Below are 72,089 nucleotides of genomic sequence, written 5' to 3' on the forward strand. Positions count from 1 at the left end.
GAAATTTAAATGGATATCTCTTGACCACAAGTTAGACCTAAATAAACACTTTATCTAGTAGTGCCTTTACCCTAGTACTGCTTCAGTCATTTTGACTGTCAAAGCTCATGCCAGATATTCCCAAGGAGGGTTCATTTCATGGTAAAAGTTAATTTCTCCGCTAGAGATGACGGGCGTCCTGAGTCCTGACCTTTCTCATATGACCAGTAATGACTAGATGGCAGCCACCTCCCTGGTACTACCCAGATCACTATCCAGATCACTGTTAGCATTTATAAGGCCATGCCCTCTTATAAAAGTGTATTAATACACCAGAACCAGAACATTCAGTGACATTTTACACACAGAAAAATCTGTAAAACTCACATTGCAACGCACCACAATTGAATCAGGTATAAATCAAGGATACTTACATTTACTCTTAATTCAGAATGAGCTGATTGGTTATTATTCTTTCTACTGTCATGCATAGGTGGTCACAGAGAGACAGTTACACTTGTAGGCCTAAATTCCAGTGGCAGCAAAATACATTTAGATAGGATGCGAAAAAAATACAGCACATTTCTTAAAAACATCAACACAGTGGTCAAGTTAGACCGACATAAGTGATTGGGGACACATGCATCATGGTGTCTATGTGGGCCAATGACAGCCATTTTTGGATGCTTTGCCCCTTGTGATGTCATTCTCTTTGGATTTGATTGGTCAGCAAAGTTTCCACAGGAACTCATGGAATGTCCTGGCCACTGTGGTAGACCTATGTTCTGGGCAAGTACCTAGTACCAGCTAAGGTTTGGCAAATGGAGCTCAGATTTTACAGCCATTTCATTTAAGAAGATAATTCAAAAGCAGGCATAAATGTATCATATGGAAAATTGTTTAAATATAATGAATACTGGCAGAATAATACTCTGAATCTGAACGTTTTGTAATGTCAACTCAAAATCCTATTCAGCTTCTTTATAATGCATTATTAAGAGACATATGCTGTATGTTTTGTAAATTGTATCTTGACTGACTGACCTTAGAAATTCAAACCCAGGACAGCAAACTGATACTGAATTACCAATCTGCGAGAATATCATCCACCGCTCACTTATTTTCATGTTCTGCAGGACATTCTGAGGTGAAAAAAAAAAGATGTGAACGAATTTAGCCATTTTCTTCAAATTAGCATTCAGGAACGTCTGTTTACATTAAATGTCAGGCTAACATGACTAAATATTACCCTCTCTCACCAACCCCTATTGCACGTTCCTCCTTATTATTACTACAATGGTGGTTTCACCTTTTCATTTGAATCATTCCCGTAGATATTAAACTGCACATGCAGCTGGGGGCTATATAGCATAGGACTTACTGAGGGATTTGCATCTTCCTGTCAGCAGTTCAAATCTCTGTCTTCACAGATTAAATTATCATAACCACCATCGGGCAGAACTGCACTATGAAAATACGGCACAGAGAAATAAAAGGCTGTCAGCGATTCCCATCGTGTGGAAATATGGTCGTTTTACTCGATGGTAAAGCCTGGGATGTTGTTCTGGTTCTCACGCCAGTGTAAGGCTGTGTCCTAGCAAGATACAGTTATTGTGGATAAGGTTGCAAGACAACTCAGTGTATTTAATTGAAGTCACGCCTGACGTATGACATTTCACATGAGGTAGAAAAATGATAAGGGTTTCAGATGGTACTGGGTTGAAAATGACTGGTGTTCATGTTGACGCTTCACTGCAAATGTAAACAGAACATCTTGTTTAAGACATAAAAACAGAAACATGCTATGTTTGCATATACATTTTTATTTTCGTTTATATAGAGTACTTTGTTTAATAAAACAATTGTAAAAGATAATCTACACTAGCAGATGTAAGGCCTGTATGGAGGCTTCCATGCAAAAGTTGAGGGGCCATTGAATTTTTCATACTCGTGAACTTTCACCTATTACCTAAGCATTATTTACCAAACTTAATATATCATCAAGGAGTCTACATACCATCGTGTGACTGGCTATGATGCCATAACGCTGAAAGTAGATGAAGATTACGCGGAGGAACCCGAGAAAGTCTATAAAAGATGAAATTGTATTATTATTTATTTTATTTTGGATAAGCTGAGAGCGGCTGAGGCAGGTCAGCACAATCTTCAAATAGTTCGGCACCTCAGGCACCTATATACCATCCAGGGGAGGGCAAACACACACACACCTACAGGGGTACCGATATATTTCCTGACCTTAAACCAGGGCCAGGCTAGTGTGGGAAAAAAACACTTTCTTTCCTTTCTCTCCGGAACAGGTCAAATCCTCTGCTAGGCGCCTCAGGCTATTTTTCCACTCCTCTTTTTCAGAACACCTCCATACCAATTGAGCAAAATCCTAGTCAGTAGAAAAAAAAAATAGAACTACTCTTCTGTTTCCACTTCAGAGTTTGTTCTCCAGGGCTGAAATAATTAAGATCAATATATATGAAAGTTCAAGATGTTTTTTTGAAGTTGGTTCATTGCGAGGTAATTAAAGTGTGGAGCAGATTGTGTGTGAGCCTCTTCAGATTGGGCTCTCTGCGTTGACATAGCATTCGCTCCGTAATGGCCAGCTCACTAGCCCCACATTTCAGACATGCTAATTGTTCTTCCCTCCATTTTTTATATGCCCCCCCCCCCCTACACTGTAATGAGAGACATTCAGAGCCTGGCACGAAGGTTTGATGTTTGTGCGCCAATTATTGGAAAATTAGACACACATACACGTGAACACACACACACACACACACACACACACACACACACACACACACACACACACCGTTAAGACAAATTTTATTTCTGAAAAATATTTACTTTGCACAGAAATGCATCTTTCAATTATTTTAGCTTTTATATTGAAAATGATTTAACAATATTTTCTACACAGACATTAAAAGTATATTAAAAAAAACATTTAATTTCCCCGCACTTTTCTTTCCTCAATATAATTTTTTGCATCACAGCATTTATTAACAAATATTAAAACAATCATTTCCTTTCCATTTTCCCAAATAAAAGTTTGACATGAGGTTACAGAACACACTAAATTGTTCCAGTAAATATCAACGTTTTCTGACTCTGATCCCATACTTAGATATACAGTGCTTTCAGAAAGTATTCACACCCCTTTACTTTTTCCACATTTTGTTGTCTTACAGATAGATTCAAATGATTAAATTGATCTACACAAAATACCCCATAATGTCAAAGTGGAATTTTGTTTGTAGAACATTTTAGAAATTAATAAATACAATTAAGCTGAAAATGTATTGAGTCAATAAGTATTCAGCCCCTTTACTATGGCAAGCATAAATAAGTTCAGGAGTAAAAATGTGCTTAACAAGTCATAGTATAAGTTGCGTGGACTCTGTGTGCAGTAATCGTGGTTAACATGATTTTTGAATGACTACCCTACCTCTGTATCCCACACATACAATTATCTGTAACGTCCCTCAAAGCATATCCCTTTGAGCATCATAAAGTTATGAATTAGGCTGTGGATGGTGTATAAATACACCTAGTCACTACAAAGATACAAATGTCCAACTCCTTCCTAACTCAGTGGCCAGATAGGAAGGAAACTGCTCAGGGATTTCACTATGAGGTCAATGGTGATTTTAAACAGTTACAGAGATGAATGGTTGTGATAAGAGAAAACTGAGAATGGATCAACACCATTGTAGTTACTCCACAATACTAACCTAAATGATAGCGTGAAAAGAAGGAAGCCTGGACAGAATAAAAATATTCTAAAGCATGCATCTTGTTTGCAACAAGGCACTTGCAAAATATGTGGCAAAGAAAGGAACTTTTTGTCCTCAATACAAAGTGTTATGTTTGGAGCAAATCCAATGCATCACATTACTGAGTACCTATTTTCAAGCATGGTGGTAGCTGATTCATGTTATCGACTAGCACTAGGGAGTTTTTTAGGATAAAAAGAAAAGGAATACAGCTAGCTACAGTATGAGCACAGGCAAAATCCTAGAGGAAAATCTGGTTCAGTCTGCTTTCCAATAGAAGATTGGGAGATGAATTCACCTTTCAGCAGGATCATAACTTAAAACACAAGGCCAAATCTACACTGAAGTTGCTTACCAAGATGACAGTGAAACGTTCCTGAGTGATCTAGTTACAATTTTGACTTAAATTGGCATGAAACACTATGGCAAGACTTGAAAATGGCTGACTAGCAACGATCAACAATCAACTTGACAGAGCTTGAAGATTTTTGTTATGAATAATCGTCAAATACTGTACAATCCAGATGTGTAAAGCTCTTAGAGACTTTACCCAGAAAGACTCACAGCTGTAATCGCCGCCAAAGGTGATTCTAACTTATATTGACTCAGGGGTGTGATCACGTAAATGAGATATTTATGTATTTAATTTCCCCAAAATATGCAAACGTTTCTAAAAACATGTTTTCACTTTGTCATTATGGGGTATTATGTGCAGATGGGTGAATGTTTTTTTTTTTTAAATCAATTTCGCATTCAGTCTGTAAAACAACTAAATGTGAGGGGGTATGAATACTTTCTGTGAGACACACAACGTATGGAGCAAAACAACCGGTGAATTACCCTGATACAAAAAATATGAAAAGGATTGTGGGGTCAATAGTAAGGGAATATGAAATATCTGGCTACATCTCTTTCAGACTCAGTCAAGAGGTTTTTATATAAAAATTGCAAAGTATTTTAAGGGAATTCTAAAATAATTGGGAAAGATTGTGTTTTCCATTTCTCCCTAACACATTTCTCTTACACACAATCTCATATAGCTAGGATGGACTATGTTGTATTTCCATGAATTTAAATTCCTCCTGAAATGTGTTGTCTCAAGTAGCACTGGGTGCCATGCATCTCCCCATTACTTGTACCATTATAGTACTAGTAAACCTGTTCTCTGAACCATGGTATGTGAGAAAACATTCTCTCTGCAATACACAGTTTAGAATGGTATAAGTCCATTACACTGGAGAAGATCCCCCCCTCCCTATAGCGGTCACCTTGGCGTCTATATCACTCCCTGGTCCGCCCCAGCCCACCCTTCCCCATCTATACCCACTTACTGTAGTATACAGACGCACAGGGAACCCCCCAGGGGCCATCAGGAGACAAACAGAGGATGGTTGAAAAGATGTGTGAGAGAATCGGAGAGATGGAGAGAGGGAGGAGAGAAAACGTACATCTTACTGATGCGATGGAGGATTTATGGAGGAGCTCTATCCCATGGGTTCTGGTGGAGGGCTGCACTGGAGTGAAGTTATAAGAGAGTTAAGGGTGAACTCACGTAGGCATCATAGGGCCAGATTTATGAGGAAGAGACACACACATGAATGCACGTACGCACACACACACTCATTCAGTGAAAGGATGTGAGGAAATTGACAAATGTTACAGGAATTGACCAGTACTTTTAATATGGGCCATTTCATAGGGTCAATATCAGTGTACTGTAGATAGCATGGTGTGTGGCCATCTAATCCAGTTGGATCATCGTGCTCGTTGAGTTGCCCAGCGGTGCTCGGTGCCCTCCCAATTTGGATTTAATATTGTGGGCAATGTGTGCCCCTCCCTCCCCCCAAAATACAGATGGGATTCCTCTTGTGCCCTGGGCGAACTAGAAATGTGATTGGCATCATTCCAGGCAGGTGCTGCCAATGTACAGGGTATGGATGTCATTCTGGCTTGGTGAATGGTATCATAGTATCATATATTCAATAATATCATCATATGGTTGACCTGAGATGGCAAGCTAGTTTACATTAAAGATCTGGAATTTCACTGAGTAGACATGTTGACAATGCTAATTTGATGTCCATATGACACATCAGTGTCAAAATGCTCACCTTTCGTGGTACCATGATTGACAACCGTACATGTTTGATTGGTTTGTGAAACTTGAAACTGAGGTCCACCTAATCCATATGACTTTATGCCTACCGTGGTCTAAATAATTCTCTTTTATATTTGATAACACCATAATGTGTAATAAATATTTTATATTTAGGAAAACTGTGTTCTAATGCAGGCTTAGGGTACGCTGCTATATTGGTGGCATATCATACCTCCAAGAGACAACCAAGGCAGTGCGAAATATAGAGAAAAAGTAAACTAATTCCACTGAAGTGCAAAGGACCACTGTTATAAATTAAAGGTTTAGAAGGTAAGTCAATGGTGCGCTGAGGTAGGATTTACAGTATAATAAGTTGGGGCGTAAATTTGAATGTTACTTTTACGACCTGTCACCTACATTTTGCAACAAAACAATGGTGTCTGTACATGTGTGTTTGTGCCTGCGTACGTGCTTACATGTCTTTTTAGTAGTTGCTGGGATTTTTTGGATATTAGCATCAAAAGAGAAAATCGTGGCAAAAAAATACAGTTCGCAGATCATGATACAGTGAGGTAAGTCTCAAAAACGAAACGAAAATGTTTGAGACTGTTGTACTCAATTTAATGTCTGAAATGTATAATACAAAGCATCTCTCTGACAGTGAATGCTCTTTGTCAGGGATATTACAGTACGTAATAACATCATCTGAAAAGGAAAACAATATAGGAGCCAAAATAGAAATATTATTCCCAGGAGCTTTGCCACGGATTCAGTGGAGTTAGTAGCAGGGTTATCCAGAGGGCAGCCAGAAGCAGTGCTTCATTTGGTAGACACTGAATAGGCACTAGCATGGACAGCAACAGGCCAATATACTGCTTCTTTACATCAGGAAACAACAGTGAAAACGGTGAGCTAAAGAGAGACAGGGATGAAAGACAATTCTGAGACAGAATAAAAAAAAAGGGAGATGTGAAGAATTGAAGCAAGATTCGTAATTTAAGTGAGTAAAACAGCAAAATGTTCCGTAAGTGCAGTTCACAACTGCAAAATAAACCGTACTGAGAGAAAATGAAGACATTTCATGGTACCAGAGTGGTCCACCTGGGATACTGAGCAAGAGGATTTTTGAACTGAGTCCAAAGGCAAGTTCAGCCAAACACACAAACTGTTATTAAACTTCCTGTTTTCAACCACCGGGAACAGACACACACACACACACACAAAACAAGAACCAAAAGAGCTGTGGTGATATCAACGACCAACCTTCAAGGTCAATTTGAAACGGTGAGGTTGAAATACTAGGCAGCAGAGGGATAGACCCAGCAACTTGAAAACAATTCCAATATACAACTGTACACAAACACCCCACTCTCCTCAACACCATTTCTTACCCCTTCCACCTATTTGCTCCGAACACCTCCAATTTTCCCAGCATTAACAAGCAGGCTTAAGGCCAATGGTAACACAGTAACTATTGGTCTTCAACCATAACTGTCCACATAGTCTAACCGCTACTAGCTGGGATGGGCCGCCTATATGATCAAATGAAATAAAGTCACGATAAGTAAAAGTAAATGGATTTTCCTATTGAATGTTATTACTTGAGAAATTGGTGCAGATGGCTATTGATCTGCCTCATCCTTGGCCATTACCGTTGGGATGGCAATCAGGGCCCCAGTCTGTTTGCCGGGTAAACAAGCATTTTCTCCTCCTGCTCACTGGAGCCTCGTGGAGATTGAGAGCAGTAAGAGGTTTTGGAAAACATTTCTATCAGACCTCTTCTTCTACCAACAATTCTGCTAGGACGATTGAAATGTGTCTGTCATTCCTGGGTGGCCCCAAAACACACTATTGATTCTTCTCCCACTGTGGTGTGTAGCGTTTATAGCGATGTGTATCGGCCTTGGGATGGAAGGTGTTGGTTAGAACCCAAACACACACCCAGGAAGGAGAAAATGTTTACAGATACACAAGGCTAGGCTTGAAATGTGCTATATCGTATGATTACATATCATTTTTTAACAGCATATACTGCAGTGGAGGCTCCTCAGAGGAGGAAGGGGAGGACCATCCTCCTCAGTAAATTTCATAAAAATAAAAATTGTAAAACATTGAAAAGGTTAAGATTTTTAGATGAAACTACACTAAATATATTCACATCACCAAATAATTTACTAAAACACATTGTTTTGCAATGAAGGTCTACAGTAGCCTCAACAGCACTCTATAGGGTAGTACCATGGTGTAGTCGGAGGACAGCTGGCTTCCGTCCTCTTCATGGTACATTGACTTCAATACAAAACCTAGGAGGCTCTTGTTTCTCACCCCTTCCATAGACTTACACAGTAATTATGACAACGTCTGGAGGACGTCCTCCAACCTATCAGAGCTCTTGCAGCATGAACTGACATGTTGTTCACCCAATCAAATGATCAGAGAATGAATCTAGTACTGAAAGCATAAGCTACAGCTAGCTAGCACTGCAGTGCATAAAATGTAGTAGTTGATTCAACAGATTTCAACAAATACATTTCTTAAAAAATGAAAGAGAAGCAAGAAAGAGAGAGAGAGAGAGAGAGAGATTGTCATTTTCTTTCACTTTCAGTTTCACTTACTTAGGTGGCAAATGCAGCTGGCTAGTTTAGTTACTCAAACACCCGGCTCAAACAGAGGGTTGCTACGTTAGCTAGCTGGCTATGACTATCCAACACAACACTGGAACTCTTCCAAGTAAAGGTAAGCTTTTGGTTTTATTAATTTATTTCCACTGGTCCCGCCAGTGTAACTGCTTACTGACTATATCCTGTAACATTACTGCATGATTGTAGCGGGTTTACTAACGCATTAGTTCTATTCACTATGTTGACTAGGACGTTACTTTAGCTAATATGGCTACAACAATGTAGGCTGTGTGTAGCGGTTATGACATGGTTTGGCTTGGAAAGGTTTTTCGCCTGGTCACATACAGCTGATGTGTTGTTCATTGAAGTTCACAAACGAAGGGAAAAGGTGAGAGGCGGAGAGTACATAGAGGTAAGAAGGAATACAACATGGCTGCTATGAAAGTAAACTGTGTTTATGTGTGATCAGGGGTGTATTCTTTCCATCGATTCTGTTGAAAAACGTTTCTTAAACGGAAGCAAACGAAACAGGGATAAAAAATACCTGATTTTGTCCAATAGAAACTCTCGTTTGCAACTGTTGGACTAATGATTACACCTTAGATAAGCTAGATGCAGGCAAGAGTGTGCAAGGTGTTATTGAATGTGTTGCTGTCTGTCCATATGTCACTGTCAGTCATCTGACATTTTCCTCTCGGCCTGTATGCTCCTACGTTGTAAACTTTCATTCATAGGCTACGTTGTAGCAAACTCAGGATGGGCTTTGGGAAAATATGAATATCATGTAGTAGCCTAAACCTATCGATGTTACATTGAATTGGGTGAATGGAATATGAATGACAGTCATCCAACATGCTGTAATAGAAATAAGGCTACTACATGATACTCCTAAGTGGGAAGTGCATGTATTTTCTCTTTCATTAACAGTTGTACCCTGCAATTCATTCTGCAGCAATTCTGAGTGACTATGGTGGTTCTCTTTGGACCAAGTCAGATCAGATGCAGCTAAATACAGCCTCTCCGTGGCTAAATGTCATTCCAACATCATTAAGTTACTCTCATGTCTGGCCAATGACCCATCACGCTTCTGACCTTGAGAAAATGAAGAGAAAGGTAAGAAGAGAAAGAGCATAAAAACCTGCAGTGGAGGTGGCTGTCTGGGGACGGGAGGAGCGGTGCAGCATCGTGAGAAACATTGAATTGGTTAACATCAATCAGTCCATTTTGATTATGTGTTATGGAGAGACTAACTGTGAATGAATAGCAGCGCTGGTGTTGACTGAATACTAACACCTTGTGTAGTAATAGAGCTTGACCTTACAATCCCTATGCCATCGTTAAGATGATTTTAAGATGACAGGGGCTCACTACGATAGCTTTCCACAGGTGAGAATCGGACTTCTCACCAACAGACCAGACATAGATGGTCTGGATCCTCTTGATTTGAGTGGTGTATGGCCAACAAGAACGCCATCTTTGTTCTCCCGAAGTCATGCAGTCACCTTGGAAAGGTTTATTGTTTTTTTTCCATCTAGTCCATCTATCTCTGTCCTTCACTCCAAACTTCATCCCAACTCTATTCTTGACTGAGGTAGAATCACACAACAATATACGTTCGGAAGACCCTATTCAAACATCTTCCAGTAGCTTCCTCAATTAAACCATGAGCTTGTTGAGTTTTCACACTAGTCAAGAGAAATAAGATTGAACCCATGTACTTTCCTCAAATTACCTCATTTAATGAGGAAGATAGTCCTCACTGAATAAGTGTCATCTGAGTGAGAAGTTCAAATGGCACTTGGCAATATTGATGCCTGTCAGTGTAAGGTTATTACTACATTCAAATGCTAATTTATGACTCAGGTGTAGTTATATTTAGGAGCACATGGCAGCGTTGATTTAGTCAACAAAAATAGTGACAAAAATATTAGTTAAATACATATTTTTATGTAAAAACTTACGAGACTATTACTGACTAAGTATACCCCGACAAAACTATAACAAAGCGAAAATGTTTTTTTTTCATTTCAGTTGACTAAAACTAGACATGACGAAATTGTCACTGTGACTAAAATCAGACTACTAAGTGGACTGGAAAACAGTTTTTTGAGAGATTGAGAGGTTTTCAATGAATAATATTGGCTGTACAGATGAGCAGCGCAGTTCTGTTCAGCAGTGGGAAGGACACGTCCCACCCGGCACACACAGCCTACATCAGCTGGTGAGCTGTGGGGGAGCAAGCGATGAGTGTGGGCAGGCAGGCTCCAATCCGGCTCCGCCTCCGATTATACACATTGTGCAGGTGACTCTCTTGCTTCCCCATAGCTAACCAATCACCACTAGGCTTCTAGTTAGCTAACCAATCACCACTAGGCTTCTAGTTAGCTAACCAATCACCACTAACCTTTTAGTTAGCTAACCTTTGCCTGATTAAGAAACACAAGCTGCATTGAATTCAATAGTAAAACAACAGTCTAGCTATGTTTTTCTCTCCTTTGAGTATAGAAAAGTAGGCTGTCTTGAATTTCTAGTCTCGCTCAACCCTTGCAGTTTCCCCACTGCATTACATAGCCAGGTTCTGTAGCCAATGTAGCCATGTCTCCCTCTTTTCTTCAGAGAAAACGACTTGATTCAAGCCCTTAACGTTCGAAAGACATGATCCACAATACCGGCACTACGTTTTTGTCTTTCTATCGTGCATTGGTGGGCCGTATTTTACGTTCATAAAGTGGCCCATTATAAAACTAAGCTACTTGCGGACAGGACCGTTAACCATTTGTATAGATTACACCTTGTTCAATCATGTTACCTCATTAGCTAGCTGTAGCTAGCAACCTGTGGCGCATTCAGCAGGACGCAACATTTTGGAACGTTCAGATAGAAATATGCTATGTCATAGGGACTTGTGACTCAACTCATGACTCGACCATTGGTGACTCAGACTCGAGCACAGGGGACCTGGGACTCGATTCAGACTTTAGGTTTAGTGACTCAACTAAATTACTGGATGAAACGCCATTAGCTCCCGTTCTAACTCATTAGCCCCCGTTATACTTTTGAACATCAATGTTGCTGCAGCGTCTGTAGAAAGTTGATAACAATGGCAATGACGTGACCGAGTGACGGAGACGCAATCCATACTACTTTGCCAATACTTTGCGGCACCATCTGGTGATTGTGCTACTACTTTCTCTCTCGCTCTCTCTCTCTCACTCTCTCGCTCTCTCTCTCTATTTCCCCCTCTCTCTCTGTCTTTCTCTCTCTGCCTTTGTGTGTCTGTTTGTTCTGTATGTAATGTGCAATATCTACAGTACCAGTCAAAAGTTTGGACACACCTACTCATTCAAGGGTTTTTCTTTATTTGTACTATTTTCTACATTCTAGAATAAGAGTGACGACATCAACACTACGAAATAACACATATGGAATCATGTAGTAACCAAAAAAGTGTTTAACAAATCAAAATATATTTTATATTTGAGATTCTTCAAAGTAGCCACCTTTTACTTTGATGATAGCTTTGCACATGCTTGGCATTCTCTCAACCTGCTTCACCTGGAATGCCTTTCCAACAGTCTTGAAGGAGTTCCCACATATGCTGAGCACTTGTTGGTTACTTTTCCTTCACTCTGCGGTCCAACTCATCCCAAAACATCTCAATTGGGTTGAGGTCGGGTGATTGTGCAGGCCAGGTCATCTGATGCAGCACTCCATCACTCTCCTTCTTGGTCAAATAGTCCTTACATATCCTGGAGGTGTATTTTGGGTCATTGTCCTGTTGAAACACAAATGATAGTCCTACTAACCGCAAACCAGATGTGATGGTGTATCGCTGCAGAATGCTGTGGTAGCCACGCTGGTTAAGTGTCCCTTGAATTCTAAATAAATCACAGACAGTGTCACCAGTAAAGCACCCCCAAACCATTATCCCTCCTCCTCCATGCTTCACGGTGGGAACCACACATGCAGAGATAATCTGTTCACAAACTCTGCATCTCACAAAAACCAAAAATCTCACATTTGGACTCGTCAGACCAAAGGACAGCGTTTCACCGGTCTAATGTCCATTGCTCTTGTTTCTTGGCCCAAGCAAGTCTCTTCTTCGTGTTGGTGTCCTTTAGTAGGGGTTTCTTTGCAGCAATTTGACCATGAAGGCCTGATTCACGCAGTCTCCTCTGAACAGTTGATGTTGAGATGTGTCTGTTACTTGAACTCTGTGAAGCATTTATTTGGGCTGAAATTTCTGAGGCTGGTAACTCTAATGAACGTATTCCCTGCAGTTGAGGTAACTCTGGGTCTTCCTTTCTTGTGGCGGTCCTCATGAGAGCCAGTTTCATCATTGCACTTGATGATTTTTGCGACTGCACTTGATGAAACATTCAAAGTTCATTGACATTTTCGACTGACCTACATGTCTTAAAGTAATGATGGACTGTCATTTCTCGTTGCTTTTTGAGCTGTTCTTGCCACAATATGGACTTATAGTATTCAGTATACTACCCTTACCTTGTCACATCACAGCTGATTGGCTCAAACACATTAAGAAGGAAAGAAATTCCACAAATTAACTTTTAACAAGGCACACGTTAATTGAAATGCATTCCAGGTTACTACCTCATGTAGCTGGTTGAGAGAATGCTAAGATTGTGCAAAGCTGTCATCAATGCAAAGGGTGGTTACTTTGAAGAATCTCAAATATAAAAAATATTTTGATTTGTTTAACACTTTTTTGGTTACTACATGATTTCATATGTGTTATTTCATTGTTTTGATGTCTTCACTGTTATTTTACGATGTAGAAAATAGTCAAAATAAAGAAAAATCCTTGAATGAGTTAGTGTGTCCAAACTTCTGACTGGTACTGTATGTTGAATAAATTAGGAATTTACATGGCCAGATAATTCTTATATATTCTTATATATATTTGGCATATTTCTGCTCTTGGGAATAGAATAGAATGTTATGCAGAAAAATATGTTGGTAGGACAAGGCTATGTATGTTTGTGCACATGGAAGTCAGTGATTTATGTTTATTATAGGTTAATGAGGCAATACAAATGTGATGTAACTAAAGTGAAAGGACATTTAGTTTACTAAAATGGCCCAGAGTTTTTGTCATTTTGACAATAACAAAAATAAATCATTATTCAAATGAAAAAAAATTGACAATGATGTTTTAGTCAAAATCACTAGGACTAGACTAAATCCACCCCATGAAACCTAATCCTCTCTGAAATTGCACAAGGCAGCCAACTACCATTACAGTGTGATACATATCTTATTTCTTCAGATTATTGTGGCTTTGGGAGATAAAGTGGTAATACTGTATACTCAAGGAGAGGAGCGGCGAAGCAGCTAGTAGAGTCAGTCGTCGCTGTGCCAAAATATGTGGAGACATGCATGGCTCCCACCAGATTAGCAACATGGGCTTGTTTCCCTGGCATTACCCGAGTATCTTAGCAACAGGATCACGCCAGATTCTTACCTCACCGTGTGCGGCTCCATGTATTAACCTCAACATAATATTTGTTCTCTTTTTTTTGTTTCAGAATTTCACCAGATTGAAGAGATATTATAGGTACATGTGTTCGGTGAGTGATCTTTATTTAATAAGAGAAATGCAGCACTAGTTGAAGATTTGCTCAGTGTCACAAGTGGACACCAAAGAATGTGATTGGAACTAAAACCCCACCTTGTCTTTTGTCCTAGATTGACAGGAGTCTTACTTAGCCAGATTAATCTGGGATGCTTAGCTTCATATCTTTGAACTGAGGGATTCAAAACTATGCCGGCAGAATGCTTAATATCGGCAATATCATTCGGAGTCAAATAGAATGCAAATTACTTCTACATTTGAAATGTCAACTTAAACATGCCACGCATTGGGCTAGTGGGTAGCCAAGGAACTAATTTAAAGTAATTTCGTTGATTCAGAGCACCACTAATCCTTCATTTTCTTTCTGACATCGAGGTTACAGGAAGTATGGGTGGGAAGGGAAGAGAACAGACGATGACACTAGTGAGAATCATAGATTTATTTCCACCTGGCCCTGTCGTCACTGACGTGCTAATGCGAAGTTATTTCCTCCTGTAGACTTCATTTTGTGTCAAGAACAACTCTATGTTGTAGATCACAACAACTCTTTCTTGTTTGTACACTAGAATTGCCTGTGTACAGACAAGAATGCTTTACTTACATATACAGTACCAGTCAAAAGTTTGGACACACCTACTCATTCCAGGGTTTTCCTTTATTTTTTACTATTTTCTACATTGTAGAATAATAGTGAAGACATCAAAACTATGAAATAACACATATGGAATCATGTAGTAACCAAAAAGAGGAAAACACAATTTAATTCATTTTAATTGAAAGCAAATGAAAGAAATTCCTTCTTTGAAAAATATTTGTATCAAAAGATTTTACCAAAGAAATACCCCCCCCCCCCCAAAAAAAAAAAAAATCTACCAAAGAAATATCAACATTTTATTTTTGTCATGAGATGTTAGGTTGTTCCCTTCCGTTCTGGAATGTTTTATTTGATCTAATGATTGTCTGTGTGGCAACAAGGACACACTGCACTGTGGGTGAACAACATAACTGCATGCTGCCATAGGACTACTGCAGTCCAGTACAACTCAACAAAGCATTTTATCTCCCTTATAAATGAAGACCGTGGTCATGGACTTTCATCAGGAACAAACACAGGTGCTCCCAAGGGGGAGGCAATTCAAAGAGAAGAGAGGAGGGGGACAGAGTAGGAGCTAAAATACAGCGCAAATTGATGGCCACACGTCAATGAGATGGAGACAACCAGGGCGAAAGGTAAATGTCCCTGGGTAGATGTTTGTGCATGTGTATTAGTGGAGTTCACACTGGGCCCCTGGCTGTGTGTGTGTGTGTGTGTGTGTGTGTGTGTGTGTGTGTGTGTGTGTGTGTGTGTGTGTGTGTGTGTGTGTGTGTGTGTGTGTGTGTGTGTGTAAATCATGACTATCCCCTCAGCCTTGCCCTTTAAGGGCCCAATGGAGCACTTTCAGCTATTTTATACAGCAATAATAATTTTTATATTTTATTGTAACAGGATATATCATATGCAGTTGAGTGGGAGCTCTCCGACGTGACAACGTTTGAAGAAGCACGCCAGTGTGTCACAAACATTTTCTCATCAATGTGACCATTTCAATGGGAGATTCTAGAGTCTACATGAAGGAGATTCCAACATGGCTATATCTCAAAGTGATTACAAATTATATGAAACAACTCATGCTGACTGAGGCTGTCCTAATATGGACACCAGAAATATAATTTAAGGACTTCCCACAGTAAACATGTATATAGATACTTGTAGTGGTGTAAAGTTCTTAAAAATATTTTAAAGTACTACTTAAGTATTTTTTGGGGGGTATCTGTACTTTACTTTTACATTTATATTTTTGACTACTTTTACTTTTACTTCACTACATTCCTTAAGAAAATATTGTACTTTTTACTCCATACATTTTCCTTGACACCCAAAAGTACTTGTTACATTTTGAATGTTGAGCAGGACAGGAAAATAGTCACTTATCAACATAACATCCTGGTCATCCCTACTACCTCTGATCTGGTGGACTCACTAAACAGAGAACATCCCTGGTCATCCCTACTGCCTCTGATCTGGCCCACTCACTAAACAGAGAACATCCCTGGTCACCCATACTGCCTCTGATCTGGCCCACTCACTAAACAGAGAACATCCCTGGTCATCCCTTCTGCCTCTGATCTGGTGGACTCACTAAACACACATGCTTGTTCATAAATGATATCTGAGTGTTGGAGTGTGCCCCTGGCTTTCCGTAAATTAAAAAAAACAAGAAAATGGTGTCATCTGGTATGCTTAATATAAGGAATCTGAAATTATTTATACTTTTACTTTTGGTACTTAAGTATATTTTAAACCAAATACTTTTAGACTTTTACTCAAGTAGAATTTTACTGGGTGACTTTTACTTTTACTTGAGTCATTTTCTATTAAGGTATGTTTACTTTTACTCAAGTATGTCAGTTGGGTACTTTTTCCACCACTAGATACATGTATATAATATCTAAATACTTTTATCTAATATATATCGAAATACTCATACCAGCAGATTACTATAACATGGGATCAGCTTACACCGTGGCAAAATGAATCAATGTATTTTATCGCTTCAATTTAATACCTCTGATGTCTCACTTAGCTTGTGCAATATCTTCTGTTATTCGCAATCTCTTCGCCATAACAAAGTCCTTGTATTATATTGTCCAATCAAGTGGGGCCTTGGATAACATATTATAATGAGTCACTTCACACACCAAGTTATTCACACATAGATATATTAAAAGGCATGAGTATCTGTCTGATCATGCCTATCTGGTTTTATCATTTCTGTAATGTTAAAATGGTTTTATGTGCAGTGCAAACGTTTATTGCTCGAACACAGAGCAAATGTTTATTGGTGATGAGCGATTCAGCTTTAATTTGACAATAAACTCAGCGATGTCATAACTTGGTGGAGCTCAAGGACCAGGAAGCATTTGTATCTTGAGTCATCTGACACATTGACCATGAAACCAGAGACAGGCAAGAGGCCATGATGGGAGCACATAGCCATTGAGTATATGCTAGAGAGCCTTTTGACGTCTCATGGACAAGAGGTGTCCTCTGTAGCTCAGTTGGTAGAGCATGGCACTTGCAACACCAGGATAGTGTGTTCGATTCCCGGGATCAACCGTATCTGAAATATACACATGCATTACTGTCAGTCACTTTGGATAAAAGTGTCTGCTAAATGACATGTATACAACGTTACAGGATGTCCATCTCAAACAATAACACGATTTGCATTTCTAATTTCAGCATATTCTAAATGAGCAGAGACAGGTAAAATACAGCTCATATGTTCTCTTCTGTCACAGGTTACGAAGATAAACCACACAACATCCTTGTCAACAGACCCACAGAAACCATGAATGAATGAATCATGGATATTAAACGATGTTTAAAACACATACCATATGGGTCCCACTGTAACCGAAAACCCACGGCATAGTTTATGTCGTGATCAAGGCGATTCGGCAGACGTAAATTCTCTGAGCCATGTGTCGTGTCATTTCATCTCTAAGTCTTTATTTTGTGCTCTTACAGTGACTCCCCATCATAACTGGATAGAGTCAGCTATCATCTCTATGTAGCTACACATGTACAGTACATTTACCTTTCTTTTTATATCATATTGCAAATATTTATTTTTATCAATGGCTTTGATTAATCACTTTCTATCAAATGCATTGTGTACTTGCTTCTACATTTTTAAATAAGGATTCACTCATGGTTAATACTCAGTATCATCTAGTCATTCTAGGCCTAAGTTACAGCCAATCAGCGCAAGTCAAAGAGAGACCTCATTGACATAAAGGTAAATTAAAGAGACTGCATTGAAGTCCCTGCCACCAATACTTTATTGTAGTGTAGGGCGATAAAAAGATACATGGATAAATGGATGTCCCTTCTTAATAATGTGTCCAAAACCAACTATAATCCAGCCACAGTGACCCTTAAATACAGGCCTGGAATCAGTTCATATGACTCTGCCGTTAATTCAGTGTCCGTATGGACAGCGTCAGTCACACAGAGTGGGTGTCAGTGTCACACAGACTTGGAAGAAGTACATTAGAAGTATAGATACACAGGATACATAGTTATCAGAAAGTACCAAGTATGAGGTTTCCTAGACATTCATGTTTCATCTGAAGGTGAACAGTAAAGTGAAGAAAAATACCTACATCAAAGTTCTCGTGTTAAATTGTTCTGGCAATGTGTGGGCAACCAATGTCATCACTAATTAGGACCGGAGTATTGGTTGACATGGGTGGGTTTGGAATCTGTGATCATTATTTTTCAGCAAAATTGGTCCAACTTCATACAGAAACTCTAGCTGGGTAAAGTTTTTGACAATTTCACAATTTCAGATTATAGCCTTGCTTGTCATTGGCATTAGGTTTTATGCAATTGTTCCAGGGAAGACTCAGTAACCAGCAACATATTTAGGACCATCATTGTGTTTTATTTGGAACAGTCCCTTCCTCTGATGTGAGTGAAGCTCGAGGGAGTGAAGCAATTAATTGGAAAACTTTCTATCGCCCATCTCGGATCCAACTCCAGCATAAGCCAAAAACATGTGAATAATGCATTTTAAAGTATGTTTTCTTCTCCATGCTTAAGAGGAAACTTCATAAATGGAGAAAATCCCCCTTTGATTCCCATTAAATGACAGTGTAACAAATGGCTTTGTTTAACAGCCCCTTCAGTGTCTGGGGTTTTATTGATAGAAGCTGGACCGCTGGTTCAGGATTTATGGAAAAAAGAAAGGAGAGGGTGATAAAGTATTTGTGTGAAAGTTACCGATTTCTCAGGTGGCATGTCTGGACCTTGGGGAACTATTGGCTCCAAGCGGCCGTGTCGGCTCCTCCAGTGTCTGTCCTCAATAACGAGCGTTGGACAGCTGTGATTTCAGATTAAGGAGTTTTCCTTCGCGTTCCTATCCTGTTCGGTCTGCAATGCGCCCCTGGTACCTTATTGTCGATCTAAAGTGTTAGGTCTTCTGGGAGCCATTGAGAGCCCAGCTGCCAAACAACAGGGAGAGAGACCATTTGTCTAAGCCTGCTCATCTCTAGCTGAGCGCCATACTTTTCCCTCTCTCTCTTAGAGAGAGAAAAAGAGGAAGTGAGGGAAAAGAACAGAGACCAGGGAGAGATGAGGGAGTGAAAGAAGAGGACAGAGACCAGGGAGAGATGAGGGAGTGAGGGAAAAGAACAGAGACTAGGGAGAGATGAGAGAGTGAGGGAAGAGGACAGAGACCAGGGAGAGATGAGGGAGTGAGGGAAGAGGACAGAGCCCAGGGAGAGATGAGGGAGTGAAAGAAGAGGACAGAGACTAGGGAGAGATGAGAGAGTGAGGGAAGAGGACAGAGACCAGGGAGAGATGAGGGAGTGAGGGAAGAGGACAGAGACCAGGGAGAGATGAGGGAGTGAGGGAAGAGGACAGAGACCAGGGAGAGATGAGGGAGTGAGGGAAGAGGACAGAGACCAGGGAGAGATGAGGGAGTGAAAGAAGAGGACAGAGACCAGGGAGAGATGAGGGAGTGAGGGAAGAGGACAGAGACCAGGGAGAGATGAGGGAGTGAGGGAAGAGGACAGAGACCAGGGAGAGATGAGGGAGTGAGGGAAAAGGACAGAGACCAGGGAGAGATGAGGGGAGTGAGGGAAAAGGACAGAGACCAGGGAGAGATGAGGGAGTGAAAGAAGAGGACAGAGACCAGGGAGAGATGAGGGAGTGAAAGAAGAGGACAGAGACCAGGGAGAGATAAGGGAGTTCAAGAAGAGGACAGAGACCAGGGAGAGATAAGGGAGAGAGGGAAAAGAACAGAGACCAGGGAGAGATGAGGGAGTGAGGGAAAAGGACAGAGACCAGGGAGAGATGAGGGAGTGAGGGAAGAGGACAGAGACCAGGGAGAGATGAGGGAGTGAGGGAAAAGGACAGAGACCAGGGAGAGATGAGGAGAGTGAGGGAAAAGGACAGAGACCAGGGAGAGATGAGGGAGTGAGGGAAAAGGACAGAGACCAGGGAGAGATGAGGAGAGTGAGGGAAAAGGACAGAGACCAGGGAGAGATGAGGGAGTGAGGGAAGAGGACAGAGACCAGGGAGAGATGAGGGAGTGAGGGAAAAGGACAGAGACCAGGGAGAGATGAGGGAGTGAGGGAAGAGGACAGAGACCAGGGAGAGATGAGGGAGTGAGGGAAAAGGACAGAGACCAGGGAGAGATGAGGAGAGTGAGGGAAAAGGACAGAGACCAGGGAGAGATGAGGGAGTGAGGGAAAAGGACAGAGACCAGGGAGAGATGAGGAGAGTGAGGGAAAAGGACAGAGACCAGAGAGAGATGAGGAACCAGGGAGAAACAGCTGAGCATGCTCCTTGTAGTGCACTCTAATCAGACAGGGCTGATATACATATTTTATGGTGTTTTATCTTTCTTTATTGAAGTCTTGTGAACGTTATACTAATGTAATATCCTATATATTTTAGTTTATACAAATGTACAATATATGTTACCATTGATCAACATACTGTGTCAGCAAGCAACTGAAAGGAAACACCTGTGACATATTCCGAGTTGGGCATCTCCGGCGCGGCCCACGCTTGGATTGCGTCCTACCTGACAGGTCGCTCCTACCAGGTGGCGTGGCGAGAATCTGTCTCCGCACCATGCGCTCTCACCACTGGTGTCCCCCAGGGCTCTGTTCTAGGCCCTCTCCTATTCTCGCTATACACCAAGTCACTTGGCTCTGTCATATCCTCACATGGTCTCTCCTATCATTGCTATGCAGACGACACACAATTAATCTTCTCCTTTCCCCCTTCTGATAACCAGGCGGCGAATCGCATCTCTGCATGTCTGTCAGACATATCAGTGTGCATGACGGATCACCAGCTCAAGCTGAACCTCGGCAAGACGGAGCTGCTCTTCCTCCCGGGGAAGGACTGCCCGTTCCATGATCTCGCCATCACGGTTGACAACTCCCTTGTGTCCTCCTCCCAGAGTGCTAAGAACCTTGGCGTGATCCTGGACAACACCCTGTCGTTCTCCACTAACATCAAGGCGGTGACCCGATCCTGTAGGTTCATGCTCTACAACATTCGCAGAGTACGACCCTGCCTCACACAGGAAGCGGCGCAGGTCCTAATCCAGGCACTTGTCATCTCCCGTCTGGATTACTGCAACTCGCTGTTGGCTGGGCTCCCTGCCTGTGCCATTAAACCCCTACAACTCATCCAGAACGCCGCAGCCCGTCTGGTGTTCAACCTTCCCAAGTTCTCTCACGTCACCCCGCTCCTCCGCTCTCTCCACTGGCTTCCAGTTGAAGCTCGCATCCGCTACAAGACCATGGTGATTGCCTACGGAGCTGTGAAGGGAACGGCACCTCCATACCTTCAGGCTCTGATCAGGCCCTACACCCAAACAAGGGCACTGCGTTCATCCACCACTGGCCTGCTGGCCCCCCTACCTCTGAGGAAGCACAGTTCCCGCTCAGCCCAGTCAAAACTGTTCGCTGCTCTGGCACCCCAATGGTGGAACAAGCTCCCTCACGACGCCAGGACAGCGGAGTCAATCACCACCTTCCGGAGACACCTGAAACCCCACCTCTTTAAGGAATACCTAGGATAGGATAAAGTAATCCTTCTAACCCCCCCCCCCCCCCCCCCCTTAAAATATTTAGATGCACTATTGTAAAGTGGTTGTTCCACTGGATATCATAAGGTGAATGCACCATTTTGTAAGTCGCTCTGGATAAGAGCGTCTGCTAAATGACTTAAATGTAATGTAATGTAAATGTAAATATTCACAACATAAATATAATGAAGAAAATTAACCCTCCCCCCCATCACCAAATTGTCTATATAATACTTCAACAATTCTCACCTGAGATAATCCTGTCACACTCATTAGCTATCCTTTTTGGCCTCCATTCTCCATATGACCTGTTTTCTGTTATGCCATCAAAGCTAAAGAGTCAAATGGTAAATGTGTTTTAATTACCAATGTGATGTTCACCGCAAATAACAGTACCGATCAATAAAGGCTATGAGGAAATATTCCATTGTGAATATGCTGCAGGGATTAACATCAATTTCATCATGGTTACCTAACAGTCATATTTTTTATTATTGTTTTATTTAACCAGGCAAGTCAGTTACTAACAAATTGTTATTTACAATAACAGCCTACCCCAGACAACACTGGGCCAATTATACACCACCCAATCACAGCCAGATGTGATGCAGCCTGGATTTGAACCAGGGACTGCAGGGTCCCCTCTTACACTGAGATACAGTGCCTTAGACTGCTGCACCACTCGGGAGCCCAAATTCCCTTTGTAAGAAATGTAATTATAATGTATGGTATCCATATTAGGACAGCCTCACTCCGATTTATTGAGATATTATAATATGTAGGTTTTAGAATGTTTTTTTTTTAGGTTTGGTGTTTTCATTGATGGTACAGTAAGCATAGCCCAAATGCCTATGAGAGTATTTAAGACTGTAGTACTGATTACTATTTTAAAGGCCTCTAATAGTACCAGACAGGATATTGATGACTGTGGCCTGTGGAAGACTTCACTCCTGGGGGATTTCCTGGAATGTTATCCCCTGGAGGGCTCTTCTCTAGCGGAGAGGAGGATGTCCCAGAGTTTCTCCCTCCCCTAGTCACTTTTCACATTATACCTACTGTGTATTCACAACTTGTAGCAATTATTTCACTAGTCATCAGGAAACAAAGATGGTTCTGGATACATTAGTTGTACGTTTTCAGAGTCAGTCATCCACCACCTAATGACCCTGTGAATGGTACATTACACTACAGGGAAGGCAACAACAGGACAATTCAAGGATAGAATAAGGGGCTTCAGACAGCTATTGTTGTTTGTTTGCTAGGGGGTAAATTGTGTGTACTCATGGGTTGGGGGTTTCAACGAGACAAAACAATGAAAAACGTCCCTAATATCACTGGCTTCAGACTGTAGCTAACGGGGAAAGCCGGCCTGAGAAGATCATTTTTTACTTTTCCCAAAGCTTTGTTGGAGGTAAAAAAAAAGAAGAAGCCTAGTCTAGACATGCAATTGGACTAAAAAAAGGGGAGCAAGAAATTCATGGATTATGCCGGCAGGAAAGAGTAATCTCTATGCTACTTTGTTGGGCTTACTGTTGCATGTCAATGTTAATGGCGCTTGAAAGATGCCTCAGAACCAACCCTGATATTTAGGGTTTGCATCGGGCTATTGACCCATAATTACCTGTGTTTTGACGAATTACAGGTGTGCGAGGCATGGGTTCCACTTCCTGTGTAAACAGTGAGAGAGAGATGAGTTGGTTTTCTGTATGAAGAGAAGCATCAGACAGATTTCGCTCTCAATGAACATGCTGCTAACTCTAAATGTGCTATATTGTGAACACTTATGAAAAAGAAGAGAATGGCTAAAGCTTATGGTTAAGGTTAGGGTTCATTTTAAATCAGATTTTTTGGAGAGACATTGTATAACTTCTGGCCAGTTAGTAAGTGTTGCACCTCCTATTAGGCAGAAGAGGCAATTGCCTCAGGCCTTACATCATCAAGGGACCTTGTGAGCTGGGCATAATAAAAAAAGAATACTAGTAGTCAAATATATACTGCTCAAAAAAATAAAGGGAACACTTAAACAACACAATGTAACTCCAAGTCAATCACACTTCTGTGAAATCAAACTGTCCACTTAGGAAGCAACACCGATTGACAATAAATTTCACATGCTGTTGTGCAAATGGAATAGACAACAGGTGGAAATTATAGGCAATTAGCAAGACACCCCCAATAAAGGAGTGGTTCGGCAGGTGGTGCCCACAGACCACTTCTCAGTTCTTATGCTTCCTGGCTGATGTTTTGGTCACTTTTGAATGCTGGCGGTGCTTTCACTCTAGTGGTAGCATGAGACGGAGTCTACAACCCACACAAGTGGCTCAGGTAGTGCAGCTCATCCAGGATGGCATATCAATGCGAGCTGTGGCAAGAAGGTTTGCTGTGTCTGTCAGCGTAGTGTCCAGAGCATGGAGGCACTACCAGGAGACAGGCCAGTACATCAGGAGATGTGGAGGAGGCCGTAGGAGGGCAACAACCCAGCAGCAGGACTGCTACCTCCACCTTTGTGCAAGGCGGAGCAGGAGGGGCACTGCCAGAGCCCTGCAAAATTACCTCCAGCAGGCCACAAATGTGCATGTGTCTGCTCAAACGGTCAGAAACAGACTCCATGAGGGTGGTATGAGGGCCCGACGTCCACAGGTGGGGGTTGTGCTTACAGCCCAACACCGTGCAGGACGTTTGGCATTTGCCAGAGAACACCAAGATTGGCAAATTCGCCACTGGCGCCCTGTGCTCTTCACAGATGAAGCAGGTTCACACTGAGCACATGTGACAGACGTGACAGAGTCTGGAGACGCCGTGGAGAACGTTCTGCTGCCTGCAACATCCTCCAGCATGACCGGTTTGGCGGTGGGTCAGTCATGGTGTGGGGTGGCATTTCTTTGGGGGGCCGCACAGCCCTCCATGTGCCAGAGGTAGCCTGACTGCCATTAGGTACCGAGATGAGATCCTCAGACCCCTTGTGAGACCATATGCTGGTGCGTTTGGCCCTGGGTTCCTCCTAATGCAAGACAATGCTAGACCTCATGTGGCTGGAGTGTGTCAGCAGTTCCTGCAAGAGGAAGGCATTGATGCTATGGACTGGCCCGCCTGTTCCCCAGACCTGAATCCAATTGAGCACATCTGGGACATCATGTCTCGCTCCATCCACCAACGCCACGTTGCACCACAGACTGTCCAGGAGTTGGCGGATGCTTTAGTCCAGGTCTGGGAGGAGATCCCTCAGGAGACCATCCGCCACCTCATCAGGAGCATGCCCAGGTGTTGTAGGGAGGTCATACAGGCACGTGGAGGCCACACACACTACTGAGCCTCATTTTGACTTGTTTTAAGGACATTACATCAAAGTTGGATCAGCCTGTAGTGTGTTTTTCCACTTTAATTTTGAGTGTGACTACAAATCCAGACCTCCATGTGTTGATAAATTGGATTTCCATTGATTATTTTTGTGTGATTTTGTTGTCAGCACATTCAACTATGTAAAGAAAAAAGTATTTAATAAGATTATTTATTTCATTCAGATCTAGGATGTGTTGTTTAAGTGTTCCCTTTATTTTTTTGAGCAGTGTATATATATTTTAAATCCCCATGCTCAGACTGGCCCCTGCCTGGGGCCTGTGAATCACTAAGTTTGCCCATGCAGTTAGTGAACCAACATACGGCGGCGAGACACCTCAGCCTTGCTAGAGACCTGAGAGGTTGTGACACTGGACGTTGGCCACAGGGGTGAACTGATCCGCTGCCAAATTGATCCATGTGTCGATTTCCATGACAGCCCAATTGAAGAGCGCCGCTCCTCGAATTTATCACCTTGAGCTGAGGCAGTCGACTCACAGACCAAGGACAATAAAACATCCTTGCAGAATCCCCACATTGAATGCTGGAGAGAGACGATAGGGACTTGGGGTGTGTAACTGGCTATCATGTACAGTATGTCCTAATAACCTGTCCGCAACATATCCAATATTACATCTGAAATATATTCTTCAAAATGCCTGAGTAGGAAAAAAAAACGATAATTTATTATCAAAGAAATCTATTTTCTTTGTATCATGCTGTAGGAATTGCAGGAGTATGCTGGCACATTTACTCAAAGAGAAGGCATGACAAAAGATTCCCTACCGAGTGAACTGGCACGGTAACCTCTGCCTAAGTCACAAGTTGAAACCAAAAGCAGTTTGTTTTCTCTGCCTGGGCTTGATTAGCAAAGGCAACAATTGGCGTGCATGCAACATGTTCTAACTTTCTTAGGAGCATAAGTGTAGTTTACATAGGCTCTTGTCACTGAAGCAGAAGGTCAGCAGGAGATCGGCAGAAGATCAGCGCGAGGGCAATGTTTTGAGAACCACATTAAATGTTGGTTTACCCTTCAGAGTTATTTTTAAGACTTTATTGACAGCAGATGGTTCCTGTACAACCAAACCAGGCAAAGACAGGCAAAGTAGGTTACCTAACTTGAGCACCTTATCACTATCGGATGAGATTCATGACACCTGAGGGATATCTAGAACTGAAAAGGTTTCTTCAGCTGTCCCCATAGGAGAACCCTTTTGAAGAACCCTTTTTGGTTTCAGGTAGAACCCTTTTGGGTTCCATGTAGAACCCTTTCCACAGAGGGTTCTACATGGAACCCAAAAGAGTTCTACTTGGAATCAAAAAGGGTTCTCCTATGTGGACAGCCAAAGAACCCTTTTGGAAGGTTTAAAAATGAGAGAAGATTTAAAGGCAAGGCCTTTATGGGTCATAAGGGCAACATGTTTATGTTGTTTTTATACCTAAACCTTTATTAAACAATGATGTTTCTTCTTACAGGCAGACATGGAAGATTAATTCACTCTATTGAATACAAATAATTCAATATATTTCATTTTTAAAAATCACAAAAGTGGAAATGTATATGTAGTTAAATTGTACATGTCAAACCCTTCAAAAAGGGCAAGAACTCATAAGTCATAACTCTCTGCCTAAATGTCTAATGTTGCTGCAATTGTTACCATTTCTCCTTGGATGCTCATAATATACAGTAAAATATTGCATAAACCTCAATTAAAACAATTTTACAACCTAGCAATGCAGACATAATGTCACAAAAACAAAATAGCTTTATCAGTGGGTAAAGAGCTTGAAATGTCCTATCTGTCACAGAGCTATGGTCAAAACAAACTGTGTGTTGTGGCAAAAGGCAAGTACAGCGTACGTTTTTGTTCAAACACTCGTTTGTGGGGGCTTGTGCACTCACAAAGAGTTCAGTCTGCATCAAAGTGTAGCAACATCTGGTTCTGGGCAGAGGGCAGGTGGACACAAGAGGCCTTCATTTTATCTAGGAGGGTTGTTAGGGGTGCACAGCGGGGTTAGTGGGTTAGTGGCAACACAGTAACGCACAGCACACTGCTGTGAGATTAATTTGACTCAGGAAAAACAGCATTGCTATTTCCTGGATCAATGTTTGAAAATGAACCTTATCCATACATCTTTCTGGGTCCCTCTGTCATGTGGGCTTTTGTAACAAGTAAATGTACAAAGGATGGAGTTTGGTCATTTAGATTGATTCAAGGCATACCAAGATTATTATCTGTTCCCGTTTAATTAATTATCTTTTGATGTTTCAGCGGTTTTTGAGACACTTTTCGTTTGTGTGATTATGTTTCTAATGTGTGGAAGAGATCACTGAAAACAAGGAATGCACATTACATAATATTCCTGTTTTTAATACCAGTAACAATGAAATAATAATAATCATTTTCCTTTATTGCAGCTGAAGAGAACTGTGAATGAGAGACAAATAGTGTGTATGAGCGTGTGTGAGAGTGTGTGTATGTGTGTGTGTGTGTGTTAGAGAGAGAGAGAAAGAGAGAGAGAGAGAAAGAGAGAGTGTGTGAGAAAGAGAGAGAGAGACCTCTGTGACCACGGCAATGTCTTCTTGAGAAAGATTGCTGGCAGGCCTGGGGTCAGAGGTTGGGCCTCTCAGGGAATTCTCTCTTTAAAAGGTTATCTGGGCCTTGAAGGATGCTCTCTGATGTGATTCCAATTTATAATTGGGTATGATTGAAATAATATATAATATCAAGAACTCGCTGGAGGTCACCTTCTTCCCAGGATTCTTTTTTTGCTCAAGAAATTTGCCAAAAATGTGTAAAATGTTGCACATTTTATTTAGCAAGTGAAATGTGATAATGCATCCAAAATGATGCATACAATTATTGATATACTGAGGTGAATTGACATGGTGTTCAATTCTACCTTGCAGCAAAGACACGACAGTTGACACATTTTAGTCAGCTAGTTCTCACAGAATAATATCATCTTTCTCTTACTGTGCTCAGCTACGCTTCAGTGTCTCTCAACTGAAATGTAAATAAGGACATAGTGCACAAGGGTGCACTTCACCTTGAAAATGTGTTTAAGACAAAATAACATACATTTTCTTAGTATTTCTCGTGTTCTACTTCCTCTCTGTTTGTTGGTTATCCTATTCCTTATTAGGGGGACTTTCATTTGCCAGTTCAGTTACGTCCTAGCGTCTAAACCTCCTTAGATATTTTTTTCTTGTTGGGAGAAAACTCAGCTAAATCCGGGAAAGCTTAATATTTATTCAATGTGAAAATAATTACTCAAAAGTGTTTTTCTTAATCCTGATAATTCGAGCGCTGAAAGACAGATCAGTGTCATTGTAAATCACGGGCCCTGGCCCATTGACTTCTGGTCCTTATAAGTTTCAGGTGAAGATGTGAGCGGATAAAGGTTAGATTAGGCCTAATCCAGAGTAGCAGCAAGCCCTTAATCTGTTATGATACAAGGATGATCACTTAAAAAGGTCTGGATTGAGGGCCTGTGTCCTGGTTGGAGGAGAGAGGGCTCGACTGGGACTGGTCTTAAAACGTGCTTAGCGGACACGGTGGCGTGGCAGCTGTGAGTACTCGGGTGGTGAAAGAGAGAAAGAGAGAGAGAAGGAAGGGAAGACATCTCAGTATCACCATCTCACCCCACGTCTGGGTTTCCCACAGAGGGAGAGGTTTAGGGGAAACCTGTTGTCGAGCAATAATCTGAAGATCAACAAGCGAGGTTTGAGGCCCAGGCTATGATTTCACTATGGCGCATAGGGGGATCTGCCGAATGAAGCCTCCAAGTGGCATTAAGGGTCCACATGGAAAACAACTCATCTTGTTAGAGAGGGAGACAGGAGACATGAGGCTCCGCAGCCCCTAGTTCCTCCGTTGTTTGAGGGATGAGGGAATGAGAATTTGGTCGTCTCTTCTCAGTGTCATATTACCCAGGAGAAGGGTAAAGGTAAGGGAAGGGAAGGGAAGAAGCATGGAGAAGGGGATTAGTGCAAGCAAAATCTGCATGGCTGGGTGAAATAGGGGTGGAAAGGACTGGCAGACTGACAGGATGCAACGCTGGCATCTTTGCGGTGCCGGCCTGAGTGGCAGGGTTGCTTGTGGATGGTCTTGCCAGCCAGCTGGGGCACAGTGATGTGTAAAATCCTCATTGATCCTTGATTTATTGAGATTTGATTCACCAATATTTAAATAATTTGTTTACTGTAGCACACATTTGTCCATGTGTATAGCTGGCAGTATCAGCGTGTTTCAACACACACACACACACACACACACACACACACACACACACACACACACACACACACACACACACACACACACACACACACACACACACACACACACACACACACCCTATAAATTACACGAAATACATTCAAACCTGGAGAATGAGGCTTCCACCAGTGCTAGCAGTATTGTCACTAGTTTCTGGCAAAAGACTAGTACTATATAGTTTGCCATGTGGTCTAATCAAGAGGCAAAGGGGGATCCTTTGATATGCTATGTCACTTATTATTGCTGTGACACTGGAGCATTTTGTTGTCATCTCTGTCTTCCAATCTGTAATAACTCCATTATAGTGTTGAATTAAAGATATATAATACATTACATAATTCATCTATCAGGTTGATGCATAATGGAAGCAGATAAGGGACGTTTTATCAGGCTATGAATGTAAACAGCATGGCCAGACCAATGTGGGGAGGCTTGTCGCTCAAGTAGCAAGTTGACTGATATTGAAGAGTGTCCCAGGCATTCATTTGCATATTTACCGAGCTGTTTTATATGATAATAACTGGGATGGAATTAATTCACGCATATGTTTATTGACTTTTTGACGGGCCTATTGATTGACACAGAGATGACCCGATACATAGTTACTGGTCTGGTTCATTATCTCATTTGGAGAGGTGTTATTAACATGGAATTTAAAATGCATCAAGAGATGTATTACTGCTCATGATTCACCATGTCTTATGACCATTGATATGTGAAATTATTTGTTTATTCACTGAGCTGGGCAAGTAGACTTTGCCAATACATTGCAGGCAATTTGAAGGCAAATGACAGAGACATTAGATAACATGACAGCATGATGCATCGTAAAGTCATGACCCGTGTGTAACATCGTGCTTAGTTTATCATGAATCAATGCATATGCTATACATCACACATGATATTACCCATACAAGGCTATTCATTGGTAATTATTTTTGTTACAATGCTAACAGCCAAGTTTGTCAACTACAACCAGTTAAAACATGGGTTTAGTCCATCTTTTAGTTCTAAACAAATAACTGAATTGATGACTTGCCCCTGCAGCCACCTGTAAAGCTGACTCTATTTACATACAGTATGATGTATGCGCTGTAGGTGTAGCATGGACGGGCGGACGGAAGGACGGACAGATAGATTGGACAGACTAGTTCAATTTGATGATGTAACATGGATTACTATTGTCAATACTCCACTCTCCACCATTAATAAAATGTGTCTGTGTCTCACTATGGTAACTTCCCGTAATTATAAAACCAGTCAACGCATATGCTAAACAATGCTTTTAATAAACACATAAGTCTCTGTCTACAGGGGTACAGGAGAAGTTTTATTAGATTTTTATTCTGCTCTGAATTTAAACAAGCAGAGGGATCACTCTCATGTCGACCACCGAGCTGATTAGCTTGGACCACAGAGTCCAGAGGTCCACTGAAGTCAAACTTATTAGAAAATACTTCTCTCATTTAGTTTCCTAAGGAGCCATTGAAAATAATACCAAGGAACATATGTTCCAATGAACATATAACAGCCTCGGCTGTTAGCCTGCTACAATGGGAATTTATGCACGATTATGGCCAAACCTAGACAATCGTCTTGATGGAGTCTCATTACATTCTGGCTAGTTTCTCTCTGATTTACCAGAGGGACTCTGGCATGCGCGGGAGGGCATGTGCAATCTCTATTGTCTGGATATAAAAGAATAAATATCCCGCTAAATCCAGAGTGCTCCCAGGGTTGGGCTAAAGCTGCCGCTCAGTATTCACCGCTGTGTCTTGGTCTTTGGTTCCTCCATCCTGGAACTTTCCTTGCCTCTTTCGGAGCGATAGTGAAGGAGAGAGAAAGAGAATAGGAGGAGGGAGGGGAAATGAAGCGGGGGGGGGGGGGGGGGGGCGTTTGATGTGTTGATTGGGAAGAGGGACGAGAACAGCAGCAGCTGCAGTGGGGAGATTCCCTTGGGGGAGCCGACTTGATCGCTAAATGAAGACCTCTAGTGCTTTCTTGTTAGCCAAGATGGATCCCCGCGACCAGATGAAGCGGCAATTAGTCCATGGTGGCCAGCTTTAGGTGCACGCGATCAGAAGCCACAAATCAGTGGTTTTTGGGGCGAAGGGGTATTGGCAGCTACTGCCCCGGGCTGTGTCCTTGCCCCGCTGGCCCTTTTGCCGCCTCTTTACCACAACAGAGGAGAGCGAGGATGGGAGAGAAATCCCAAGCCGAGAGGGCTGCACACATCTCTCGTTAAATGATCTCCCTGGTATTTGGGATACAGCTGTGCACATCTGATTAGACTAGAGCAGGCCCTGGCTAGCAAAGGCTGATAAGAACCACTTTCTCTTAGATCTCAGAACCTTTCTTCTAGCACATAAGAAACAACGATTTGCCACATTTCTGTCTGGTCTGTGGGCAATCTATCAGTGGATTCTTCATCCCTGTATGTCCATCTACCAACACATACAAGAAGCTGTTTTTGAAATCATCTTATTTCTTTGTTTATAAAATGTTTTGTTTTGTCTGCTTTCACAGTGTGCCGTCTCCCCTCAGCTTCTCGTCCTATGGAGCTGATAATGCCACTGGAGCAATGCAGCATGGGAAAGTTTATGCCACTGCATGATGAAGCGTTCTATTTATATTAAAATGAGGATGCTCCTCGGGGAGACATAGAGGGGAATGGGACAACAAACATGGAGCTTTAGAGACCGGAGAGAGTGTAGGGGGACAGTGACAGCAAAATGGCAGCTCCTCATACAAAGCGGCCCTAAGGACCTTAGGAAGAGTTATAATACGCACAGGGGCTTGAGATACGCAGAGTATGGCGTGCACTTTGCCCATAAAACAACACCCACGGTAATAAAGTAAGTCCCCTAAATCCACCGGCCATAGTGCCTCGATCCCTTAAATTGGCGTTACTTGGGATTTTGCCTTGTTAAATGTGTTGACCAACAGTGTAGCACTGCCGCCTGACCTCTGACAGATTGGGAAATTTGCCTCTGTTTGGTGTAGTTGTTTTCAAAGCCTATGTTTGTTGCTATATTGACTACTGACTTCATGGGTATTTTTCTGGACCAAATGATGGGCTCTGCTCTATAAACCACATGTGTGGGTTTGAAAGTGTACAATGTACAGCGCTTTGCTTAGCTCATAGACTGGTCACATTTCTCAGCTCATATACTGGTCACATTTCTCAGCTCATAGACTGGTCACATTTCTCAGCTCATATACTGGTCACATTTCTCAGCTCATATACTGGTCACATTTCTCAGCTCATAGACTGGTCACATTTCTCAGCTCATAGACTGGTCACATTTCTCAGCTCATAGACTGGTCACATTTCTCAGCTCATATACTGGTCACATTTCTCAGCTCATATACTGGTCACATTTCTCAGCTCATATACTGGTCACATTTCTCAGCTCATATACTGGTCACATTTCTCAGCTCATAGACTGGTCACATTTCTCAGCTCATAGACTGGTCACATTTCTCAGCTCATAGACTGGTCACATTTCTCAGCTCATATACTGGTCACATTTCTCAGCTCATAGACTGGTCACATTTCTCAGCTCATAGACTGGTCACATTTCTCAGCTCATATACTGGTCACATTTCTCAGCTCATAGACTGGTCACATTTCTCAGCTCATAGACTGGTCACATTTCTCAGCTCATAGACTGGTCACATTTCTCAGCTCATATACTGGTCACATTTCTCAGCTCATATACTGGTCACATTTCTCAGCTCATATACTGGTCACATTTCTCAGCTCATATACTGGTCACATTTCTCAGCTCATATACTGGTCACATTTCTCAGCTCATAGACTGGTCACATTTCTCAGCTCATAGACTGGTCACATTTCTCAGCTCATAGACTGGTCACATTTCTCAGCTCATATACTGGTCACATTTCTCAGCTCATATACTGGTCACATTTCTCAGCTCATATACTGGTCACATTTCTCAGCTCATAGACTGGTCACATTTCTCAGCTCATAGACTGGTCACATTTCTCAGCTCATGTACTGGTCACATTTTCACATGAATTGCATAAACACAAAATACACGTTTAAAGCTTTTAAAAGAGACCACTGAACTGTTGGATGTTAAAGTCTACCACAGGTACATTCAGCAGCAAAATTATGATCATGCAGGTTAAATTATCCTATTGATAAATACTACACAATTTTCTCAAAAACAGCATCTTGCTATAATGACCTATATCACCACCCAGTCATAATAAAATTTGCCATTAAATAGGAAGATCTTTATAGCAGAGTGGACTGTAGTAGGATGGACCCTGGCCCCACAGTCTACTTGTTAATTAAACTCAAGGGTGAAGGCATTATTTGTGGGAAAGAATCCAATTATTTTGCCTCTCCAAGCTGAAAGAGAGCGGCTGTGTGATAGTGGTGGTGGTGGTGATGATACCACTCTGAGGGGAAATAGATAACCACTTCAGCACTGAAGGAGTCCGTTGTTCATATACTCAACCCCTTGATTAGTCCATTTCTCCATATAGGCACAGACATTAAAATAATATTATTATTGGGTGGTGATATAATGGTAACCAATGGCAAAATACAGGTAGTAATTGTCATGTTCTTATTTTCCATAATTTTTTGGGTGGGAAAGTGATAAGCTAGAAAGTTGACATGCCCTAGTTAATTATAACTTCAAAGGCAGCAAGATTTTACTAAACATAAGAACCAATTAAAAAAAAAAAAAAAAATCGCAAAACCTCGTAACACCTAAAAACAGACACCTATTACCCTGTCTACCACTGTGTAATGGATGGCCTTGTTTGAACATAGCTCCTTGGTTTTCTCAGCGCAATTAGGAGACTTAACATGGGATCAGGACTGAATTACGAAAAAATTAAGATGTTTTAAGAAATGTCTTATTGAGGGAATACTTCAAAGGACATTTTATAACACTCATTCAATGCACTTTTATTTCATAAGGTATGCAGAAAAGTAAACTTTCATGTTGGGAAAGCCCAATACCTTAATAAACATAGCCAATGGGATAGTCCAACATTCTATGGACTGAAACATCTAGATAGCTACATCAGTCACAGCAGTAAATGGTAAAGACTTCACAAAAGTCACATTTTATTGTATTTAGACATTATTTTACTTATTCTCACTCCTTTTTCTATTTACCAAGCTGTCACACATGACCCATCTCACTAATTGATGTTTGTGTACTTGCCTTTGTTGAGCTGGGGCCTGTTTGATGTGACTGGCCCAGTTCGTGTGTGTGTGTGTGTGTGTGTGTGTGTGTGTGTGTGTGTGTGTGTGTGTGTGTGTGTGTGTGTGTGTGTGTGTGTGCGTGCGTGCTGTGCGTGCGTGTGCGTGTGTGCGTGCGTGCGTGCGTGCGTGCGTGCGTGCGTGCGTGCGTGCGTGCGTGCGTGCGTGCGTGCGTGCGTGCGTGCGTGCGTGCGTGTGTGTGCGTGCGTGTGTGTGTGTATGCATGCATGCCACATATCATTTCACACTTTCATGTCTCCGCTGGGACAGGCAGGCCCCTAATCTGCTCCTGGGAGCTCTCACCCCTCCTGAACTTTGGCATGGCGTGGGTCACCTCCACGGGCCTAGGGGACCTGCTTGCAGCCTCAGCCAGCCCTAATCCTGGGGAGTCGATAGATGCAGGGCTGCAGGCCTCAGCTCTACACACAACCCCCAGGGATCTGCTCATTTCAATAAATGTAAAGTGATGCAGTCCACAACCAAACATGATGAAACATGAAAGCTGGGGGAGCATACTCACAACATGTACATGGAACGTGGTCAACGTCCACCTAGCCTCACACGTGATTACGATCCCATAGGTACACAGATGCGCTGGATAAATTGGTGTCCTCGGGGCAAAATGGGAAGGTGTGACCTGGCGAGATTTCGTTAAATGACAGGCAAGCGAGTGGAACATTTGATCGCTTGACGGAGTCGATGGAGTCTGCTCCCACGATATGATCTCCTTAGTGTTCTTCCTTCAGCTAGCAACATAACTCTTCTGCATATTTCATATTATTATTAGTGTGCTTGCTTTAGCTAGAATGAATACTTTGTATAACGTTTTTGTAGTATTCCTTTTGCTCCTCCTCTTTTACAGAACATCAAGTTAATACAACAACAAAGTTTACAACTTGAAATAACCAGGATTCATAAAAAGGCCCTATGTCAGGATCTCACAGAGGGAATAGCAGACACAAACTCTCAAAAGATCTTTCATTTCTGATTTGATGTGTGACAGTGACATGTGGCGATGTTAACCCTCTATGGAGGGTGGAGGTGGGTTGGAGGATATGGCCAAAATGGCCAACTACCATCCTGCTGTGAAGGGAGCCAGTGGGGACATGCAGGTCTAGCTGGGGGCTGGGTAGAGGGTGTGAAACAATGAGATGGGTGGCTGAGCGGGGCCTCCCTCCATCACAGCCCTAAATAGGGTATCCGGGCTCAGCCAGAGTTTGTGAAGGAGCAGAACTCTCATGGGAGGCTAGGTTCACTGGGTTTCTGATAGGAGTGTATGATTAAGGTCACAGACTAATGTGACAGTGGTGGGGTGAGGTGGCAAGACAAGCACTACAGGGTTAAGTTTATAGTTGTGTAGCTATAGGGCCGGGGTTAAGGTCATGCTGAGTTAATGGCCATTGTTGGTTAATGGTCATCAACTGGTTAATGAACGAGGGGATGTTCATATGGAAGAGAGGCAGTGGGTTCTGCTTTCATGTAAATGATGTAATGATCATGTTTGATGTGCAATGCCTGTTCGTCTTGCTTGAATAAAATAAGCCCCACATTGGGTGCCAATTTAACTTGGCGTAGATACGGAACAAAAATAAATAGGTACCCAAATGTGAGTCCTAGTCGATTAAAGTACCAGAACCCTCTACCTGTACCTTTACACCCTCTACCCACTGCTGTGACTGTCCTAACATGGACACTGTATATTATGCTATGTGCATAAAATATGGAGGTGAAATGAGCAGAGAACACATTTCCCTGCTCTAGCACGATATACATTTCAGGACATCATCAAGGTCATTCAGAAACGTCACAGTGATCCTAAGTAACTTTGAAGCTCTCTTTTGAGAATTAATTCAACCTGCTAATCAAAGCTGATGATCTAATTCTGTTGAGTTTGGCTGAAAGAAGATGGTCTCAAACAGGAAGATGGTCTAAAACAGGAAGATGGTCTCTAACAGAAAGATAGTCTCAAATAGGACGATTATATAAAACAGGAAGATGATCTCAAACAGGAAGATGGTCTCAAACAGGAAGATGGTCTAAAACAGGAAGATGGTCTAAAACAGGAAGATGGTCTAAAACAGGAAGATGGTCTCAAACAGGAAGATGGTCTCAAACAGGAAGATGGTCTCAAACAGGAAGATGATCTCAAACAGGAAGATGATCTCAAAAAGGAAGATGATCTCAAAAAGGAAGATGGCCAGTACAGGAAGATGGTCTAATACAGGAAGATGATCTCAAACAGGAAGATGATCTCAAACAGGAAAATAGTCTCAAACTGAAAGATGGTCTCAAACAGGAAGATGGTCTCAAACAGGAAGATGGTCTCAAACAGGAAGATGATCTCAAACAGGAAGATGATCTCAAAAAGGAAGATGATCTCAAAAAGGAAGATGGCCAGTACAGGAAGATGGTCTAATACAGGAAGATGATCTCAAACAGGAAGATGATCTCAAACAGGAAAATAGTCTCAAACTGAAAGATGGTCTCAAACAGGAAAACGGTCTCAAACAGGAAGATGGTCTAAAACTGGAAGATGGTCTCAAACAGGAAGATAGTCTCAAACAGGAAGATGGTTTCAAACAAGAAGACGGTCTCAAACAGGAATATTGCATTTGACAGTATAATGAAACAATATTGTTTTTCTCTCTTTAATTTCTTTGCATTGTAATGGTGCTTTGTGATTTAACACGATATCATTTCAAGTAAAGATGAGATTTTACCAGACGGTCATAAAAGGGGGTCAAGTCAAGGGATGCTTTCAAAAAAACAATCACAGAATCATACTATTCCCAATGGTGATCATCCACACCAACCATAGGAGATGGTCGAACAGACTGACAGTCTGACGGACTGACAGACAGACACAAATAGATAACTTTGACCTCCAGCTCTAAGGGTATTTCACTTAGGCACCAGACAGGCCGCACCAAAAGTGTTTATTACCAATGACCCCAAAAAATACATTAGGAGTGGGCTCCCTGACCATCTGCCTCAAATCAAATGCCAAAAGATTATTCCACATAATTATTCTAAAGGGCAATTGGTTGATATGTGTCAGGGTCGTAGGTCGTGGCCGGTATAAGCAATCTGATTGGGGCTGGGTGCTGGGCTGTAATATGTATCTGCGCGGTAGGCTCTAACCCTATTCCCCAGGCTGATTGCTCTCTGTCACTTCCCTTCAAGTCATGTAAATTGTGTCTGCTGCTCTCCTATAGCGACTGGAGGACGGGGGATGGTTGAGTTGTGTGTGTGTGTGGTGGAGGGGTGATTTGTGTGTGAGTATGTGGATGATGGAGACATGCTGTGTGTGTGTGTGTGTGTGTGTGTGTGTGTGTGTGTGTGTGTGTGTGTGTGTGTGTGTGTGTGTGTGTGTGTGTGTGTGTGTGTGTGTGTGTGTGTGTGTGTGTGTGTGTGTGTGTGTGTGTACATCTTTCTGATGTCCACTCTCACCAGAGCTGTCCCCGCTCCTGTGTCGTGGTAATGGCTTCTTTCGGGCAATCAGAAGAGACGGTTTCTTGACTTATCTCCTTTAATGGCTTGTCCTCCTCAGGCAAAAATTGAATAGCCCCGACATGGCCTTAGGCGGACGATGAAAATTCAATAATTCGTCGGGGTCAACGTCCTGTCATTTTTGGGGGGTTGGGGCGAGTAATTACACTGCACTAACATGGGCCCGGATGATGGGAGTGTGGGGTGGAGTGTGTGGGTTTGAAGGAAAGTGGGAAGAGGAGGAGGTGGAGATGGTCACCTTGATGTACCCACTCATCCGGTACCTGGTCCCATTCAGGCCAAAACCTGTGTCACAGACCAGCGGAGGTAGAAAAGTGTTCAAATGATTGGGTTTATTTTGTGGTATAAGAAATGGCACCCTTTTTCCCTGGGTCTGTGAAAGGAGTAGAAGTTTGCTCATTTGATGTTGCGCATGGTTGTTCTGATGGCCAGTGTGTCCATTTCTTGTGTGTCGATTAAATTTTATTTCCCCATAAACATTTTGAACAACACATACGAGCCTTCTCAAGGACATGGGCGAAAAATGTGGAACTTCAAAAACATATGCATAGAGAAATGAAAAAAAAACTATTTAGAACAATAAATCATTCAGACAAAAACTCATCAAATATTTATTCCACCCTATACATTTAAAATAGTACTTCGGAGAATATGGATAGATCATCTTAGAAGTCATATAAATATCTTATCGTGTGACAAAGTGTCACACGTTCCACATACACATGGTACATTAATTGCTATCGATCCCTCCCTGCCTCTCATGTCAAACACCAACTTGTTTCTCCATAAAACAGAATGCATTTCAAATGGAAAAGGATCGGGATGGGTAACCCCTGAGAGAAAGATGGAGATAGAGAGCAAATAAGAGGGTGCTGTCTCCCCTCTGTCAGTTTTATATGACATTATTATTCCTCGGGTTGTAAATTCTGGCATGTTAAGTTCTCCGACAACAACAATATAAAATTCAATCAATTCAATCTCTCCCGGCCTTCTTCCATGCCATCCTAGGATGATTTTCAGCCGTTGATAGTTCCTAAATCAAAGCGGCGTGGATTCTGCATAATTGTGCTGTGATGGTACGGAGGCCAGGGTTGGGTTGTCGTGAGTGGGTCGTCGGTGGCTTCATCGAGTTAATGCGAATTGCTTTATAATGCAGTATAAAATGTGGCCTCATAAAACACTGCATTGACATATTGCCAAACAGGCCACATGTTTATTTATCACACCTCCATGATAGAGGAAGAAGAGGTGGTCCTTCATAAGATATTCAATATCTGTCACTCTCCATTCATCGGTCGGTCTGAATGCTAAATCTATTAGACAGAGTTGTGTGTCTGTGTGAAATGCTGTATTCTGGATGTGTCTCAATGTGGGTGAAGTATTGAATTAGGATTTTCACGATTTCTGGGGGAAATAATTCTGATATGAACTTAAACATAGCAGCAAAGTAGACACTTAAAACATTATGAAAAGAATTACGCATGACACGCCAATAGTGTATGAATAAAACAAATGAAATAATAACGTGTGTGTGTGTGTGTGTGTGTGTGTGTGTGTGTGTGTGTGTGTGTGTGTGTGTGTGTGTGTGTGTGTGTGTGTGTGTGTGTGTGTGTGTGTGTGTGTGCATGCTTGTTTGGTGTGTGTCTATGAGTGTGTGTGTGCCTGTGCACATCTGCATGAATGTGCATGTCTTTGCACCGAATGATTTCTCTGATTTATCATTATCTGATGGCCTCTTAATTACAACGCTAATGAGAGGTGGTGATGCTTTCCTGCTCCGACCAAGGATTTTCTGCCCTGTCACTAAAAACATGCGTAATGAAGATGACACGGGGGATCTGGGATGGATGATCCCCCAGTTAATATTTCCAATCTGTTAATCGATAGACCCAATGGCCACCACAGTGCTGAACCACCACAGCCACCCAAATGTGGTGTATGTCCTCAACTACTGTAGGGGGGTGGCTCACAGGTAGAACCGGAGGTTCAGGTTGTCAGCTGAATAAGCGGGATGAAAACGTTTCAGAGACACTTAAAAAAAAGTATTTTGTTTTTGCGAGACCTAGCATTAGGATAAGTTCATCCTTTGTGAGATGGCGATGGAGATATTGGTCAATACTAAGCATTACACACTGAGGCAGTTGTTCTCTCTATCTGTTCACAAGGTTACACGGATACTGAAATAGAAATCAACTTTTTCATGGGAGGGGGAGGAGTAGTGTAGTGGGTGGTTTGTTGGAGGTTTGAGATCATAGCGCAGAATGAAAACGTATTAACAATGTAATAACAAAAGATTATGTTCATCTGAGGCGCGAAGCCCTCCGTTTTCTTGGCTCGCACCGACTGTGAAGTCTTTATTCTGCGGGTCGTCCCCCTTAGAAAAGGTTATTATGTTCTCTCACTGTGACAGTGCTGGCCCGGGGAGCTCCAATATTGTGGCAGGGGGTCGCTTGTACCACATTAGATCCAATAAATGTGCGTTGGCACTCACTCAATTTAAAGTAAAGCCCTTTCTTCCTTCTACCTCCATTCTTCATTCCTAATAGGGTATTCCACAGACACATTTAATAAGTTGTGGGATATCTGCTAGGCGGCAAGCTGAATATTTCTCTTTTTTCTTTCCATCTTTTGTAGTGAATATTTTTATTTGGCAGTAGTTACTTTGTGTGAGACCCCCCCCAAAAAAATTTTTGGGGGGTGTAATTTTTGTACCTAGTTGTATAGTGCAGCACATAATAATAGTTTCAGAAGTTAATAAGTTTGCATTCTGTTGTGTCATTTTTCAAGATGTTTTTGTGTAAGATGTTTGAAATATTCACAAAATGTGAATATTTTTCCTTGAGTGTGACTACAATTTCGTGATCTGATTCCTTTCTAGATTATTAATCGAACACATAATTAACACTTTACAATTGTACATGATCTACTATTATACAAATTATTATTTTTACACACAAACAAATATGAATACACAACACGTTCAAATTTCATACTGACATCTCAAATATTTTGGAAAGTCCAATGTCCTTTTTGCAGTTTAAAGGTCCAATGCAGCCGTTTAAAAAAAAATCTCAATATCAAATAATTTCTGGGTAACAATTGAGTACCTTACTGTGATTTGTTTTCAATTCAAAATAAACAAAAATAGCTTCTTAGCAAAGAGCAATTTCTCAAGCAAGAATTTAGCTTGGACTATCTGGGAGTGGTCTGAATGGGGAGGGGAAAATATTAAACTAGCTGTTATTCGCAGAGAGGTTTGGAACTCTCATTCTTATTGGTCTATTAATTAATGATGTGATGTCACCAGGCAGACCATAACTCCATCCCACCAAGACAGGCAGAAATTTCAGGTGGTCTTTTCAAACAGCTCTTACACTAAAAGGGCATTATCATAATTTTAACAATTTCACAGTATCATTCCAACCTCATCGAGTGGGAATATAGATAAAACACAGGAAAATCATATTTTTTACCGCACTGGCTATTTAAGGAAGTTAAGATTGGTAAAGATAAAACTATGCTAAGGTTATACTGTGATTCTTATCCTGGGAGGTAGTATCAACCTCATGCATCATCCAAAGCCTCGCTGGGTCCGCTGAGGGTTCAGGATTCATGAGTGTTGTTTGTGTGTGTGTGTGTGTGTGTGTGTCTGTGTCTGTGTATGTGTATGTGTTTGCATGCGTGCGTGTGGGCATGCGGTTAGATGTGTATTTGGTTAGATGTGTTTTTGATAAGAAACATTGGATAAAATGATATTTAAAAAAAAGAATCATCCACCTTTACAGTCTGGATTTGTTTGTGTTACATTGTCTTCAACCAAACTACATTTCCTATTGAAATAAACCGTATCTTTCACCATCCATACACCAGTAGAAATGGAAAAACCAGATCAGTTTCTGTGCACTTTACTGGAACACAAACAATTATTTTATGTGAGTGCAATTCTTTGTGAAATCATTAGTTATTCAAAAAATATTTCAGCTTTTATTTTTATTGTTTTTAATTTGTTTAATTTCCTGTAAAGCACATTGTGTTGCATTCCATGGCTGAAATGTGCCTTATAAATCACTCTTGATTTGATTTGAGAAAATAAGATAGCTTGTTTAACAAAATAAACTGAATATAACAGGCCATGATATACATGTCCATCCATACTACAGTATCGGCTACTCGGTCTACCTACCACATACTCTGTTAGTAATAGGAACATCCTACAAGAGCAGAACAAGCATTTTCAATGACTGATTAGTGATTGATCGCCTGCAGAGCACCTCCCTAACGGTCACTTGTGAGTGGCTCTTTGTTTCATCGTTTTCAGCCTTTCAGAGATAGAGAAAGACAGGGAAAGGTGCAGAGAGAGAGAGGAGAGAGAAGGAGAGGTGCAGAGAGAGAGGAGAAACAGAGAGGGAGAGAGGAGAGAGAGAGGGAAAGGTGCAAAGAGAGAGGAGAGAGAGAGAGAGAGGGAGAGGTGCAGAGAGAGAGGAGAGAGAGGCAGAGGTGCAGAGAGAGAGGGAGAGCATGAATTCATTAAATGTGCCAAACCCTTGTCTCAAAAATGGATCTATATTTTTGAACCTCCATCGCCCCATCTCATCTGTATTCCAGATTTGTCCCCAGACAATACCGCCCCTGATTGAGAGGCAAATGCGAGAGAATCATAAATCTTCTTTTAAAACAATTCTCCTTAACACGTGCATGTCTTAATCTAAGATAACTAATGTTTTAGAACACATGGCCCCTTGTTGACACTGTGTATTTACTTGTATGTACTGCATCTAAAGTGTTGACCCGGTGTATTTACTTGTTTGTACTACATCTAAAGTGTTGACCCGGTGTATTTACTTGTTTGTACTGCATCTAAAGTGTTGACACTGTGTATTTACTTGTTTGTACTACAACTAAAGTGTTGACACTATGTATTTACTTGTTGGTACTACATCTATAGTGTTGACCCGGTGTATTTACTTGTTTGTCCTACATCTATAGTGTTGACCCGGTGTATTTACTTGTTTATACTACATCTAAAGTGTTGACCCGGTGTATTTACATGTTTGTACTACATCTAAAGTGTCGACACGGTGTATTTACTTGTTTGTACTCCATCTAAAGTGTTGACACTGTGTATTTACTTGTTTGTACTACATCTAAAGTGTTGACACGGTGTATTTACTTGTTTGTACTGCATCTAAAGTGTTGACACTGTGTATTTACTTGTTTGTCCTACATCTAAAGTGTTGACACTGTGTATTTACTTTTTTGTACTACATCTAAAGTGTTGACACGGTGTATTTACTTGTTTGTACTACATCTAAAGTGTTGACACGGTGTATTTACTTTTTTGTACTACATCTAAAGTGTTGACCCGATGTATTTACTTGTTTGTACTACATCTAAAGTGTTAACACTGTGTATTTACTTGTTTGTACTACATCTAAAGTGTTGACACGGTGTATTTACTTGTTTGTACTTACATCTAAAGTGTTGACACGGTGTATTTACTTGTTTGTACTACATCTAAAGTGTTGACACTCTTTGACCTCATGGAGGTTATTTTGGACCTTTGGGTATCAAACGTTGTGGGACTATGAAGGCAAACCCAAAATGTGTCCATTGCAAATGATAACTCTTTCTGCAATGAATAGAGAAGGTTTTAGAAAAATCCTATATGGTTTCTTTGTCTCTTGATTGGACAGACAATTGAATTGCTAGGCAGCTGACTTGACTGTGAAGTTACTTTTTTTTTTAATAGTGTTAGTCTATTCATCAGATGTCCTGTTTAACCTCTCCACTACCCTCCACCCCAAATAATAATGATTGTCTTAATGAGCTCTTAAAAACGACTTTCCTGTCCAACCTAATTAACAAAATGATATGTATTTATCCTACCTCCATTGTGTTTGCCACTCCACTACAAGAGTGATGGGACATATCCGTTCAACTGTCCAATACCAGGCCACTATCTTCCCGTCTGCCACCGGATATGCGTAACTGTGTCTGTGTCTTTGTTAATTGATCCAGCGTGTATAGCCAGTGAGCCACATTAAACATTAACCGGGAGGCGACTGAGGAACACAGGGGGCAATTAATAGAGCCGTAATGGATGGGGACGGATCACTTAGGTGGTGGTGAGTGATGGCCAGCGAGGGACACCTGTTTCAGTGTGAAGGGAAATGAAGTAGAACCGGTCTGGAACCTGGCACCCTGCTGTGAGACGCTGATTGAAACCTACAAGGCTACAGACTGCAGCACTGACAGCCATGTCGGATCGCCCACTGTGCCCCACAGGGACAGACGTGCAGACATATAGTAAGGAGGTGGGAAGTAGGGACTGAGGGCTGGTGGAAACATCTTATTATTTGTGATAATATTTGCTTGGTTATTAATGGAAATTGTGCTTTAATTTTAATATCTATATGTTATGTTCACCTACAGACAAAACAAGTGTTTTGCCTTTCATTCATTTCAACTACCTTTTACAAACTGTATTTTGTGGAAAATTGTGGTTTCCAAATTTGCTTTTGGACAATGTTGACATTTGTAATTACTTTTGATAGTGTAATCAATGTTGTTTGCGTAATCGGACTTTATATGTCAGAAAGTAGAACTACATTTCAATGCGGACACAATCTTCGAAACTCAGAAAATACCACTTTCTCCATAGCCACACACACTTAAAAAAGCATTGTTTATGATCCTTTCTCAATTGCTCTTTTTCACAACCCAACCCCTAGCCCTCTTCTGTTCAACACACACTACAGTGGAAACAGATGTCCTTTCTGCCAGTGGCACAACTTTCAAGTTGACAACGTTCCCCTAGAGAACGCATGGATCCATGGCAGCAAGAATTTGTGACTAATAGCCGGTTTGATGTGACAGGCCCCTGCCGCCTGGGGAAATTGAGGCTGCGCTCTGTGTCGATACCTTTTGTGGCTCGCTCAGTTGTAGGTTATTGTTGGCCTGGCCTTGGGGACATGGAGCCGCCTAGCAGTTTACATTCGCTAGACAGTGTGTGGTCAGCACCAACGTTTTTATTGCCGTCTATTGATTTGTCACAGGCCCCTCTCTCCGCCGTGGCTAATTTGCTTGTTAACATAAATTTGTCAGGAGCAGGGGTGTGTGACTTCCATCATGACCACGTCAAAGGAAGCAGGCCCTCGCCGTGGTTTCTTCCTCTCCAGTCCTTCGCCTCAACGTGATGTCAGCTCGAGTGGTCGTTTCAAGTGCCCCCCCCCCCCCCCGACACTATTTTTTTAAACAGCTGCTTGTTAAACTGTCATTTAATCAATACTGTTTCCTCCACCTCACGCTCGTGGGTTAAACACAAACCAGGCTTAATGACCTTTTTACGGGGTCTGCTCAGCCAATAAAATTAGCACCCTGGATGAGCCATTTATACCTACCCTGCGTTTGTCATTAACTTCAGAAAATATCATTTTAAATGACAACACATGGCAGAGAGAGAGAGAGAGAGAGAGAGAGAGAGAGAGAGAGAGAGAGAGAGAAGAAGGAATCATTTTGATATTACATTTCTTGGCTAATCCGATCTGCTGTACAGTCCAGACCTAGTTTATGCAACATATTAATAATAATGTATTTGAAAGTGCTTTTTTTCTCTGTACCACAGAGGGTTTAAGAACTGGTGCTTTCTCAAGTTATGCATCTTGGTTATTTGTAAGGACCCAATAACTAAGCAGGTGACAGCTCATTTTATGAGATCTTAAGCCCAGGAAAGCCGTGAGAATGCCCCTGGTTGGATTTTCTAAGACAATGGAGAGATAGAGAAGAGGAGTTAATGAATAGGTGGAATATCACATTTCTTTGCATCTTTGAATGATGCCTTGGGCAAATTTCATTACCTTTCCAACAGTCAAAATTCACAAGTAAACCCCAATCCATGAAGTTACACATGCACACATTGATCACAAGTTTTTTTCCCCACAACAGCCGCCATGAATATGAATTTCAAAAGCACGTTGAAGAAAAAAACAGCTCAATACTGTATATCAAAAGTATTGTGCAACAACAAAGACTCAAGATGAACCAATCATGATCTACCATTCATGAAGTCATACAGCGAAATGCTAAGTGGTTTTGTCAGGCGCAGACATATATCTGGCGTTGCCATAAGAGCCGTTGAATACACTACTACACAGTCATGAGAATGTTATTATTCCCATGGCTGTCGGCCCATTGGACAGACAGATTGTTTGACAACACAAGCCCAGTCTGTCTTTGCCTCTTCTTCAGGGAGTATAATTTTGGTTTTGAGGGACGGCATATGTCTGATATGACGCACTGTCTGTGCCCCCCGGCATGACACAGGGAGGTGAAGCACATGTACCGAGACTCATCCCTGTCCCCCTCGTCGGATGGTGTTTGGTTTCCCAGAATGCCGCAGCCCTGAGAGAGCAGGCGAGCACAGAAATGGTGGTGACAGCCAAGGGTGACGGGATCACGAACAACTGCCGTGAGATACCATAGAAACATAAATAATATTTTAGTTGACATTTGAAATAAATCATATCGGAGGGCATGTAACTCATCCCTAAGCTGGCAAATCATTGGGGTCTCTGGCAATTCAGCACTGCTGTGGGACCACCGGTCTCTGTTGACGACCCCATACCCACCAACTACAACAACTCTCCCTTAAAATATATTGAGCCAAAGTACTCCTAAATCTTAGAACAACAATGCCCTATCAAATGTTCAGCAGTTACTGTAAATGCTCTGTATTATAACCTGTAGCCCTACAACCTGCCAAATGCGGAAGAGCCTTGATAAAAATGACTGTGTGTTGGTGGATGTTAATATATTGGTGAGTCTATTATCCTCTGAAGTATTTTAACACCTAGGACTGATCTAGTTCACCTAATCTCGTGACCACTAATTGGCGGATAGCTGGTTTACTGAACACAGAGCTAAACACTGATCACTTAAACACTGCTCCAAGGGGAGTGGACCCCCTCACCTTACTCTGACCTCAACCTGACCGTAACCCTGACCTTAAAGCAACCCCTGAGCCTAAACTTAACCCTCACACCCCCGTACCCTGATGCCCGTGCCTCCCAGGCACATCTGCTTTGGGACCAGGGCCTTTGAGTGCATGAAGAAAGAGGACAAAAAAAAGTGGACCAAATCCGACTCCTAGATGAAAACAGCTCAATTTCGCAATCCTTGGCTACCGTGAGACTAGTGTTGATATTTCTTCATCGGGGTAAGGAGACGGGTGGCCCGTGTCGACCCTTCTACGTCATGTGACCCTGACTTTCTCTACTCTACATAGTTCCACTGTGAGATGTGTTGCCTATTGGTTAATGGACTTGGCTGGATACATTCCATGGCAAAACATGTTTTATAGTGATTTAGAAACCTAAATAAGCTTCTGTGATCTGACATATAAATGTTATATTGTCAATTTGAACACATAACCACTGAAATTATGCTCTTCTTATCCAACTTCTAAGTCAATCTGGAAAACATATAACCCTGATACAGAAAAATATTTCTGGGAAGGAATATGAATGCAGTGGTGGAAAAAGTACCCAATTGCCAGACTTGAGTAAAAGTAAAGACACTTTAATAGAAAAGTAAAAGTGAAAGTCATCCAGTAAAATACTACTAACAGTATTTGGTTTTAAATATACTTAAGTGTCAAAAGTAAATTTAACTGTATAAATGGAAACACAATGGAGATTGAGACCAGTTTCTATGAAACTGCTTCTCGACACAGAACTGCAGCTTGAACACTCAATTTCTCAGTTAGCGGACATACAGTCATCCCCGCTAAAGCGTTTCGTTACGTCTCCTTTCCCTTTGAATCTGTCAAAGCTTATGGCAATCTCTAGCGCTGAGCACAGCGCCCTGAAGCGGCCTATTGGCTCATCCCCGAGCATGGTGGTCGGTTTTATACATGTGCCTGAAGACTGGCCGAGAGCATGAAGAACCCTCCTCCCTCCCTTTCCTCTCGGTCCCCGTGACTCCGTAGCTCTTTTTTGTTGTTGACTTGTTTCTCCCAGCCTCTGAAATACTCCCCCACGGCTCCTGGCTTAGTCCTCTGCAGCCTAAATCTCCAGCCTCCAAAGCTGAAGTAGACCCAGGGAAGATCTGGGTTGAAATACTTTTTGAAATCATTTTAAATACTTTGGCTGTGCTTGATTGAGCTTGCCTGTTGCAGTGGAACCAATAGAAATGTCTCACTAGCGCAAACCCCGCGCAACTCAAGGCAGGCTAAAGCATATGTTCAAAGTATTTAAATGATTTCAAACAGTATTTAAACCCAGGTCTTGATCCACCTACAGCACCCGATGTCACAGGAAGGCCAAAAAGATAATCAAGGACATCAACCACCACTGTTCACCCCGCTATCATCTAGAAGGCGAGGTCAGTACAGGTGCATCAAAAAAGGGATGGAGAGACTGAAAAACAGCTTCTATCTCAAGGCCATCAGACTGTTAAATAGCCATCACTAGCCGGCTACCACCCGGTTACTCAACCCTGCACCTTAGAGGCTGCTTCCCTATGTACATAGACATGGAATGCCTGGTCACTTTAATAATGGAACACTAGTCACTTTAATAATTTTAAAATAATATTTACATACTGCTTTATTAATCTCATATGTATATACTGTATTCTATTCTACTGTATTTTAATCAAATCAAAGTTAATTTGTCACGTGCGCCGAATACAACAGGTGTAGACCTTACAGTGAAATGCTTACTTACAGGCCCTAACCAATAGTGCGATTTTTAAGTAAAAAATAGGTATCAGGTGAACAATAGGTAAGTAAAGAAATAAAAACAACAGTAAAAAGACAGTGAACAATAACAGTAGTGAGGCTATATACAGTAGCGAGGCTATAAAAGTAGCGAGGCTACATACAGACACCGGTTAGTCAGGCTGATTGAGGTAGTATGTACATGTAGATATGGTTAAAGTGATTTTGCATATATGATGAACAGAGATTAGCAGCAGCGTAAAAGAGGGGTTGGGGGGGGGGGGGGCAATGCAAATAGTCAATGCCACTCCGACATTGCTGAATCTAATATTTATATATTTCTAAATTCCATTATTTTACTTTTAGATTTGTTGTTATTGTTGTGAATTGTTAGATACAACTGCACTGTTGGTGCTAGGAACACAAGTATTTCGCTACACCCGAGATAACATCTGCTAAATGCGTGTATGTGACCAATAACATTTGATTTGATTTGGCCAGTAGTTAAAGGGGCTCTGCTGAGCGTAGAGAAACGCAAAGGGAGAAGGAAGCTTGAAAAATGGCCGCATTAAACGGACATCCTGCAAAAAAGCCTCCCTATTTGAATCCAGATGCTCATATTGCATTTGACAGTTGTTGGGCGGGAAAGTTCATGCTTTAAAGCAAGTGGCTTTCTGTTTCTGTTTTCAACTTAAAAGTAATGAAAGGAAAACAGTGCAAAATTCCCACTTTATTAAATAAAACATGTTGGTGGCCCTAGGCCAAACATTGTCACGCTAAGAACAAATGTCTTGCGATAATATGTTCCATAACAATTCACTTCACAAGTATGTTGACAGAGCATATGTAAACTGTCGATCATTTATACTTTTCGAGATGAATGCTTGTATGTTTACAGATTATGTATCCCACTATCCACAGTCAACTAAGACACTGCTACCTTACTTCTATGTAATTCAAGTTGGCCAGTTTCCATAATGAAATGCATCAGACTGTTTCCTCTGGATAAGAGCCAGTACAGACAACCCATGATGCACTTTGCAACAACTTCAAACAAACAACTTTTGTTATCTACTTCAGTTAGCGACAGCTAATATGGGACGACTTTTTTCATTTAATTTGGTGAGCATAAGTGATTTTCAGCTAACACATATTCAAAATGTGGATTGCAATTTCTCGTCAACCCCATACAATTTACAAGACAAGAAACCACAGTAAAAGTAGACATTTTCATTGAACACACACACCTAGATACAGACTACATAGCAGGCCATAACCAGCCAATCTCAACCTGTACAAACTGTATTGTCCAAGAAAACCCCCAATTGACACTCCACTCTGTTTTCTCCCCAGTGAAAACTCCATTACAGGCACAGATATGTCTGCAATGGTCAGTCGGTCAGTCTCTGGCCTCAGGCCAATATGGACAGGGGTCATGTGGGGGTCATTGAGAGGTCAGACTACAGCGACCCCTGACCTTGGCCGAGGTCATCTGTTAATGAGAGTGGTCTGTGTCTGATGTGTCTAGCCCTCTGCAGAGGGAATAAATCTCAACCCTGATGCCCCTGCTAGAAGTAATGGCAGCCTCATAGCAAAATACCCTCACGAGAAACACATTATGTAGCATTTGTTGTGTTAGCTGGTTTGTTAAAAAAAACTAAATACGAATATAAAGGAAATTAATTACTGTGTCATATATTCTCATGATTTGTGTTGCTATTTTTGTTGACCACAATCCAGCAATGGAGTGAGATTGATTGCATAATAGTGAGAAAAATAGATAACATAAGGTGCCAGAACACACAAATACCTGACTAAACTGTCAATAGGACTTGTTCAGTCTTCTGTCTCCGTCTCCCTATGGTGCAATTGTGTGTTCTAAAGTTAACGGCCTCTCCCAGCCTCTCCCTCATCCTCTCTCCCAGCCTCTCCCTACTCCTCTCTCCCAGCATCTCTCTCCTCCTCTCTTCCAGACTCTCTCTTTCTTCATCTCTCGCAGCCTCTCCCTCATTCTCTCTTCCAGCCTCTTCCTCCTCCTCTCTCCCAGCCTCTTCCTCCTCCTCTCTCCCAGCCTCTTCCTCCTCCTCTCTCCCAGCCTCTCCCTCCTCCTCTCTCCCAGCCTCTTCCTCCTCCTCTCTCCCAGCCTCTTCTTCCTCCTCTCTCCCAGCCTCTTCCTCTCCTCTTTCCCTGACGACTGTCTTATCGGTCAGAATCCCATTTGTAATGGAATCCAGATGGAGAGAGATGAGCAAACACAAGACATGGCAAAGATAGAGACATGAATTACCTTTTTGGAATAGCAACCATTTTCCGATGCTGCCTGACTCAACTTTGGGCTTTGAAATGGAAAATAAAAAATGATAACCAAGAGGAAACACATCACTTCAATTCTTTCTCATAAGACAGCATCATCATTTAGACTTTAAAGGTCCTGCTGTGTTTAAAGTGATCTTTCTTTGACAGATCATGTCCTCTGTTCTGTTGTTACTGGAAGAGCAGGGTCTGGTTTGCGAGAGACCGGTGGGGGTGGAGAAGGAGCTGCACCTGATACATGCATGGGTTTATGTAATTAAGGACATATTCAGGGTCACTGGATTAGCAAACTAATTACACTTATTCTAATCTCAATTCAGTAGAATAAAACAAGTCAATTATCTCACTTGCTTAATTTATTTTCGGTACTATTCTTGCTACCACTCATTTTCATCAAGTATCGAAGGACGTAGCAAATATACACTATACAAATACTGTATGTAAACATTAACATATTATTTCCATTGTCAAAACCAAGCACATCTGTAAAAGGAGCAGGGGTCATCTTTCCAAGAATGCTATATATTTGGATATGAAACAGAATCTAGATGCTGAAATAGACGAAGTGACTACTTTGAGCTTTGGAGTAGTGGAGGAAAAGAAATCCTCCGGTAGCTTAGAAAAAAACATGCCCCCATTCCCTCCCTCCCTCCCTCCCTCCCTCCCTCCCTCCCTCCCTCCCTCCCTCCCTCCTGCTCCCTCCCTCCCTGCTCCCTCCCTCCCTCCCTCCCTCCCTGCTCCCTCCCTCCCTCCCTCCCTGCTCCCTCCCTGCTCCCTCCCTCCCTCCCTCCCTGCTCCCTCCCTCCCTCCCTGCTCCCCCTCCCTCCCTGCTCCCTCCCTGCTCCCTCCCTCCCTCCCTCCCTCCCTGCTCCCTCCCTCCCTCCCTGCTCCCTACCGCCTCCCTGCTCCCTCCCTGCTCCCTCCCTCCACCCCTCCCTGCTCCCTCCCTCCCTGCTCCCTCCCTCCCTCCCTGCTCCCTCCCTGCTCCCTACCTCCCTCCCTGCTCCCTACCGCCTTCCCTCCCCCCTGCTCCATACCTACCCCCCTCCCTCCCTCCCTCCCTGCTCCCTACCGCCTTCCCTCCCTCCCTGCTCCGTACCTACCTACCTCCCTTCCTCCCTAATCCCTACCTACTTCCCTACCTCCCTGCTCCCTACCTCCTTCCCTCCCTCCCTCCGTGCTCCCTACCTCCCTCCCTCCCTGCTCCATACCTCCCTCCCTCCCTCCTTGCTCCCTACCTCCTTCCCTCCCTCCCTACCCTCCTACCCTCCCTGCTCCCTACCTCCCTTCCCTCCTCCCTCTCCCTCCTCCTCCCTCCTCCCTGCTCCCTACCTCCTTCCCTCCCTCCCTCCCCTCCTACCTCCCTCCTCCCTCCCTCTCCCTACCCCTCCCTCCCTCCCTGCTCCCTACCTCCACCCCTCCGCCTCCCCCCTCCCTCCCTCCCTGCTCCCTACCTCCTTCCCTTCCTTCCTGTTCCCTACCCCCTTCCCTCCCTCCCTGCTCCGTACCTACCTACCTACCTCCTCCCCTCCCTCCCTGCTCCGTACCTACCTACCTCCCTCCCTCCCTCTCTTAGTATCCCCAACACATTTCTTTGGGATTTACTTAGAATATGAAAGGATTGAAGACTACACCTAGCTTGACAGACACAACGCTACTTCATTAAACCTCATGCGTCTAGTGTGGCGCCGTATTGAAATTGAAAGAGAAAGCAAAGAGAGGCCCGATTCCTTGGGATACACAGTGCCAAATCCTCGATCAAAGCACCTCGGAATCCGTCTTCTATCGCCTCCCAGTTTTCTCTGAAGCCCTATTGATATTTAGATGATGCTTTTGCAGGTAGGAAAAGCATTTTTTAAGATATTGATTTTAAATTGCACATTAGGCCTGTTCCACTCGCTATACTTGAAAGAATAGGCCCAGGGCCCGGTCCGCTCCTTTCCCCTCCCAAGTCTATCTCACGTGGGAATTTGTATGGATTTTTCAGGGCTTGTTTGCTGTGATGGGGGAGCGAATGCAATAAGTGCTCCATTACTTAAACAATCTGTGAGTGCTCAGAAAATTAGTCACCAGTGACCCCGTGCCCTCACTCTCACACTTATTCTCAGTCAATGTACCTGATGGGAATAGGAATAAACTCTGAATATTGTCTGGATTTCTCTGCCGTCACTGCGCTGCAGCCTCTCTCCACCAAAGTCCTGACTGGAGCCCAGATATTTCAGCATTGAATTGTGGTAAAAAACAAACTCTCCATTAAAATTGCAGTGACTGCATATGGATAATTTGTGTAGGCTACATGCTGTTAGCTCTCAGAGAATCTGAAATGAATTGGCAGCATTTCTTTTTTTTACTTGTTGCCTGAAAATGGTATGATATATGAGGGTATAATTCAAGACAATATATACTTTCAAAACGTCTCAAAACAGGCCACATTTTGGTAAGCTGCACCGCTCAACAAGCATAAGTCACTTTGTTACAGAAGCTTCCATAACTTTGATTTTATTTTCAACATATTTTTATTTTGGGCCGAAAGAGGCTTTGTTGTGAATTGGTAAAGTTTTCCTTTTTGAATAAGATTCTGGCGTGCAATAAGATGAATGATTAAACCACCCACTTCTCTGTAAACAGTTTTAACTGTGTATACAGTATATAGACTATTCAGCTCAAGCCCTCCCTGGAGAAGATAATTCATTTTCAAAGAGGGGCAGGTGGTGTGTGTGTGCTTGCAGGGTTGGGCAGTAACTGATTACATGTAATCTGATTACAAAAAAACAGTAACTGATCAGTTAGGTTACCAGCTAAAATATTGTAATCAGATTACAGATACTTTTGAAAAACTAGATGATTATTATAATTTTTTTATATAGAAAGGATGTTTGCGGTAAAAAAGAACAACATTATGACACCTTTCTGTTTTATCAATGACATTCAATTCAGCATTGAAAAAAGGCACAATTTTAAGTTTGTTCCAGCTGAGTGAGTCTGACCACAAGTCAGAGACCACTATGATGACACACCAAATGCATTTGATAGATGGATCCTTTTTTAACTTCTTCTAATGCCTCTTAAGGAGAAAGTAATACAAAAGTACCTGAAAGTAATCAGATTATGTCACTGAGTTTGGGTAATCTAAAAATAGTTCCAGTAATGGATTACATTTAGAAAGTAAGCCACCCAACCCTGTGTGCTGGCATGCGTGTGTATGCTGTGTGTGTGTATGCTGTGTGTGTGTGTGTGTGTGTGTGTGTGTGTGTGTGTGTGTGTGTGTGTGTGTGTGTGTGTGTGTGTGTGTGTGTGTGTGTGTGTGTGTGTATGCTGTGTGTGTGTGTGTGTGTGTGTATGCTGTGTGTGTGTGTGTGCTGTGTGTGTGTGTGTGTGTGTGTGTGTGCTGTGTGTGTGTGTGTGTGTATGCTGTGTGTGTGTATGCTGTGTGTGTGTGTGTATGCTGTGTGTGTGTGTGTGTGTGTGTGTGTGTGTGTGTGTGTGTGTGTGTGTGTGTGTGTGCGTGTGTGTGTGTGTGCTGTGTGTGTATATGTGTGTGTGTGTGTGTGTATGCTGTGTGTGCGTGTGGTTGTGTGGTTGTGTGTGTGTGTGTGTGTGGTTGTGTGTGTATGCTGTGTGTATGCTGTGTGTATGCTGTGTGTGTGTATGATGTGTGTGTGTGTGTGTATGTGTATGATGTGTGTGTGTGTATGTGTATGCTGTGTGTATGTGTATGCTATGTGTGTGTGTGTGTGTGTGTGTGTGTGTGTGTGTATGCTGTGTGTGTGTGTGTGTGTGTATGCTGTGTGTGTGTATGCTGTGTGTGTGTGTGTGTGTGTGTGTGTGTGTATGCTGTGTGTGTGTGTGTGTGTGTGTGTGTGTATGCTGTGTGTGTGTGTGTGTATGCTGTGTGTGTGTATGCTGTGTGTGTGTGTATGCTGTGTGTGTGTGTGTGTGTGTGTGTGTGTGTGTGTGTGTGTGTGTGTGTGTGTGTGTGTGTGTGTGTGTGTGTGTGTGTGTGTGCGTGTGTGTGCGTGTGTGTGTGTATGCTGTGTGTGTATATGTGTGTGTGTATATGTGTGTGTGTGTGTGTGTATGCTGTGTGTGCGTGTGGTTGTGTGGTTGTGTGTGTGTGTGTGTGTGTGGTTGTGTGTGTATGCTGTGTGTATGCTGTGTGTATGCTGTGTGTGTGTATGATGTGTGTGTGTGTGTATGTGTATGATGTGTGTGTGTGTATGTGTATGCTGTGTGTATGTGTATGCTATGTGTGTGTGTGTGTGTGTGTGTGTGTGTGTGTGTGTGTGTGTGTGTGTGTGTGTGTGTGGTTGTGTGTGTGCTACATGCGTCTGTGTGGTGCAACACCCCTTCCCATGAGTTCCCCTCATGTTAGAATGAAAAAAAGCAAGAACCACAATTTCTTCTGATTCTGAAAAATGACTTGGCAAAAGGTGATGCTCTCTCCTTCAGAGCTGAACGTTAAGGAAGGGGAAGTAAAAGAGGGAGGGGGTCGCATTGGGAAAAGAGAAGAGCACAAGACGGGAGGCAGAAGGGTGAAGTTACAGCCCCCCACCCCTCCTTTTCTCTCTCTCCCAGAATGCATGAAAGACACTAGTATCTCTCAGTGGCAGCACCGACACAAGCAGGAAAGGGGGGGCTCTCTCCTTCCCTCACCTCCCTCTCCTCTCCTAGAAAAACCGCATTGATGCTTTGCTTGATTTAATAAATGAGGCTTGAGAAACCTGATCATACAATACACTTGTCTTCATAAAGCAGTCCATAAGGCCTGACTATTGCCAGATGCGGGTGGATGGTGGATGTCTCAGAACAAAGAGGACACACACATGTATTCTCTTTGGGGTCTGGGACAACGCAGTACGGTCTTCGCTGGGTGCAAACAGCGCTAGGCTAGTTAGCCAACACCCACTTTGGAACAACTTGCAGGACACAGAAAGGAGAGAGAGAAATACTCCCTTTTTCTAAAGATGGAAACTCCATTGAGTAGGACTGACTCATAACCAGGGTCATATTCATAAGGCACCTCACCGGGCTGAAAGAGGGAGGGACTATATGAACTTGTCCAATAAGAAACAGTCCTTTCTGTTTAACTTTGTAATACATTTTGCTACGGTGTGCCCTAATGAATGTGACCCAGAAGAAAGGCAAACAGAGCCTCCATGGTGATTCAACATTAAAGTCCATTGGACAGTCCTACAAACTGCAGCAAATGCATTTTCTATAAATTGGAAGCCTCTAAGATGTCTTCAAAAAGACTATCAGCGTTAAGTGTTAAAGCTGGAATCCTTAATCCAGCTAAGAGCTGAGGCAGGGTTTGACATGTCAGAATACAATTGTTAAATATATATTTTTTGTATTTTGTTTTACATACATTCTAATGAGACCATGTTGTTACGTAGCCTTTAAATATATCTAAGTTAATTCAACAATCCATATATATATATATATATATATATATTCTACAATGTAGATAATAGTAAAAATAAAGAAAAACCCTTGAATGAGTAGGTGTTCTAAGGGTTTTTCTTTATTTTTACTATTGTCTACATTGTAGAATAATAGCGAAGACATCAAAACTATGAAATAACACATATGGAATCATGTATATGTTATGTTATATGTTATATTTGAGATTCTTTAAATATCGACCCTTTGCATTGATGACAGCTTTGCACACTCTTGGTATTCTCTCAACCAGCTTCATGAGGTAGTCACCTGGAATGCATTTCAATAAACAGGTGTGCCTTCTTAAAAGTTAATTTGCGGAATATATTTCCTTCTTAATGCGTTTGAGCCAATAAGTTGTGTTATGACAAGGTAGTGGTGGTACACAGAAGATTGCCCTATTTGGTAAAAGACCAAGTCCATATTACGGCAAGAACAGCTCAAATAAGCAAAGAGAAATGACAGTCCATCATTACTTTAAGACATGAAGGTCAGTCAATACGGAATATTTCAAGAACTTTGAACGTTTCTCGCAGTCACAAAAACCATCAAGCGCTATGATGAAACTGCTCTCATGAGGACCACCACAGGAAAGGAAGACCCAGTGTTACCTCTGCTGCAGAGGATAAGTTCATTAGAGTTACCAGCCTCAGAAATTGCAGCCCAAATAAATGCTTCACAGAGTTCAAGTAACAGACACATCTCAACATCAACTGTTCAGTGGAGACTGCGTGAATCAAGCCTTCATTGTTGAATTGCTGCAAAGAAACCACTATTAAAGGACACCAACAATAGGAAGAGACTTGCTTGGGCCAAGAAACATGAGCAATGAATCATTTTTTTCCTTTGGTCTGGAGTCCAAATTTTAGATTTTTGGTTCCAACTGCCATGTCTTTATGAAACGCGCTGTGGGTGAACGGATGATCTCCGCATGTGTATTTACCACCGTAAAGCGTGGAGGAGGAGGTGTTATGGTGTGGGGGTGCTTCGCTGGTGACACTGTCTGTGATTTATTTAGAATTCAAGGCACACTTAACCAGCACGGCTACCACAGCATTCTGCAGTGATACACCATCCCATCTGATTTGGGCTTAGTGGGACTATCATTTTGTTTCAACAGGACAATGACCCAACACGCCTCCAGGCTTTGTAAGTGCTATTTTACCAAGAAGGAGAGTGATGGAGTGCTGCATCAGATGACCAGGCTTCCACAATCACCCAACCTCAACCAAATTGAGATGGTTTGGGATGAGTTGGACTGCAGCGTGAAGGAAAAGCAGCAAACAAGTGCTCAGCATATGTGGGAACTTCTTCAAGACTGTTGGAAAAGCACTCCAGGTGAAGCTTGTTGAGAGAATGCCAAGAGTGTGCAAAGCTGTCATCAAGGCAAAGGGTGGCTATTTGAAGAATCTCAAATTTAAAATATACTTAGATTCATTTAACACTTTTTTGGTTACTACATGATTCCTTATGTGTTATTTCATTGTTTTGATGTCTTCACTATTATTCTACAATTCTACAATGTAGAAATTAGTCAAAAATAAACAAAAACCTTTGAATGAGTAGGTGTTCTAAAACTTTTGACCAGTAGTTCTGGTGACCTCCATTGTATAACGTGCAGTCCTTCGCTGTCAATCATCACGGAGCTATAATCACTAGAACATCCTCTATTAACCATGGAGTCTGCTATAATCACTAGAACATGCTCTATTAACCATGGAGTCTGCTATAATCACTAAAACATGCTTTATTAACCATGGAGTCTGCTATAATCATTAGAACATCCTCTATTAACCATGGAGTCTGCTATAATCACTAGAACATGCTCTAATAACCATGGAGTCTGCTATAATCACTAGAACATGCTCTATTAACCATGGAGTCTGCTATAATCAGTAGAACATGCTCTATTAACCATGGAGTGTGCTATAATCACTAGAACATGCTCTATTAACCATGGAGTCTGCTATAATCAGTAGAACATGCTCTATTAACCATGGAGTCTGCTATAATCACTAGAACATGCTCTATTAACCATGGAGTCTGCTATAATCACTAGAACATGCTCTATTAACCATGGAGTCTGCTATAATCACTAGAACATGCTATATTAACCATGGAGTCTGCTATAATCACTAGAACGACATGGCACCCACACTTGTGAAACTGTCCTTGAATAGATGGCACCATGTAATCCGTGGACAAATACAATGAAAGCTAGGCTTACTCTATGGGATCAGAGAGCAGTCACTATTAATGAACCGTTTAAACAACATGCCTTAATCTGCATCAAATAGTATCAACATGTTTGTGTATGGAAGGATTTGGTTTAAAATATAAGTGCATGGAAGACATTTTTGCCTGTCGTGCATCAGATTGCAGTGCCTAAAATAACTACATATTGTGAACCGCAGCTAATGAGATCATGTATCTTTTCATATAAACCATATAATGGATTTTCATCCCCTTATAAACATAGTCTTATACCAACCACCAACTGTTTAAACACAGCCCTTAGGGTATCGCTTTGCAACCAACATGATCTCACAATATAAATTAATAGTCAGTGATGTACACGATTTGTGATGAAATGACTTTTCATGTGTCACATTTCATTTTTGATCAGGATCTTTACAACCACCGCTGCATAATGTTCAGCTTCATTCATATCCTATCGCAAGGTCACCGTCTTGTTCAAATATTCATCATTCAATATGACAGTCTTTCTAATGTTGATTTTCTGCTTCAAACGTTTTATCTTCATATGATTGAGCGCTGCTCCTCATCTCAGTAGATAATGTCAAAACTATTTCCTAAAACATTGAAATCACTGCTCATGATGACAGTTCAAATTCCATCTCATTCCATTTAGATTTACTATTGGTTTATACTTACCTTATATCTAGTGTATATCTGCCTATGAAATACATTACTTTTAGATGAGTCTGTATCTACGGGGTTCTAGTAACTTTTTGGAAACTTTCTGTCATACAGTACAAACCCCATCATGGTATCCGACATCATCGTAGCCATAGGAAGTAAACCTCCAATCTGAGACAGCAAGGTTACACTGTATTGCTACTAGCTGCCACATTTCACATGGTTTTGACTGTTTTGTTACATTGAGCCATATGTCAAATCTCCTTAGGTAAGACATTAACTTCCAGGTCCAAGGTAATGGACATGGGTTACTGGGCATCTGTCTGGGAGTTTCTATCCTGACCTCTACAACAATCTTATTGAGTGAGCCATGTTGCACAGCACATATGTAAACAATGTTTTAGCTCTCTTCACACGTTGGCTCTATTTGCACTCTAGTGGTTTGTTGTACAGAGTTTATGACAACAGCGGCTACAGCGCTAACATTCCCTAACATTCGCCACGGCACCTGTTGTCCGATCGAGGCGAACAAGCATGTCTAGAAATAAGCATGGCGATAGACAACAAAACAATCCAACAATCTGTGTCTCCCTGGTTTCAAAAACAAGGTCCCGAATTTATTTAATGAATGTAGTATGTATGCCCATGACAAGTGAAAGATCTGAAGCAATTCCTTTGTCATGGGTGGGAAAGGGATTATTTATGGTGTTGTTTGTGCTTACGTATTTCCTTAATTAAAACATATTGGCTTCCAAAAGCAATAAAAGAGACAAATTGCTTTGGCATGGTTTGTGGCAGTTGGGGAAGGCTCTGCATATTGGCAGTTCAAATGAGATGGGATTTGGAGACTTTGAAAGTACATTTGAGCTTCAGACTTTGGTAATGAGGCCTGGCGGAGTGATATCACCCTTCCCAAATATTTAGTTTTGATATTGTGCGGTGACAGCAGAACAGGGTTTGAGGGAAAGAGAGAGAGGGCGAGAGAGAAAGAGAGAGAGAGAGAGAGAGAGAGAGAGAGAGAGAGAGAGAGAGAGAGAGAGAGAGAGAAAGCTGGATCTGGTTTCAATTGGAGCACTGTGACAGTTTTCGTCTGGGGACCAAGGCAGGGCCAGCACTCTTCAAACAGAAGCGTGGTGCTATGAGTGTATGATGTTCCCTACTCTGAGGGAACACCAAAACACTTTTCCTCCCCCCTAGCTTTCTTTCGCTTGGTACATGTGTTAGTCTGTTTTTTTTTACCTCTGTCAAGAGTGTCTACTACTGCGAGAGACCAAAGTGAGTTACTCCATCCGAACAGAGGAGAGACGGAGGAGGGGGAGGAGGTTTCTCTTCTCATTTGACAACTGACGCATCCTGGAGAAATGTGTTTGTGTGGTTACGTCACAGCAGCCTGAATATGAAATATAAAATATGATATACACTTGTTAGGAAAATATTGTGAAATATAAAAAAACGAAAAAAACATGATATCCGACAAAAATTGTCAATGTATGCAAATGAATCTGTATGTTTTTGTTATGGCCCTCCAGTTTGTCATTGCACCCACACCCTCCCTTTTCACCATCCTCCTCCCGGAGGAAGCTCTTTCAAACCAGATGGTACTAAGTCAAAGCAAACGGCAGAAGCAATAGTTGGCGGCACACCTGATAGATACAAGGTGACCAATGGCAGACATCTTCATTTTCCCATTGCATTGCACTTTCTCCACTTTTTTCTGTCATAATATTTATAATTGTTCCTAGGCTCGAAAACAACCGCAGATGCCAATATGAAATATTGTCTGTTGATATATTCTGTAACTCAAGACCAGGCAGACTGAAATTTGCATATTTTCTGGACATAACTTATCTTTCTAATCCTTCTGTGTCCTACTTATGATCTCATATACAAATAACTCAAAATAACTGAAACTCTACATTTATCAGTTTTTATGACATGTTTTGACCAACCTTTTCCAAGTGTTGTCCTTATGTCTAGTTCAGAAAGGTCAAACGCACCTCATTGGTTACAAAAATCCTAACATTGTCTCTGGAGCTTTCTATTGGTTCAACATGTTGTGGGATACAAGGAATTGAGCATCATTTTCTAACTGTTTAGCTATCCCCCTCTATAACTCTGTGGCAACAACCCCAACATTCTACATCTCAAACAAAGAAATATGACAATGTTCCAAATCAATCATCTGAATGATAGTCCAGTATGAGCAATAATTTGCATAGCAAAGTGAAACTGTCCAATGAGAGATTACTTCTTTCTGTTTTTGGAACCCATGTATAGTCTATCCTTGCTTCACTCTCTTTTTAATTAAAAACACTGTACTGTATTTGAGCCAAAATGGAGGTTGGTTCTTGGAAGCTAGAATCGATCCCTACTATGATTAATGACATTTCTTTTGACACTCACAGGAAGGGATCAGAAAAACAACCAACAACTTCTGCATAACTCCAATCAAGCCAGACGCCAACCTCTCTATTGTGTAACTGACACAGACACTGACAATACACTCAAACACCCCCTCCACACTACACTGCGCACACAGTGGATGGGATTGATTTATAGTCGGCAAACATACTTTCTCATACTTTTGAAATGAAGGATGGTTCTGCTTGCATCCAAAAAGACTCCCATAAAATGAGCATTATCATCTGTTCAATGGAGGATAGTGTTGCATGTAAGCCCGCTTTTCCAAGCCCCTCATTTCTGTTGTCTCCTTTCCAATATCAACTCTGGACCACCTGTTTGGATGACCAGGGACTCTCTGCATGCAAGGGAACGTAGTTACATCTCGCCAGGGCGCTCGTAAAATGATCGTTTCCCCAGTTTCAAATGCACAGCTGCGCAGATATGTAACGTTTACGATATTAGTGGCCTGAGCGTCATTTTATTGACTTATCAATTACCCTATATAAGGAAGTGTAACAAACCTCACTGACATCGCCTCTGTGCCTGAATACACATCAATTCAAGGATGGGTCATTAACAATATATCTAGTTGCATTCTGAATAGACCATTTTATTGCAGGCCTCATATCACATAATAGCAGACTGTGGCGAATACGGATGTGAACTGGCACCCCGGTATCTACAGGCAATCTCCAGCAGCCCCAGACAGCCTACTCCAATAGCTTACTCCTATGGGCTCTCCCTTTCCCTTTCAGCATCAGCAATACGGACCATAATTCCTCACTTCGTAAAAATTTGCCCAGCCCATCAACAGTCACCCGTAATCAGTACTACCACCACAGCTGTTGGTCCATAAAAACAGCATTCATTTGGAGCCTGGCTTCAGGCCGAGACCCTACCCCATTCCCCTTTCTCTGGGCTGTTTTGGGCTGGCCCGAGACCATACCCCAATGGCCTCATCTGGGGATGGTAAGAGATGATAAATAGAGAGAGCGATATATATATAGAGAGAGATACAGTTGAAGTCGGAAGTTTACATACACCTTAGCCAAATACATTTAAAGTTCTTCACAATTCCTGACATTTAATCCTAGTAAAGATTCCCTGTTTTAGGTCAGTTAGGATCACCACTTTATTTTAAGAATGTGAAATGTCAGAATAATAGTAGAGAAAATTATTTATTTAAGCTTTTATTTCTTTCATCACATTCCCAGTAGGTCAGAAGTTTACATACACTCAATTAGTATTTGGTAGCATTGCCTTCAAATTGTTTAACTTGGGTCAAACGTTCCATGTAGCCTTCCACAAGCTTCCCACAATAAGTTGGGTGAATTTTGGCCCATTCCTCCTGACAGAGCTGGTGTAAATAAGTCAGGTTTGTAGGCCTCCTTGCTTGCACACGTTTTTTCAGTTCTGCCCACACATTTTCTATAGGCTTGAGCTCAGGGTTTTGTGATGGTCACTCCAATACCTTGACTTTGTTGTCCTTAAGCCATTTTGCCACAACTTTGGAAGTATGCTTGGGGTCATTGTCCATCTGGAAGACCCATCTGTGACCAAGCTTTAACTTCCTGACTGATGTCTTGAGATGTTGCTTATATCCACATAATTTTCCTACCTCATGATGCTATCTATTTTGTGAAGTGCACCCGTCCCTCCTGCAGTAAAGCACCCCCACAGCGTGATGCTGCCACCCCCGTGCTTCACGATTGGGAGGGTGTTCTTCGGCTTGCAAGCCTCCCCCTTTTCCTCCAAACATAAATGGTCATTATGGCCAAACAGTTCTATTTCTGTTTCATCAGACCAGAGGACATTTCTCCAAAAAGTACGATATTTGTCCCCGTGTGCAGTTGCAAAGCGTAGTCTGGCTATTTTATGGTGGTTTTGGAGTAGTGGCTTCTTCCTTGCTGAGTGGCCTTTCAGGTTTTGTCGATATAGGACTCATTTTACTGTGGATATAGATACTTTTGTACCTGTTTCCTCCAGCATCTTCACAAGGTCCTTTGCTGTTGTTCTGGGATTGATTTGCACTTTTCGCACCAAAGTACATTCATCTCTAGGAGACAGAACGCGTCTCTTTACTGAGCGGTACGATGGCTGCGTGGTCCCATGGTTTTTATACTTGCGTACTATTGTTTGTACAGATGAACATGATACGTTCAGGTGTTTGGAAATAGCTCCCAAGGATGAACCAGACTTGTGGAGGTCTCCAAATGTTTTTCTGAGGTCTTGGCTGAATTCTTTTGATTTTCCCATGATGTCAAGCAAAGAGGCACTGAGTTTGAAGGTAGGCCTTGAAATACATCCACAGGTACACCTCCAATTGACTCAAATGATGTCAGTTAGCCTATCAGAAACTTCTAAAGCCATGACATAATTTTCGGGAATTTTCCAAGCTGTTTAAAGGCCCAGTCAACTTAGTGTATGTAAACTTCTGACCCACTGGAATTGTGATACAGTGAATGATGAGTGAAATAATCTTTCTGGAAACAATTGTTGGAAAAATTACTTGTGTCATGCACAAAGTAGATGTCCTAACAGACTTGCCAAAACTATAGTTTGTTAACAAGAAATTTGTGGACTGGTTGAGAAACAAGTTTTAATGACTCCAAAGTAAGTGTATGTAAACTTACAACTTCAACTATATATATATATATATATATATATATATATATATATATATATATATATATATATATATATATATATATATATATATATATATATATAGAGAGAGAGAGAGAGAGAGAGAGAGAGAGAGAGAGAGAGAGAGAGAGAGAGAGAGAGAGAGAGAGAGAGAGAGAGAGAGAGAGAGAGAGAGAGAGAGAGAGAGAGAGAGAGAGAGAGAGAGAGAGAGAGAGAGAGAGAGAGAGAGAGAAAACACATTGCCTTGTGATTCATAGAGAACTCTTTTTTTATTAGACAGATTTGGTTGAGTAATGCTGCGATCCCATTCTCAAATGGGCCACACACTGTTTGCCACCTTGTTGTCTCTGGGTTGGTGTGAATATTTAACCGTTACATTACCTCAATTTACATGATCACAAACGGTTTGTTCACTGTACTTTGTATTCCTTACAAGTGACCAATGCTGTGTAGTTATACCACAATGCAGTCTCTGCGAGAACTCTCAAGGATAAAGCGACTCTTCAAAAGCATCCCTCTCCATTTGATGTTCCAAACAGCTGGGGCAGTAATGGGTGCCTCTGTTGTGCCCCTCCATCACCTATTGATTATGTGAGGCAGAGAGCATTGTGTTCTAAATGAGGCAGCACACGAAGACTAACATCCTTCTCCTGTATAGTAAAGGTAGACTGTGGTATGGACCATATGGAAAACAAATCGGAACATTTCATCTGTTGGAAAGTCATATATATTAGATATTAATTGATTATGTCAACTGAATTATACATTTTCTTGTCTGTAGAGGAGTAGAAAAGTTTCTTCCTTCTTGTATTTTCTCACAACCTACATACACTTACAAGGTAGAAATTCTAATGAACACAGGGACTTTCCAACAGATAAAATGTTCCGATTTGTTTTCCATATGGTCCATACTACAGTCTACCTTTACTATGCAGGAGAATAACATACATGTAAGTCTTTATTATGTAAAGATGTAATCACCAACAAAAATAATATTGTATTTCTATTATTGTGCATTCCTATTGCATTTTAATCCATTTGAAGTTTCACATTCATGTTCAATGCCTGTACAGGAGTGAACCATGTGCCGTAGAGGAGAATTTCCAACATAAGCAGACATTCAATTTCATGACAATAACTGCAACCCAATTCAAACCTTGCTCGTCGCACTGGGCTCTAACAGTTGATTAGAGCCAAAATGGCCTTGTGTTGCAATGTTTTACCTACAAACCCAATAATCCTAAGCAAACCGTTTCCTCAAGCAGCAGAAGTAACCGTGTTGCTAATAGACTTCAGCGTGGTGAAATAAAATACATCTTCAGAATCCTCCTGCAGCTCTTGACCCTGTGTCATTTGACAGTCTTTTATAGTGCAGAACGAAACATCTTTGGGAGTTGAAAATTCAATTGTGCCATATTGATTTCGGGTCCATATGTCATTATTTTCCTTTCTGATTGACAGGTGAAAATTGGTTACGTTAAGTATTTCATATGTTATAGGGGCTGACATTTTCTTTCCTGCTCCCTATGTCAATATTGTTGGAGAGATGGGATTATACACTGACTGGTTGCTCCTGTGTTTTTCCTGACATGATTTAAGACATATAAAAAAACATCAGCATCCTTCCCTCTTGAGGTGTTTAATGCCAATATGTTGAATTTTACCAGGAGATCATGTATGTTATAATTGTTGGGGCAGCCTCACGCTGCACACACACACAAACATGCAGACACACACACACACACACACACACGCAAACATGCAGACACACATACAAACATGTGCACACACACATACAAACACACACACACACATTTTCCACGTATATACACTGCATGCTCATGTTTAGCCACTAGACGACCAATGACTTTAAAATGGAGCTGTCCTGATTGCTTCGTGTTAATGCTTAATATGGGAAGTGAGCATCATAACCCCTCTCTCTTTCAACAGACTGTCAGCAGAAATTGGCTCATTCAGAAATGTTCCCTTGCTGATAGCGTTGTTTGTCGCACAACAGCACTGACATTTCTCCACTTGTGTATTAGACAGGACACAATGACTCCCCACTCCCCTTCCTCCTGTCATTGTCAATCTCCCCTTCGCATGCCACGCTGTTTGTCCCTTTGTGTCTCCCATACTAATGTCATAGCATGTCTTGGGTTGGCCTTTGGGCTCCCTTCCCAAGCTATTGAAGAAAAATAATTACAAATAAATAAAAGTAAAAAATACATATTGAGCATTTCTCCTCAAAGAGTGTAGAGCAGAGAGGATTCTGGGATTGTGCCGCTGTGTGCCATCAGGCGACCTGTCACCTAAAGGATCAAGGGGCTCAATAGACAGACCGTGGGACAGCCATGTGTGTGTGTGTGTGTGTGTGTGTGTGTGTGTGTGTGTGTGTGTGTGTGTGTGTGTGTGTGTGTGTGTACACATGTCAGTCTCTCCTCTGACACGTACTGTCTCCACTCATAACAGCTCTAGGATTTCTATGTGATTGGTTTAACATGCTCTCAAGAATGTTGTCGTTATACACCGTACAGTGTTCTGAACCTCAATGACACAATGATGTTGACATCGTGACCAGCATACCCAACATGCAAGCTCGCTCTCTCACAATTCAATTCAATATACAATATTTTCAGTGTACATATTAGGACAGCCTAAATGTATTCAATCCAAGTCTGACCTGAAGAAGGCTCTCTTTTCATCTATGCACCGTAGAAATAAGTTTTGTGTACATTACTGACATGGAAAGTAAAACACTTCCATTGTCAAAGTAAACATGGAATAGACGAGACTGACTAGACTAGACAGGGATATACTAGACTAGACAGGGATATACTAGACTAGACAGGGTTATACTAGACTAGACAGGGATAGACTAGACTGACTAGACTAGACAGGGATATACTAGACTAGACAGGGATACTAGACTAGACAGGGATATACTAGACTAGACAGCGATAGACTAGACTAGACAGGGATAGACTAGACAGGGATAGACTAGACAGGAATATACTACACTAGACAGGGATAGACTAGACTGACAAGACTAGACAGGGATATACTAGACTAGACAGGGATAGACTAGACTAGACAGGGATAGACTAGACTGACTAAACTAGACAGGGATATACTAGACTAGACAGGGATATACTAGATTAGACAGGGATAGACTAAACTGACTAGACTAGACAGGGATATACTAGACTAGACAGGGATATACTAGACTGACTGACTAGACTAGACAGATATACTAGACTGACTAGACTAAACAGGGACATACTAGACTAGACAGGGATATACTAGACTGACTGACTAGACTAGACATGGATATACTAGACTGACTAGACTAGACAGGGATAGACTAGACTGGGATAGACTAGACTGACTAGACTAGACAGGGATATACTAGATTGACTAGACTATACACAATTATGCTAGACTGACTAGACTAGACAGGGATAGATTAGACTAGACAGGGATAGACTAGACTGACTAGACACGGATATACTAAACCTGACAGGGATAGACTAGACTGACTTGACATGGATAGACTAGACTGACTAGATTGGACAGGGATCGACTAGACTAGACTAGACAGGGATAGACTAGACTGACTAGACTAGACACAAATATACTAAACCTGACAGGGATACACTAGACTGACTAGACTAGACATGGATATAGACTAGACTGACTAGACTAGACTGGGATAGACTAGACTGACTAGACTAGACAGGGATGTACTAGACTGACTAGACTAGACAGGGATAGACTAGACTGACTAGACTAGACAGGGATAGACTAGACTGACTAGACTAGACAGGGATGTACTAGACTGTTGGTAATCAAGCAATAATTATGATGGTGGTAATCATATTAACAGCAATTATAACACATAATTATAAAGAATAGGCTAATATTAATTAATAATCACACTATACTACTCACTGGCTGACCCTCCGTACATTTCGAATTAGCAGGACAGGAAAATTGTCTAAGTCATGCACTTAAAGAGAAAATCCCTGGTCATCCCTACTGCATCTGATCTGGCGGACTCACTAAACACAAATGCTTTGTTTGTAAATTATGTCTGAGTATTGGAGTGTGCCCCTGGCTATCCGTAAATAAAAAATTTAAAAAATAAAATCATGCTGCCTGGTTTGCTTAATAAAAGGAATTTGAAATGATTTATTAATTTACTTTTACTTTGATACTTAAGTATATATTTGCTATTACATTTACTTTTGATATTTAAGTATATTTAAAATCAAATACTTTTTGACTTTTACTCAAGTAGGATTTTACTGGGTGACTTTCACTTGAGTCCTTTTCTATTTAGGTATCTTTACTTTTACTCAAGTATGACAATTGGGTACTTTTTTCACCACTGCAAATCACAGCATTTTGGTTCATCACCAACGACGTATGTATTTAAGTTTCTCTTCATCATTTAGGTTGTCAAATTCTTTGTATTGTTTTATAATTTTGGTGAAGAATGTATTTCTTGTCAGAATATCTGCCACAGAAAATACAGCTATCTCTCTATCTCTTCATGTGGGCAGAATGAGCACAGCCTGTACTCTCTGGGCAGCCAGATGCCCACCGGTCTCTATGGCCAGACTGTCCTCTCTGGCTAGCCAGGTTTGACTGTGACAACCGGTCTCTATGGCCAGCCAGGTTTGACTGTGACAACCGGTCTCTATGGCCAGCCAGGTTTGACTGTGACAACCGGTCTCTATGGCCAGCCAGGTTTGACTGTGACGACCGGTGTCTATAGCCAGACTGTGTACATTGAGTCTGTACCTAGTCTGTGTTTTCCTCAGTTTTCTATCTGTCACAGTGTTCAGATAGTCTGCCACCATGTATTGTCTGTTTAGAACCAAATAACATTGAAGTTTACTTAGATTTTTTGTGGTCTTTCCAATAGGCGATATATATTTATTTTCGCTTTGTGATAATTTGGTCGGGCCAGATATTGTAGTACTTTCTTGAGGCTTTGTTGGGTTGGTAGTGGTTAGTTAACTGAGCCTCATGACATCTTGGCATTTGAGGGCTTTGTAATGGTAGGAGTGGGGGTCACTTGTTTTTCAATTATTAACACATTTGGTGGCACTTTTATGGATATTATTCAGAAGAGGGAATAGGTCTAATTCTGCACTGCATGTGTTGTTTGGAGTTTTTCTCTGTACTCCGAGGATGTTCTTACAGAATTCTGAAAGCAGGGTTTCAATTGGATGTTTGTCCCATTTGGCAAATTCTTGTAAGCAAACCCCGCACTTCACTGCCATATAGTACAATTGGTTCTATTAATGATTTGAATATTTTGAGCCAGATCCTAATTGGTATGTTTAATTTGATAGATATTTTAATGACAGAAAGCCCTCCTTGCTGTTAAAAATTTGAATGTTGTTTTTATTCACATTTATCCATTAGGGTGTGTAGGGCAGGGGCGCAACTTTAGTTTTAGAAGTGGGGGAGACATGATAAAAAAAAAAATCAGATACAATTCAGATAAACACTCCAAACAGCCTACCCGACCACTTGGAGGTGTCCGCATGATCCTAAAGCACACCGTTGCCTCCTTTCGTATCACATTCCAATAATAAAACTGGGGGGGGGGACAATTTGACTTTTTCTCAGGATATTGTTTTCACTGAGAAAGTGCAGTAATCTGTTGTTCATGAAGGCACAGAATATTTTCCTCAGGTTGCTATTGACACAAATGACACGGTAATTGTTTGGGTCAAAATTGTACATTTCTTACAATTTTTTTTGTTATTAGTCCTTGGTTCCAGATGTCAGAGAAATAGCCCACACTAAAACTTTGTTAAATAGTTTGTGTACGGCAGTGCTAAATTTGTGGCCTGTGTATTTTATCATTTCGTTCAATATTCTGACACTACCACAGGCCTTTCTGGGTTGCAGGGCCTGTATTTTTTCCAATAGATATTTTTATGTTATTTGTGAATCCAAAGGGTTCTGGTTGTCTGGTTCAAGAATTAGCAGTTTTTCATATTTATTTTTGTTCCAAATTCATAAAAATATTTCTATATAGTTATTCAAACTGAGTGTTCCATAGGTCATCATTTAGGATTGCCAATACTTCTCGGTGTGGTTTGTTTAGGGAGTATTCCCAGAAGTTGTTTGAACCAATGGATTCCTCAATGCCATTAAGTTGGTGTCATATGTGTTGTTCTTGCTTTGTTCTGAGAGTCTGTTTGGATTCTTTTAGGGTTGTCCAATTCTGAAGGCGCAGATCCTGGTGGTCTGGTTCTCTATGTTTTTGGTTGGATAGATTCCTATGTTTTTTTCTTACAGATTTGAAGTCATAATCAAACCATTTTCCATCATTTGTCTTTTTTGGATTGTTTTTAGGTGTATTTTTTCAAATTGGATAAGGATGCCAATTTGTCAATGGTATGTGTGGGCCAGAAAGTTGTCTAGGGGGGGATTTCATTTTTTGATTGCCAGTTGCTTTCTGGTAGTTTTCCATGTTATTCTTTGTCCATCTATAGGTCTGGTTGGTCTCGTGTAATTTACTGGGCTCTTCTTCCCTGTGGTTTGTTTCTGCCCTTTTTAGATGCTGTAATTTTGCTATGGTCTGATAGTGGTGGTAATGGGCTGTGATTACATCCACTACAGTACTACTGCCAAGAGGTGAGCTGTATGTATCTCTCTCTCTATCTCTATCTCTCTCTCGCTCTGATTAAATAATAAGCCCCATTAACCTTTTACTGCAGTGGGCTAAATCAGGGTCACCAGAGTGTTTCTTGATAGTCTTAAACAAATCTACTTGGAAACAAAGGTATACACCTCATACACATGGTTATGGACTTTAAAAAAAAAGACACCTGTACCATGTTAGATATAGAGTTGAAATGTATTACATTTCGAGTTTGCATACCAATATTATACTTTATAAACATCACAGAAGAGTGAAAAATATTGAAACCGTTTGACATAGAAACACTGGATTTTTGGCAGTTTTATTTTTTACATTCCACCCATGAGGCCACTAGATCATTTGACTGCAGGAAAGGGCTACTTGGTGAACAACTAACTGCACACAAACTCATGAATCAGTAAAAACCAAGGAGAATGACCTCAAATGGCAGCATTAAAAATACATTCCCAGTGGAATCACAGTCTATCAGTCTTCTGTCAGCTATTTTTTTATTTTTTATTTGACCTTTATTTAACTAGGCAAGTCATTTAAGAACAAATTCTTATTTACAATGACGGCCTACACCGGCCAAACCCGGACGACGCTGGGAAAATTGTGCACCGCCCTATGGGACTCCCAATCACGGCCAGATGTGATACAGCCTGGATTCAAACCAGGGACTGTAGTGATGCCTCTTGCACTGAGATGCAGTGCCTTAGACTGCTGTGCCACTCGAGAGCCCGAGTGGGAATGTGGGAAGCAAACTCAGTGAATTCAAATGACCACAGCCATGTCCAGAAACAACCCCTACCTCCAATAGGCACATAATGGCAAAAACTCTGCAATACGCAGAACGTCCAACCTAGCTGATCAGAGGGAATTTGTTCAGAAATGAACTGAGGCATTG

This window comes from Salmo salar, chromosome 05 (genome assembly GCF_965601325.2).
Source record: "Salmo salar chromosome 05, fSalSal1, whole genome shotgun sequence".
In the NCBI taxonomy this organism is placed as follows: Eukaryota; Metazoa; Chordata; class Actinopteri; order Salmoniformes; family Salmonidae; genus Salmo; species Salmo salar.